This window comes from Dendropsophus ebraccatus, chromosome 9, assembly GCF_027789765.1.
Source record: "Dendropsophus ebraccatus isolate aDenEbr1 chromosome 9, aDenEbr1.pat, whole genome shotgun sequence".
In the NCBI taxonomy this organism is placed as follows: domain Eukaryota; kingdom Metazoa; phylum Chordata; class Amphibia; order Anura; family Hylidae; genus Dendropsophus; species Dendropsophus ebraccatus.
Genome location: NC_091462.1, coordinates 73,997,204 through 74,058,151, shown reverse-complemented (window position 1 = coordinate 74,058,151; position 60,948 = coordinate 73,997,204). Strand labels below are relative to the sequence as shown.

The 60,948-nt window shown below is 44.9% G+C and overlaps 2 protein-coding genes across 2 annotated transcripts; both read right to left on the bottom strand.

Annotated features, from left to right (window-relative positions):
- Positions 1–18,219: 18,219 nt before the first annotated feature.
- Positions 18,220–20,607, bottom strand: LOC138802196 (hemoglobin subunit alpha-3-like). Its single transcript, XM_069985385.1, has 3 exons — positions 20,248–20,607; positions 19,539–19,743; positions 18,220–18,575 (listed from the first exon to the last, which is right to left on the bottom strand). The coding sequence occupies exons 1-3, from the start codon at positions 20,340–20,342 to the stop codon at positions 18,447–18,449; spliced, it is 429 nt and encodes a 142-aa protein (XP_069841486.1). The 5' UTR covers positions 20,343–20,607; the 3' UTR covers positions 18,220–18,446.
- A 26,922-nt stretch (positions 20,608–47,529) lies between these two features.
- On the bottom strand, positions 47,530–49,218 carry LOC138802195 (hemoglobin subunit alpha-5-like). The gene is made up of 3 exons (XM_069985384.1): positions 49,006–49,218; positions 48,622–48,826; positions 47,530–47,723 (listed from the first exon to the last, which is right to left on the bottom strand). Exons 1-3 carry the CDS (start codon positions 49,098–49,100, stop codon positions 47,595–47,597), a joined length of 429 nt encoding a protein of 142 aa, XP_069841485.1. The 5' UTR covers positions 49,101–49,218; the 3' UTR covers positions 47,530–47,594.
- Between the last annotated feature and the right edge of the window lie 11,730 nt (positions 49,219–60,948).

Genomic DNA, 60,948 nt, shown 5'->3' with positions numbered 1-60,948 from the left:
GGACATATGCCGTACCTGTACGGCATATGTCCGCAAGAGGTGTTCAGAGGGGGGCCGTGCCACGAACCCGCTCTGAAATGCCGCAATCCCAACTATCAGCCGCTTCCTCTAATTAACACCGTTAGATACAGCTGTCAAACATAACAGCTGCATTTAACAGTGTTATTTACAACCCATCCCTGGTGTCTAGTGGCGCGATCGCGGAGGGGGGATCCCTTGGTCTTGGTCACATATAATTTTCTGGTTTCGCAGCATATTTTATGCAAAAATTCAGCCTGTCCTTGCAAAGTACAATTAGTGATGCAAAAAAAATAAGGGCTCATGTGGGTTTCTTGTGCTATGGCCTTTTAAACACAAGGCTTAGAATCACAAACTTATTAGAGACGAGCGGAACTTTTGGACTTTCTTTCCGAAAGCCGCTCACTCCAGTGCGATGCCTGCGATCCGGGGTGCATAGTTGCGCTCCCGGGAATCTGCGGCTGGGATCTTCCAGGGAATTTAAGATACATTCCCTGGAAATCCAGGGAATGTATCTTAAATTCCCTGGAAGATCCTGCCCGCAGATTCCCGGGAGCGCAACTATGCACCCGGGATTGCAGGCATACTAATTGAGAAAAGATGCAGTCTGACCAAAAGTCCGACGGTTCACTCATCCCTAAACCTTATGACCTATGAGTCTTTTTTTTTTTTTTAAATACAGATGCAAAACAGGTTGCAATCTAAAAAAAATAGCAGATCCCATTTATTTCTACGAAAGGATCTGTAAAAAAAAAAAACTGGGTCCACACAAGGACAGCATTATCAGCATTGGTTGGCATCCTTGTAATCTACCGATGTTGCACATTGATGTCTATTGGGCTATTCACACCAACTCAAATACAGAAATACAGATCCGTAGATTACGGGAAGTGTGAATAAGGCCTAAATGTACAATTCACACAAACAGATTTCAATTCTATTGGCCAAAAACCAATCCCACCCTGTAGAGTTGTAGAGTTATCTACTCAGCAACACGCGCCATATGAGCTGACATACAGTAAAGCCTTATCTCCTTCTGTTGCATTCTAAGCATATATGTTCTTCTTTAGAGTATTGTAGTGTTCATTGTTCATCAGCAGAAACCTACACACACCACTTTGCTATCAGGATGATATCACCAGAAAACAATTTACAATACAGAAAACAAATATCACAATATTTACATCGAAATCATTTTACAAATAAGCATCGTACATTTAGAAACATAAGAGTTTGTCGGCAGAATAAGAGCACTTAGTTTTATTCTGCCATAGCTGTATATACCAGGCAGGTTTAAATTCTGTTATTGTAGATTTACCTATTACATCTGCTGGAAGTTTGTTCCAAACATCTAATACTCTTTCATTAAAGTAATATTTCTGTGTTTATGATCTTTCCCCCCCCAACTAACCTCTCACTGTGTCCTCTTGTTCTTGAGTTCAGTCCCTTGCTGCACAGAGGATGTCAGGAGAGGAGGGTGCTGATCTTATAGGGGAGGTCACAGTGTCCCAGCAGCACAGAGGATGTCAAGAGAGGAGGGGGCTAATCTTATAGCTGAGGTCACAGCAGCACAGAGGATGTCAGGAGAGGAGGGTGCGGATCTTGTAGGGGAGGTCACAGCAGCACAGAGAATGTCAGGAAAGGAGGGTGCTGATCTTATAGGGGAGGTCACAGCAGCACAGAGGATGTCAGGAGAGGAGGGGGCTGATCTTATAGGGGAGGTCACAGCATCCCAGCAGCACAGAGGATGTCAGGAGAGGAGGGGGTTGATCTTATAGGGGAGGTCACAGCAGCACAGAGGATGTCAGGAGAGGAGGGTGCTGATCTTATAGGGGAGGTCACAGCAGCACAGAGGATGTCAGGAGAGGAGGGTGCTAATCCTATAGAAGATGGTCCCCCTCTTCCCCCTTATAGATGGTCCCCCTCCCTTATAGATGGTCCCCCTCTTCCCCCCTTATAGATGGTCCCCCTCCCCCCTTATACCTGTTCCCCCCTCTTCCCCCCCCCTTATAGCTGGTCCCCCTCTCCCCCCCTTATAGCTGGTCCCCCCTCTCCCCCCCCCTTATAGCTGGTCCCCCTCCCCCCCCCCTTATAGCTGGTCCCCCTCTCCCCCCCCTTATAGCTGGTCCCCCTCTCCCCCCCCTTATAGCTGGTCCCCCTCTTCCCCCCCTTATAGCTGGTCCCCCTCTTCCCCCCTATAGATGGTCCCCCTTTCCCCCCCTTATAGCTGGTCCCCCTCTTCCCCCCCCTTATAGCTGGTCCCCCTCTCCCCTCCCTTATAGCTGGTCCCCCTCCCCCCCCCTTATAGCTGGTCCACCTCTTTCCTCTTCTTATAGCTGGTCCCCCTTTCCCCCCCTTATAGCTGGTCCCCCTCTCCACCCCTTATAGATGGTCCCCCTCCTCCCCCCCTTATAGCTGGTCCCCCTTTCCCCCCCTTATAGCTGCTCCCCCTCTCCCCCCCTTATAGATGGTCCCCCTCCTCCCCCCTTATAGCTGGTCCCCCTCTTTCCCCCCTTATAGCTGGTCCCCCTCTCCCCCCCCCCTTATAGATGGTCCCCCTCTCCCCCCCTTATAGATGGTCCCCCTTCCCCCCCCCCCCCCCTTATAGCTGGTCCCCCTCTCTCCCCCCCCTTATAGATGGTCCCCCTTCCCCCCCCCTTATAGCTGGTCCCCCTCCCCCCCCCTTATAGATGGTCCCCCTCTCTCCCCCCCTTATAGATGGTCCCCCTTCCCCCCCCCCTTATAGATGGTCCCCCTTCCTCCCCCCCCAGCAAAAAAAAACAAAAGGCAACACAACTCACCTGCCGTCCGTTCCCCCATCGAGCCTCTCTCCTTCTGCAGCCTCCGGCTGATGTGCGGCTGCTGGAGGTGTCCCGTCCTATCCCCAGCAGCGTGCGCATCAGAGAGCTCCCCGTGCACAGCCACAGAGGCACGGGGAGCTGTCTGATGCGTGCGCTGCTGGGGATAGGACGGGACACCCCCAGCAGCTGCACATCAGCAGGGGGACAATTAACAGTGGGGGACTATAATGCGGGCGGCATGGCGTGGGTCCCCCAGGAGCCTCGGGCCCTGGGCGGCCGCCCAAACCGCCCATATTATAATCCGCCATTGTATGCCAGGGAGCTGGGAGAACGAACAAACGCTGTGCCAGGTAAGGTGAGTATGCATACAGAGGGAATTTCTTGTGGCTATAGGTACAATACTGCCTCTGGCCACAAGAGATATATGTATGTATTGTGAGGGATTAGGTAGCAGGATAGTCATCACCTGGGTAGACAGGCACACTTTAAAGTAACTGTACCACCAGGCCCAGGCTGAAGCACTGGAGGCGGGCCGACCCACCATTAGTGGGAAGAAACCCTGACGTGACTCTATTAGAATCAATGCAACCCTATCATAGAGGGGCCGGGGTTTCCTCCCACTAAGGGTGGGTCAGCCCGCTTCAGCCTTCAGTGCTTCAGCCTGGGCCTGGTGGTACAGTCACTTTAACTGATTAATTCTCTGTTTGCAAGCACATGTGCTTCTGCAGTGCCTTCTTTCTGGTTGTGGTTGCTTAGAATCACAACCTCAGTCAGTTTTATTTATAGACTGAAGAACAGAAATAAAACCAAAACAAAAGCCTATGCCTGTTTAGCACTAAATAAACTGCAAGATACCCCACTAACCTGGTGTTGGCCTAATATCGGGCACCAAACATAGCAGCAGGGTACATAGCAGCATTCTACATACCACTTGTGCCATTCTCACTGATTTTTAAGCAGATCACTTGTTCCCAGGCTAAGTGCAATGGTATGTCTGCACTCCTGACCTGTTATAAGGCTCGCCCACCTGAGGACTGACTGATAAATCAGACAGCCCAAGACCAAGACCGTCTAAATGGAGTGGGGCCCATCCTCTCTTCCCACTCCAGCAACACCGGCCCTGATAACTGGTTTTGCCCAATCCTGAACTACAGAAACCACAGATCTCTGGCCACTCTATTTTCCTGGTTGCCCACCCTCCAAGATGGTATCACGTGTCCTCAGTCTCTTCAATGCTTCTTACCCAGTCCACTGAAGTGAGAGGACACTGAGACAGTGAGAGCTGCTGCTGCCGTTCACTGTCTCCCTCTCTGAAAGCAGACCCCCCCCCAAAAGTACATAACCCCATTTTCCCACCTGATGGCCGCCCATGGCAACCGCCCCCCCCCCCCCCCCCCCCCGAGCTCATCTGGTGGCCGGCCGGCACCGTCCCTCCCATCCCTCCTATTGGACCCGCCTGGAACTCACCTGGTTCTGTCCCCCAGCGGCACAATTCCCCCGACCCCCCCCCTTCCCCCGTAACTCACCCGATGCGGCACCCACGGAACTCGCAACGCAACATCACAACGTCGCAACGTCATCGGCTGTGCTGCATCATCAGCTCTGCTACAACATCATAAGCTCTGCTGCATCAGCTCTGCTACAACATCATCAGCTCTGCTGCATCATCAGCTCTGCTACTTCATCAGCTCTGCTACTTCATCAGCTCTGCTACTTCATCAGCTCTGCTACTTCATCAGCTCTGCTGCATCATCAGCTCTGCTGCATCATCGGCTCTGCTACAACATCGGCTCTGCTGTATCATCAGCTCTGCTACAACATCCCAACATCATCAGCTCCTCTGCATCATCGGCTCTGCTACAACATCGGCTCTGCTGTATCATCAGCTCTGCTGTATCATCAGCTCTGCTACAACATCCCAACATCATCAGCTCCTCTGCATCATCGGCTCTGCTACAACATCGGCTCTGCTGTATCATCAGCTCTGCTACAACATCCCAACATCATTGGCTCTACTGCATCATCAGCTCTGCTACAACATCATCGGCTCTGGTGCATCATCAGCTCGCTACAACATCATCGGCTCTGCTGCATCATCAGGGAGAAGCAATGCAAGATGGGAAATGTAGTTTCCCTGCCAGTGCCTTTAGAAAAACTTGTAACTCAGGAATGGCTGCAGCTCGAAAGAGAGGGGACGGCTCAAAATACTCAGGTGGACTTTTTTGTCTCTTGGGGGGGAATACCCCTTTAGAGCAACTCTGTAGCAACAATCTGACCCCCCCAAACTGCTTGTACCTTCAGATAGCTGCTTTTAATCCAAGATCTGTCCTGCGGTCCGTTTGGCAGTTGATGCAGGTATTGTGCTAAAACAACTTTCAAACTGGCAGCTCCGTGCCCTACGGGAGTGGTCTAGTTTGTATACGCATTGGGCTGGCACAACCTCTCTGTCCCTCCTCCTGGCCCTCCTCATCATTAGGAATGCTCCAGGCAGATTGCCTACTATTCGTCAGCTGTGAGAGCCCAGCACATGGTTAAGACACATGTGTAAATGTTCAGCATAGAGAAAATGTTCCAGTGGCATTCCTAATGATGAAGAGGGTCGGGAGGAGGAACAGAGGGGTGGTGCAAAGTTAGGGCACAGATACTCCCGTAGGGCACGGGGTTGTAAGTTTAAAAGTTGCTTTTTGGACAATAACTGCATCACCTGCCGAACGGACCGCAGGACAGAACTTTAACCCCTTAGCGACCCATGATGTACCTGGTACGTGATATTGCCGCCGGGGGTGTTTAGAGAGGGGCCCCACCGGGACTCCGCTCTGAACGGCACCGCTCCCGGCTGCAGCGCCGGCTAATTAAGCACTTCAATGCAGCTGTCAAACCTGACAGCTTTACTGCAGTGCCTTACACTTCATATCCCTGGTGTCTAGTGGGTCAGATCTCCCCCCCCCCCCCCCCGCGATGCGATCGCGCGGGGGGGAGATTCGTTCTTCTGCCTGTGCTGCACTGACGCTGATCCGGGTCGGCAATAGATTGCTGTGGCCTGCAGCAGGCCAAAGCAATCTATCACCGATCAAATGGATCTTTACTGTGTATATACACAGCATTAAAGGGAACCAATCACACAAAAAATGGCTATAAAGCTAAGGAAACGTGCTGGTAGATCAGCCAGCATGCTTCCTAACCATCCCCCTGTCCCCTCCGTCCCCTGTACATACAGCCAGCAAAGTTAGTTTATTAGTCTTCCGGGCTCTATGCAAATTACCATGTAAGTAGTCACGGTGGGCGGGCGGCTTCTTCAAGTAGTCACGGTGGGCGGGTGTCTTCTTTAAGTAGTCCGTGTCCTGGGCCGCCTCCGGCGCTGTAATCATGCCCCTCTGGGCGTGTGTAGAAAGCGCCGCATGGTGACGTCATTAGGGGGGGGGGCGGCATTGCACGTCTTTACTAGGCTGCGCATGCGCAGTACTGTGGGTGAAGCCGCTGCTGTACTACGCCGCGCAGGCGCAGTACCGCAGCGTCTTCTCCAGCTGCACTGCGCATGCGCAGCTTAGTAAAGACGTCGGCCCCCCCTAATGATGTCACCATGCGGCGCTTTCTACACACGCCCAGAGGGGCGTGATTACAGTGCCGGAGCCGGCCCAGGACACGGACTACTTGAAGAAGACATCCGCCCACCGTGACTAACTTTTCGGCTCTATGTTCAGGGGACGGATTGTACAGGGGGATGGTTAGGAAGCGTGCTGGCTGATCTACCAGCACGTTTCCTTAGCTTTATAGCCAATTTTTGTGTGATTGGTTCCCTTAATCTCTATGACAGATCAGTGCTGTGTATATACAAGTCCCCCAGGGGGACTTTTAGTTCATGTAAAAAAAAAGTAAAAAAGTGTTTATTAATAAAAAATCCCCTCCCCTAACAAAAGTCCAAATCACCCCCATTTTCCCATTTTATAAATATAAATAAACAAATAAATAAACAAATTTGGTATCTCTGTGTGCGTAATTGCCCGAACTATTAAGTAATCACATTCCTGATCTCGCACGGTAAACGGCGTCAGCGCAAAAAAATTCCAAAGGTCAAAATTGCTCATTTTTGGTCGCATCAAATCCAGAAAAAATGTAATAAAAAGTGATCAAAAAGTCGTATATGCGCAATCAAGGTACCAAGAGAAAGAAGACATCATGGCGCAAAAAAATGAAATCTCACTCAGCCCCATAGACCAAAGGATAACAGCGCTATAAGCCTGGGATTAGAGCGATTTTAAGGAACATATATTTGTTAACAATGGTTAGAATTTTTTAAAAGCCATCAGATACAATAAAAGTTTTACATGTTACATATCTTTGTAATCGTAACCACTTGAGGAACATGCATAACAAATCAGTTTTACCAAAGGGCGAACGGCGTAAATGCAAAACTTCCCGAAATCAAAACAAATTCCTTTTGTTTTTCAATTTGACAGCGCAAATGATTTTTTTACGGTTTCGCAGCATATTTTATGGAAAAATAATGCCTGTCACTGCAAAGTACAATTGGTTTAGCAAAAAATAATCGCTCAAATAAGTCTCTAGGTGAAAAAATGCAAGCGCTATGGACTTTTAAACATAAAGTGGAAAAAGCAAAAGTGCAAAAACAAAAATTGGCTTTGACCTTAAGGGGTTAATTAAAAGCAGCTATCCAAAGGTACAAGCGGTTTGGGGGGGGCAGTTTCCGATTGTGGGTACAGAGTCACTTTAAAGGGGTAGTGTGGCGGTAAAGAATTATTCACAGAATAACACACATTACAAAGTTATACAACTTTGTAATGTATGTTATGTCTGTGAATGGCCCCCTTCCCCGTGTCCCCCCACCCCCACCCGTGTACCTGGAAGTGTGGTGCGCTATACTCACCTGTCACGTGCCAACCCCCGTCTCCGATCTTCATTCAGTGACGTCTTCTTCGGTCAGCCGGCGAACAGCTCCGACTGTTCCGAATGCCGGCCGCCCTCTGCAGCGTCATCCGATGCTCAGCCGCTATTGGCTGAGCATAACTGTGCTCAGCCAATCGCGGCTGAGCACAGTTGTGACGCGGCGGAGGGGAGACGGGCGACAGCGACTCGGCTGTCCGTCCGAAGATGACGTTTGGCACAAAATGGCGGACGGCCCTCGACACGGATCAGGTAATGTATAATGCACCAACACTTCCGGGTACACGGGTGGGGGTGGTGGGACACGGGGAAGGGGGCCATTCACAGACATAACATACATTACAAAGTTGTATAACTTTGTAATGTGTGTTATTCTGTGAATAATTTTTTAGCACCTCACTACCCCTTTAAGCCTGTGTTCAACACTTGGGTGACTATATTTCCAATATTTGCAGTGTTTGATATATCTCTTATATTCTTCTCTTTATTCAGCACAGATTGATTTAATTTAATTCGCCATTTTAGGCCAATCAGATTTGATTACCCTGTTTGGCCATTTATAGTTTTATTCTTAGGTTTGGATGGTTTCCAGGTTCCGTTACAGAGAGCTCCCATTCATAAGCGAAAAAAGGTAAAGTCGCAGTACTACCTATGTCGGGTTTGTGCTATAAGCAGACAATTGCATTTATGTTAAAGAAGCAGTTCAAAACCTTTTTTTTATCTGCCCCCCCCCCTTTTTTCCCGCCTGCCACGCACTCACATGATCCGCTCCTGTGACCCCTCTTCTGTCTCCGAGGATCGAAGGCCAGAAGTCATGCTCTTCCATAGAGAATGCATTGTAAAGCGCGACTTCCAGCCTTCGATCCCAGTAGACAGAAGAGGGGTCACAGGAGCGGGTCATGTAGGCGCACGCAGGATTTCAATGGTGCCGCGGGACAGGAACAACATTATAAAAAATTAAAAAAGATTTTTTTTTAAATTGTGAACTTCTACTTTTAAGAAGAAGTCTGGAGAAATTTTTTACTAAAGTATTGTATTGCCCCTCAAAAGTTATTGTAGCATTGTATTGCCCCCCAAAGTCACCAATATACACTTATTACGGGAAATGCTTATAAAGTGTTTTTTCCCTGCACTTACTACTGCATCAAGGCTTCACTTCCTGGATAAAATGGTGATGTCACGACCCGACTCCCAGAGCTGTGCTGGCTGTGGCTGCTGGAGAGGATGATGGCAGAGGGACAATGAGGGACCCAGGGCACTGGAAGGACACTGAGCATCCCTCTGCCATCATCCTCTTCAGCAGCCACAGCCCGCACAGCTCTTGGAGTCGAGTCGTGACATCACCATTTTTTCCAGGCAGTGAACCCTTGATGCGGTAGTAAGTGCAAGGAAAAAAAGTATTTCCCGTAATAAGTGTATATTGGTGATTTGTATATCTCTTGGGGGGCAATACAATACTTTAATAAAAATTTTTGCCGGACTTCTCCTTTAACCCCTTCCCATAAAAGGACGTCCCAGGGATTAAAGAGGCACAGGAGCTGGTCAAGCCTGTATCTCGGCAGTTAACCCTATAGGTGTCACAGCTACGGAAGTTGATCAGGCTCAGTCTATCAGCTTTGCCTATTACAGGCATAGTGCATTGCAGTGCTGATGAGCACTGCAATGCAATATGCCTGTAATCAGGCATGGTGGGACTAAAACACAAAGAGTAAAAAAAAACACACACACTAACAAAATATATTTATAATAGAATTTACATATAAGCCCCATAGCCCCCAATACAATAATAAATGTAAACAAAAAGTACACATATTTAGTATCGCCGTGTGCGTAATGGCACTGGCAATACAAATATTACATGAGTGACCGCCAATACGTATTTTGATGGCGGTCACTAATGGGCTTTATTCCAATACGTACGCCTTTTACCGGCTTACATATCTGAATGCTCTGCCACCCCCTTCCAGCGGCAGAGTGGGGGATTAGCTGTCAGTGTGACAGCTGATCTCCCCCTGAAACTACCCGGAGTGGGGGATCCTCCACTCCGGGTAGTTTCAGGGGGAGATCAGCTGTCACACTGGTAGCTGCTTCTGGTAGCTGCTGCGGGTATACTCACGTGATCGGAGGTCCTGCGGCGCCGTCCGGTCCCTCGATGGTCTCCATTGTAATTTCAGGTGCCTAATGAGGGCCCCCAGGATATACTATCATGCTGACAGGCATGGCTATGCCTGTCAGCATGATGCATAATATAATACACTGCACTGCACTAAAAGTGCACCAAAACACCCCCCCCTCCAATAATAAAAATGCATTGTATTCCCTATACACTATAAACCATTACATAAAACAGATCAAAACTACAAAACCTATACATGTTTGGTATCGCCACGTCCGTAACAACCCAATCTATAAAACTATATCATTAAATATATCGCACGACACACACTGTAATTTAAAAAAAAAAACAGCAACAGAATTGCTGTATTTTATTAATGCGCTTTAGAAAATACGTCATAAAAGAGATTAAAAAGTCATATATATGTAAATCTTGATATCAATAGAAAATACAAATCTTCACACAAAAAATGAGCCCAAAACCAGCTCTGTTGCGTAAAAGATAAGAAAACTATTGATCTTGCAATATGGCAACAGTTTTTGTGGGGTTTTGTTAGGAAGATAGCCGCCATTACAGGGATGGATTCCTAAACATGATCAAAGCCCCATTCTCTACACCACCGTAGGTGGCGGAGAGCATGGGGCAATGATCAAAGACCACCCGGCGTGGTCCTGGTACAAGCAATCAGTGGTATATTCGATATACCGCTGATCACTTGTTCCAAATGCTGCTGACACTTTTTATCCCGAAGAGGAGGAAGAGCTGCTGCCTGCAGCCACAGCGCGGATTAGGTGAGTAGGATGTTTGTTTTTTTAGGGGCACCTCTGGGGGCATTATTAGCTCATGGGGGGCACCTCTGGGGGCATTATTAGTATATGGGGGCACCTCTGGGGGCATTATTAGTGTATGGGGGCACCTCTGGGGGCATTATTAGTATATGGGGGCACCTCTGGGGGCATTATTAGTATATGGGGCCACCTCTGGGGCATTATTAGTATATGGGGGCACCTCTGGGAGCATTATTAGTTCATGGGGGCACCTCTGGGGGCATTATTAGTTCATGGGGGCACCTCTGGGGGCATTATTAGTATATGGGGGCACCTCTGGGGCATTATTAGTATATGGGGGCACCTCTGGGGGCATTATTAGTTCATGGGGGCACCTCCGGGGGCATTATTAGTATATGGGGGCACCTCTGGGGGCATTATTAGTTCATGGGGGTACCTCTGGGGGCATTATTAGTATATGGGGGCACCTCTGGGGGCAGTATTAGCTCATGGGGGCACCTCTGGGGGCATTATTAGTATATGGGGGCACCTCTGGGGGCCTTATAAGTTCATGGGGGCACCTCTGGGGGCATTATTAGTATATGGGGGCACCTCTGGGGGCATTATTAGCTCATGGGGGCACCTCTGGGGGCATTATTAGTATATGGGGGCACCTCTGGGGGCATTATAAGTTCATGGGGGCACCTCTGGGGGCATTGTTAGTATATGGGGGCACCTCTGGGGGCATTATTTGTTCATGGGGGTACCTCTGGGGCATTATTAGTATATGGGGGCATCTCTGGGGGCATTATTAGTTCATGGGGGCACCTCTGGGGGCATTATTAACTCATAAGGGCATCTCTGGGGGCATTATTAGTGTATGGGGGTACCTCTGGGGGCATTATTAGTTCATGGGGGCCACCTCTGGGGGCATTATTTGTTCATGGGGGTACCTCTGGGGCATTATTAGTTCATGGGAGCCACCTCTAGGGGCATTATTAGCTCATGGGGGCACAGCAGGGGATCCTACATACAGGGGGCATCCCACATTCCTACTCGCTTTACTGCACATAACACCAAACAGCGCAGTTACTTTGGGAGCCTACAGGGGGGAGAAAGGAAAGGAAGTTGCTAGAAATGTGCGGAGCCTAAATTGTTTGTCTCGCAGGTTCTGAAAAGATGAAACATATCTGGAAGGAATCATCATGGAGGACTGGACTGGATGGAGAGGAAAAGGGAAAGTGACGCCTCAGATCAAAGAAGACGTCACCTGTGAGTCCCTGTATGACACTTTTCTTATTTTGTAGAACATTATTTAGTAGGGGCGCCCCGAGGTGACAGCTACTACATTATCTGTACTCAGAGATATCACTGTGTTATCTGTGGTGTTACATAGGACTGCAGGTGACATCTACATTATCTGTACTCAGAGATATCACTGTGTTATCTGTGCTGTTACATAGGACTGCAGGTGACATCTACATTAATTGTACTCAGAGATATCACTGTGTTATCTGTTGTGTTACATAGGACTGCAGGTGACTACTACATTATCTGTACTCAGAGATATCGCTGTGTTATCTGTGGTGTTACATAGGACTGCAGGTGACATCTACATTATCTTTACTCAGAGATATCACTGTGTTATCTGTTGTGTTACATAGGACTGCAGGTGACTACTACAATTTCTGTACTCAGAGATATCACTGTGTTATCTGTGGTGTTACATAGGACTGCAGGTGACATCTACATTATCTTTACTCAGAGATATCACTGTGTTATCTGTGCTGTTACATAGGACTGCAGGTGACATCTACTACATGATCTATACTCAGAGATATCACTGTGTTATCTGTGCTGTTACATAGGACTGCAGGTGAAATCTACTACATTATCTGTACTCAGAGATACCACTGTGTTATGTGGTGTTACATAGGACTGCAGGTGATCTCAGGTGATTTCTCCAGGTTGCAGAAGTTCAAACTTCATCGTGCCCTGGTGTGCTGGTGTCTGTATACATGTGTGCTGGTGTCTGTATGTGTGTATACATGTGTGCTGGTGTCTGTATACATGTGTGCTGGTGTCTGTGTGTGAGATCAATTCTAGAGAACTGGCTCATATACCCCATTTTCCCCAGTGGCCTCTGTTATACAGTTATAAAATTGTAGAACCTAAATGTGAACAAGGTGCAATTCAAATAGACACTTACTTGTATATCTGTCTCTTGTGCTCTGTATGCAGTGCATTATATTCACCCTTGCAACGTACAATTTATAGCGTGTCTACAAGCCCAGCGGGGCTCATTATGATGGAGACTAAAACTTAAACAAGAGTGGGGTAGGGGTTCCCCTGTATTCAGAATGCTGTTGAGTGCTAGGCAATGCCCCGTCTGGGATTATTGAATTTCGAGGGTCTATGCAGAGCAGGATAAAGACACCTCTGCTGCACAAACAGGATCTCCTAGAAAGCGTTCTCACCGCCATGTATTCGCTATCACTGTCTTGGGTGAGCTAAACTAGTCTGCCTGGGGGGGGGGATGATTTGTATATGCTCACTAACATGGAACAGCCTCATTACATTAGCCTTATCAACATATTCTATGTTAGTGAGCATACCGGGGGGGGGGGGGGGGGGGGATATTGGTGAGCATATACAAATCAAACAGCCCCCCAGACCCTCGAAATTCAATAACCCCAAACGGGGCATTGCCTAGTACTCAACAGCATTCTGAATACCCCACTCTTGTATAAATTTTTGTCTCCATCATAATGAGCCCCGCTGGGCTTGTAGACACGCTATAAATTGTACGTTGCAAGGGTGAATATAATGCACTGCATACAGAGCACAAGAGGCAGCTATACAAGTAAGTGTCTGTATGGTGACATTTAAATTGCATCTTGTTCACATTTAGTTTCTACAATTTTATAACTGTATAACAGAGGTTACATTTTAAGCCACTGGGGAAAATGGGGTATATGAGCCAGTTCTCTAGAATTGATCTGAACCAAATTATACCTCCCAGCAAGGCGTGGATCGAACACACAATTTTTTTTTATTAATGTGGGGGGCCCAGACACTTTGGTTGTATGGGGCCCCGAAATTCCTCATGGCGGCCCTGCCCCCAGATTGCCCATAACCACCCTCAGATAGCCAGTTAACACCCTCAGATTGCCTGTAATCATCCCAGATTGCCACAGACTGGCCGTAACCACCTCAGATTGCCACAGACTGCCCGTCACCACCCCAGATTGCCACAGACTGCCCATCACCACCCCAGATTGCCCATCACTACCCCAGATAGCCAGTAACCAGCCCAGATTGCCCGTAACCAGCCCAGATTGCCTGTAACCACCCCAGATTGCCCGTAAACACCCCCAGATTGCCTGTAAACACCTCCAGATTACCTGTAATCTCAATTTTTTAAATATTTTTTAGCAACTTTGCTATTCTAATAACTGATACTAGCTGCAGTTTTGATCCAGCAAAATGACACTCCTTCCCTTCAAAGCCCTGCTGTGTGCCCATACAGCAGTTTATACCCACATATGGGGTACCAATCTACTCAGGAGAACCTGCCTTACACATTTTGGGGTGCGTCTTCTTCCTTGTTCCTAGTGAAATTGATAAATTTCAAACTAAGCAGACATATTATTGGAAAAATTCAATTCTTTCATTCTTACTGTCTAATTTTGAATACTTTCCTCTAATACTTGTGGGGTCAAAATGGTCACCACACCCCAAGATGAATTCTTTGAGGGGTGTACTTTCCAAAATGGAATGACTTTTGTGGGGGCTCTATTTTGTTGACACTACAGGGGCACTACAAAGGCACCTGGCGCTCAGAAACTTCTTCAGCAAAATCTGAACTGAAAATGCTAATTGGTGCTCCTTCCCTTCTGAGCCCGGCTGTGTGCCCATACAGTGGTTTATGCCCACATATGGGGTACTGTTGTATTCAGAAGAACCTGCATTACAAATGTTGAGGTGCCTCTTTCCTCTGTTCCTAGTGAAATTGAGAAATTTCAAACTAAGCAAACATAATATTGGAAAAATTTAATTTTTTCATTCTTACTGTCTAATTTTAGATACTTTCCTTTAATACTTGTGGGGTCAAAATGCTCACTGCACCCCAAGATGAATTCATTGAGGGGTTTACTTTCCAAAATGGGATGACTTTTGGGGGGGGGGGGTCTATTCTGCTGGCACCACAGGGGCACTGCAAAAGCACCTGTAGCTCAAAAACTTGTTGAAAATGCTAATTGGCGCTGCTTCCCTTCTAAACCCCGCTGTGTGCCCATACAGTGGTTTATGCCCACATATAGGGTACCAATCTACTCAGGAGAACCTGCGTTACAAATTTTGGGGTGCTTTTTCTCTCTTGTTTCTCATGAAATTGAGAAATTTGAAACTAAACAAACATATTAGAAAAATTATTTTTTTTCATTCTTACTAATTTTGAATACTTTCCTCTAATACATGTGGGGTCAAAATGTTTACCACACCCCATGATGAATTCTTTGAGGGGTGTACTTTCCAAAATGGAATGACTTTTGTTTTTTTTTTTTTATTCTGCTGACACTACAGGGGCACTGCAAACACAAAAGGTAGAAATGTCAATGTCAGCTCACCATCCCTCTGTAGTGTCCATAGTGCAGCTTTAGTATCCATAATAGGAGCACGTGTGATGCTGTATACTGCGAGCCGTAACTCGTATGGATTCCAAACGAAAACGATATCTACAGCTCCTTAAAATGTAGAATCTTTATTTGGCGTCCAACATCAAACAATAAGAGACAAACGTGGTTAAAACAAGCGCCGACGCATTGCGGATATACACTCCTTAATCATTGCAAAAGTACAATGATTGTAACCAACATTTAAAAAACAAAAAGCAAGGAGAGGCCGGACCTTAGGTAATCTCCTTTCCCCTAGCGACATCAGCAGCAGGGACTCATCACATGGTGGTAGGAATTGGTTGTCTGTAGATGGGTTTTTCAAATGCGGCGCTCCACGCTGCACAATGTGTACACTAGCCTACAAACAACAGGCAATAGTACCGAGTAGTACTGGCAGGAGTTTCAAAATTCGTTCATTCATAAATTGTAATTCATCACACATAGTTTATGTTGCCTCTTGTTTAAGTTGTAAGGCTCTACAATTAGAAAGTTAAAAATACGTATTGGAGAGCACTTAGTATGTATTGGAGACATTAGAACCCAATCCCTGAATGGAACAGCCCGATGAGTGTCTGGCGTATCAAAACACTTCATTGAATGCCATGCAGGAGATATTAGTAGCCTGAAAGTTAGTGCCATAGAAAAAGTAGTAAAACCTAAACAAGGTGGCAACTGGACACAGCTTTTACGTAAGAGAGAGGCATTTTGGATACTGAACTTGAATACTAGATTTCCGAAGGGTCTTAATTATAGAAATGACCTTATGTATATATATATATATATATATATATATATATATATATATATATATATTAATGTATCCCATCCATGCCAGATTTTGGTCTTACCTCTTTCTCCTGCTCCTTGTAAACAATACATGTGACGTACCAGGCTGGAGCTTTTCCTCTTCCTCTCCTCCCACACAAGGGGCATGTTCCACATTGGACGTCACATCTTGTTTTTTAAATGTTTGTTACAATCATTGTACTTTTGCCATGATTAAGGAGTGTATCTCCGCAACGCGTCGGTGCTTGTTTTAACCACGTTTGTCTTTTATTGTTTGATGTTGGACGCCAAATAAAGATTCTACATGTTAAGGAACTGTGAATATCGTTTTCGTCTGGCACTGCCCTGAAAATGCTACTTGGCGCTCCTTTACTTCTGAGCCCTACTGTGTGCCAATACAGTGGTTTATGCCCACATATGGGGGTACCGTTGTACTAAGGATAACCTGCGTTACAGATTTTGGGGTGCGTTTTCTCTCATTTTGCTTGTGAAAATGAGATAATTAAATGTAAACAAATATATTATTGGAAAATTTCTATTTTTTATGGCCTAAAGCTACGTTCACAATACGTAAAAGTACAGCCGTTGTTGCCATCGGCAACAACGGCCGTACTTTGTGCAGGGTGGAACAATGCCTCTACTTCAATGGGATCCCGGCCGGAGCGTATACGCATCGTATACGCTCCGGCTGGGATACCATGCGGACCCGCAAATAACTGACATGTCAGTTTTCTGCGGCAGCAATTCTGGGAATTGTGGCCACAGAAAGACCTGTCAGTTCACACAATAAAGCAAGCGGCTCCAGCCGCTTGCTTCATTGTGTGCTATCGGGGTTCTGATGCGGGCGCGCACTGTTTCACCCGCATCAGAACCATGCGGCTGAAAAGATTTGACCAAGGGAATCCAAAATATTGGAGCTCTGCTCAACACAGGGGAAGGAATCTTATACACTTGGGATGAGATACGACAGAAATATGACCTGGCGTCTCATCATGTCCTGCAATATGCACAGCTGACTTCTTTTTGTGAAACTTTAGTAAAAGACTTTGCTATAGTAGAAAAAAGAGGAAGTTTTTGACCAACCTATTGGTAAAGCAGAAGATAGGGACTCTATATCTGTGATTTATTCTTCTTTGAAAAATTATGTACTGACAAAAGAAGAGGAAAGTTTATTTTCAAATGGAAGGTGACTCCAGACATATCTTCAAAGATTCTGATGGAATTACGATTTGTCTGCGACAGTGTATTGTTGGAACAGTGGAGAGAGATGCACCTTAAAATTATTCATAAGGCCGTACACACCTTTAATTTTGCATGTGATGAAGCTCCTAGTCATTAGAGCCTGACCAAAATGTGCATTGTCGCGTGCTGATCTCTTCTGGTCTGAATGTTTATCATTCATACAACGCGTTTGGGAATGAGATATTCAACTTTCACCAACGAGTTGTTTGTTTCACTATATACTGACATCAAATACAGCAAATTCTCGTCCGATGAAAGGTGCTAAAGGAATTCATGTCACACTTCTAGCATTTAAAAAATGTTTTTTTGCGGCACTTGCTTACAGATTCTATCCCAACGCAATAGGAATTATCGGATTTGCTTTATATTGATAGATTGGATACTTTACGTACTCCGGACAGATACACAACTAATTTTTGTATGGCGTAGGTTTATTGAGAAACAACTGTCGCAACCAGAGTGAAATAATTTTAATGACGCAATGTTGTTACTCTGATTGGTATATTAGAGAGAATCTTCGGGGAATACTTGGGTTTCTGGTAATTTCTTAGTGGGAGGAGGCGATTGGCTGGTACATATGGGCTATCAGGCCCGTTTTCATACGATACTTCTTTAAGCCCTTCCCATCAGTAATACGTATATATACGTTCCTACTGCACATACCCCGTGCAGTAGGAATGTATACATACATTCCTGATTTCAGGGGCTTACTGAAAATAAAATTAAGGACTTGAGGGTATTTTTTGGCTTTGGCTACAATAAAACTACATAAAAAACTGCAGTGTGTGGGTTTTATTTTTATTCTTGCCCCAGTTACCCAAGGATATGCGATAGATAGATAGATAAATAGATACTAGTTGGCAGATCACTGAAATAAGTTAAGAGACTGAATTAAAAATTATTATGCACTTTTATTGAGGATTACACCAGATTCATTTTGATGGACCACAGACACAAGTAGTAGCCAGCCAAAGATTGCTGCGAAAACAAAAGCTAGCAAAATTATCTTACAGCTGAATTACATTCTTTGATTGGATATGGATTTGATGACAAACTTGTGTGCATAGTTTCTTCTCAACTTCCCACAGGATGGTTTGCTGCAGGTGCCGATGTAGCCTCCAAGGCCAAGAGCTTTGATTTATCTGTACTTGGAGGTCAGGATGGCAGAGACTTCAGAAAGGAATTTGTCCCAAGCCGCCTGGGAATCAGCAGTGAAGTCATCAGGAAAGTGGACAGCCAGAGTCACCTGGATGGTGTGAGACAGCAGCTGCAAAGGGAAAGAGAAACCACTGGTTATTTCTCACATGTACCATGCAACCAGACACTGCTGACATATTCTAGCAAATCCTGTAGTATAATGCCCGTGCCTTCAATAAATAAAATTACAGTGGTGTAACATACTAATTCCTTGAATTGTAAAAACAGTGTAGTTCATAAAAATATTTCAGGCTACAATGATACAATGTAAGGATATGTTCCCACATAGTATTTTTGGTCAGTATTTTGCAACCAAAACCAGGAGTGGATTGAAAACACAGAAAGGCTATGTTCAGACAATGTATAACAACGACCATTGTTTTAAAATAACTGCAATTATTTGCCATTAAATGACGTCCATTCATTTAATTTCAACAGTGTGTTAACATAGCCTTTCTAGGTTTTCAATTCACTTCAGGTTTTGGTTGCAAAATACTGCCGAAAATACTGTGTGGGAACATAGCCTGAGACTGTATAGTTTAAAGGGAACCTGTCACCCCCCGTGCCGGGGTGACAGGCTCCCGACCCCCCGTTAGAGCCCCATATACTCACCTAATCCCGGCGGGTCCCGCTTATGGATCCGGTCGGGTGACGGAGATCTCAGCCGCTGCAGCCCGACGCGCGCGCTGAGAGATGAGTCCAACACCCATAGAGAATGACGGAGCGCTGGACTCTCCTGTCATTCTCTATGGGTGTTGGACTCATCTCTCAGCGCGCGCGCCGGGCTGCAGCGGCTGAGATCTCTGTCACCCGACCACCTCCAGAAGCGGGACCCGGATTAGGTAAGTATATGGGGCTCTAACGGGGGGTCGGGAGCCTGTCACCCCGGCACGGGGGGTGACAGGTTCCCTTTAATGTTATTAGAAAAGGACACTACCCTGATACCCATTTATGATGTAACAGCTATTGGAACCTTCCCGTAGTACAAATTATAATAGTCATATAGTTATATAAAACCATAGCATATCCTTACATCAAAGTTTCCGGGGTCAACTCTCAGGTTGTAGGCGTGGAGGTCACTGAGAGTGGACAGGTTAGTAGCAAGGTCATCCAGATGACCGGCCGCACTTCCCAGAGCATTGATGACCTTGCCACCATGGTTGATGAGGTCAGCAGATCCATGAGACAAGTCAAAGTGGGAGAAGTAGGTCTTGGTCTGAGGGAAGCTCAGAAACAGTCTAGGATAAAGAGGAAAAAAAAAATTGTAAGGTTTTATTAAAAAGGTTTTTTACTTTAATTTTAGACAGTGTGGATTATTATGCATAGACACTATGTATTTTCTTTAGTTTACATCTAAATAAGAGTGTATTAATAATAATCACAATATAAGAACTGACAATTGGTTAATAAAATGTATCTTTTAGCCTTTAATATTATGAATAATAAAAAGTATAGTCAGAGAGGGTTTTCTATTATTCGCCCCATCTAATGCAAAAAATATAGGAATTATATTCCTTTAAACATTCTAGGTTATTGAGTTAGCTGTAACTAATGACATCTAAGCTCCCCCAACACATATAACATGGATACATTGCTGTATATAGTGAGTACTCTACAATGTATCTATTGTGTCACATATCACCACAGAGATCCTACTATATATCCTCACAATTACCATCTGTAAAGTTATAGCTATCACCATGTTAAGATTTGTCTAATAGGATAAAAGAAATGTGTACTACCTTTCCAAGGCCTCAGCACCCAGAGCGCCGGCCTGGGGAGCGATTTTGGGCCACAGGGACAGGATGTAAGCCCTCTCACTTGCAGTCAGAGTCATTGTGATGTAGTCGAGTTGGTGAGTCCTAAGCTTGGAAACTCAAAAGTCCATGTTGTTTAGCAGTTGTTTCAGCTTTTTAAAGACTAAAAGGTACAATTCCCACAAAATGGATTTCAATTCTATTGGCCAAAAACCAATCCCACCCTGTAGAGTTATCTACTCAGCAACACGCGCCATATGAGCTGACATACAGTAAAGCCTTATCTCCTTCTGTTGCATTGTAAGCATATATGTTCTCTTTAGAGTATTGTACTGTTCATTGTTCATCAGCAGAAACCTACACACACCACTTTGCTATCAGGAGGATATCACCAGAAAATACAATTTACAATACAGAAAACAAATATCACAATGTTTACATTGAAATCATTTTACAAATCAGCACTGTACATTTAGAAACATACAAGATTATGGGCAGAATAAGACCCTTGGCTCCATCTAGTCCATCCCTTTAATATCTCCTTTTTATCATCTTATAGATATATGTATACACCAGGCAGGTTTAAATTTAGTAATTGTAGATTTACCAACCACATCTGCTCGAAGTTTTTTTTCCAAGCATCTACTACTCCTTCAGTAAAGTAATATTTTCTCACATTGCTTCTGATCTTTTTCCCAACTAACCTCTCACTGTGTCCTCTTGTTCTTGAGTTCAGCATAAAAAAAACTCTTCTGTTCTAAACCTTATTTAGTCCATATTTAAAGGTTCCGATCATATCCCCGCTCTCCCTTCTTTCCTCCAGATGATACAGATCAGATTTAAATCATTAAGCCTTTCTTGGTTTTATGCTAAGGTCTTCTTTGGACCCATTCTATTTTATCAATATCTTTTTGTAATACAGAAACTGCCAATATGATACCCGGATACATTTACACGTCATGGTTAATAAATAAAATAGTCATCTCCATATTGAAAACTAAATACATGATTGTTATAGACTCTTTATCTAGTCTACATAGCACACCGTTCTCATATAGTATACATGATAGTTTTACAAAGCAGAATAGATTACTAATCTTCAATTTCAACATATTTAAACATAACTGCCTAACTTTACCCCATTTTTTTTACTCTTTTACTAAATTAAAACACTTTCTATGGAAATATAGTTTTATATTTACTTCCCAACTACCATGATCAGAGTTTCCCATTCTGGTAGTTGCAAGGTACCTGCTATATATTAGAGCCGCAGGTCCTACTGCTGATCACATGAGTACAATATAAAATCGTGCTCTCCTTTAGATGATTGTGATACTCGTGGAAAGTCATAAAGTCATGAGCATCGCAGTTGCCCGGAGGAGTGACTGTCTTATAAGCACATTGACGGTGTCCTTGCCATCAGCTTGAGCTCTGTGCAGGCTAGGCTGTATTGACCATAACCAATACATGACCAGAGCTCAGGGTAAACTTTTACGGTTAAAGGGGTTCTCTGTACTTAGTCACTGTACTCAATTTTGACATGAGCCCCAGTGGTTTGCTTCTCATCAAACAGAAATTTATTCAGAAGTCAAAAGTCAATAAATCAAGTGGACTCCATAAATACCATGAACACAAAAAGCTGCCTTGGCACATAAATCACTCTTCTTGCCCACATAAAAAAAAATCTCTGGCTAAGGGACTTAGCATACAGCACAGGCTACAGCAGTGATTAACCCCTTGCCTCTAAAGCCTGTTTTGGCCTTAATGACCAGGCTCATTTTTCAAAATCTGACCTGTCTCACTTTATGCGCTTATAGCTCAGTGATGCTTTAACGTATGCTAGTGATTCTGAGACTGTTTTTTCGTCACATATGTTATATATTAGTGGCAAAATTTGGTAACTAATTTTTTTGTGAAAAACATCAAGATATCATGAAAAATTTGAAAATTTTGCATTTTATGAACTTCTGAAATTCTCTGCTTCTAAAAAAGGAAGTCATAGCACATAAATTAGTTACTAAATCACATTACCAATATGTCTTCTTTATTCTGGCATAATTTGGTAAACATATTTTACTTTTTTAGGGTGTTACGGGGCTTAGAAATGTATCAGCAAATTATCACATTTTTGTGAAACTTTCCAAAACTGATTTTTTTAGGGACCAGTTCTTTTTTTAAGTTGATTTAGAAGGCTTTTATCATGAAAACCCCCATAAATGACCCCATTTTGGAAACTACACACCTTAAAGAATTAATCTAGGGGTATAATGAGCATTTTAACCCTACAGGGGCTGGAGGAAAGTATTCACAATTAGGGCGTAAAAAAATCGAAAATTAAAATTTTCCAATATATACGTTTAGATTAAAGTTTCTCATTTTCAAAAGGAACATGAGAAAAAAAGCATGCCAAAATTTTAACGCAGGTTCTTCTGAGTACAACAGTACCCCATATGTGGGCGTAAACCACTGTATGGGCGCACAGCGGGGCTCAGAAGGGAAGGAGCGCCAATTAGCTTTTTTAATTCAGATTTTGCTGAAGAAGTTTCTGAATACCAGGTGCATTTGCAGAGCCCCTGTAGTGTCAGCAGAGAGAAAAAACCCCATAAGTCACCCCATTTTCGAAAGTGCACCCCTCAAAGAATTCATCTTTGGGTAGGATGAGCATTTTGACCCCACAGGTATTAGAGGAAAGTATTCAAAATTGGACAGTAAAAATGAAAAACCCGAATTTTTCCAGTAATATGTTCGTTTAGTTTGAAATTTCTCAATTTCACGAGGAACAAGAGAAAAAAAGTACCCCAAAATTTGTTTACGCAGGTTCTCCTGAATACAATGGTACCCCATATGTGGGCATAAACCACTGTATGGGCACACAGGAGGGCTCAGAAGGAAGGGAGCGCCAATTAGCTTTTTTTAATGCAGATTTTGCTGAAGAAGTTTCTGAGCACCAGGTGCATTTGCAGAGCCCCTGTAATGTCCGCAGAAGAGAACCCCCCCAAAAGCCACCCCATTTTGGAAAGTACACCCCTCAAAGAATTCATCTTTGGGTGTGGTGAACATTTTGACCCCACAGGTATTAGAGGAAAGTATTTAAAATTGGACAGTAAAAATGAAAAACTCGAATTTTTCTAATATGTTCGTTTAGTTTAAAATTTCTTAATTTCACGAGGAACGTGAGAGAATCCACACCCCAAAATTTGTAACGCAGGTTCTCTTGAGTAGAACGGTACCCCATATGTGGGCATAAACCACTGTATGGGCACACAGTGGGGCTCAGAAGGGAAGGAGTGCCAATTAGCTTTTGCAGTGCAGATTTTTCCGAAGAAATTTCTGAGCAATTTCAAGAGAAATGGGACAGAAAACATACCCCAAAATCTGTAACACAGGTTCTCTTGAGTAAAACGGTGCCCCATATGTGGGTATAAACCACTGTATGGGCACACAACAGGGCTCAGAAGGGAAGGAGTGCCAATTTGCTGGAGCAAAACCGCAGCTAGTAATAGTTATTTGAATAGCGCAGTTAGTAAAACACAATAAAAAAAAATGAGATTCTGGGTAATCTAGAGGTGGTTACGGGTAATCTGGAGGTGGTTACGGGCAACCTGCGGTGGTTACGGCAACCTGCGGTGCTTACAGACAAACTGGGGTGGTAACGGGCAATGTGGGGTGGGAGAGGGCAATGTGGGGTGGTTACGGATAAACTGAAGTGCTTATAGGTAATCTGGGGTGGGTACATGTAATTTGGGATGGTTACAGCAAGCTGGCGTCAGAGGCAAGGTGCGGTGGTCAGGGGCAAGGTGCGGTGGTCAGGGGCGACGTGCGGTGGTCAGGGGCAACGTGCGGTGGTCAGGGGCAACATGCGGTGGTTGTAGGCAATGTGCGGTGGTTACATGTAATCTGGCGTGATTACGGGCAACCTGTGGCGGTTACGGGCAAACTCGGGTGATTATGGACAATCTGCAGGGGGTCACTGGAAATCTGGGGGGGGGGACACAGTATCACTTTTTATTCCCTGTCACCAATCATTTATGGTAACAGGGGATAAAAAGTGCTTTTTGCACTGGGAACAGGCGATCAGTGGTAAATAGTATATACCGCCGATTGCCTGTTCTGGGACCCCACAGGGGGGTCCCCGATCACTGCCCCATGCTCTCCGCTACCTCCGGTGGCGGAGAGCATGGGGCTTTCATTCATTTTTTTGTGTCCATCGCTGTGAACAGACAGACAGTCTGTTCACAGCGATGGGGGCAGCCATCTTGGATGTGATGGCCGCCCGGGGAAGGGGGGGGGTTAGTGATCGGCTACTAGGGGGCTGATCTGAGGTCTGATTTATACTTATTTCATCTCCCCCCATCGTGGATTCACGGTGGGGGGAGATGAAATGCAGCGGCGGCGGCGGTAATGGGCTGCACAGGTGTGCAAAAATTTCCTAACAACTTACCTGGCCTACCGTGAGGCCACATGTTTGTTAGCCGGTAAGGCAGTGGCTAAACCACCCTTTATTGTGGCATGGGAAAAAGAGTGGAATACAACCTTCTCCATCTACAATCTTCCAGATTTTTAAACACACATGCGGTTTCTCACAGTGTGTAAAAGGATTCTTTTACATTAACAACAAGGTGATACATTACTCCTCATATGTTAATGAAAAGGAATATCTTGGATAATGATATGTGTTGGAGATGTAACTCCCACTCAGGAACACTCTCCTATATATGGCTCACTTGCCCCAGACCCGGCACTCATGCTCTTGTGGGTTCCTACGTGCACACTTGCCCCGGCTAAGCCCCACCTCCCAACCCTGCTGTTGACCGCGGCAAAGTGGTGGTGGTCAGACTCTCCACCCACGCAGCAGATAGCTTGACTAGAGGAGCTGAACAGTTGGGAGCTGGGAACGCACAATAAATATCTGGATGTGGAACACATTCTATAAACATGACACTAGCTTGTAATATGCTTCAATCACCTATCTGCCCCCCTTCCCTATGTTCCCCCCCCCCAATCCCCCACCAGGAAGTGAAGTAAACTCATTATCAAGAGGGAGGCGGGTCTAAGCCCTGTTAGGCCAGCCTCTCTTTGTCAGATGACACAGGTTGCTCATTTCTGATTAACTTAACAAGATGTAAGCGATCTAACAGTTTTACAGTCAGTTATATATCACAGGAGACAAAGTGCATTATGGGAAAGCCCAAACCAGGAAGCGAAGTCACGAATAAGAAAAGCGACTCCAACACCAGTTTAAACAAAATTGCACTTTACTGAAGCATACAAAGTTACTAAAAGTGCAACTCAAATCTAACAAAATTATATACAATATGGCTTAAGCCAAGGCCTCTGTGCTACACAGCGTGTCGCCCGGAAATATGTTGTTTGAATACACACACAGCTTTACCTACTAGCGAGCTCAGAATGGTCGGCCGCCATATACCTACTAATCCCCTGAATAATCAGGAACCAATATGTAGGGATGCATCTCATGGGCGTTTGCGGTGTAGCACAGCAGCGCACAATCTTATAAACCATTATCACTGTTATCAAACCACAAAAAACAATATAACAAGACAAACGGCCAAGTATGCTGTGATGTTCCTTACACAATATAATGTGGCCTGTGACAGGCAATAGCCCTGACTAAACTATCTACAGGCTCAATATCGCCCCCCCCCCCTTTCCCGCCAAATTTCTGTAGTAAAGATGACGGACGTTTCTCTTCACAACTAGATTTTACACAGCTCCTATGCTGTCTCAGCGAATCTTTCAACAGGACCAAGTCACAGAGTAGTATAGCTGCTCTCCACAGCAGTTGGGGGTCCCAGAAGTTATATGCTTCACATAGATGGCGTCAGGTCTCTCAATCCGCAACTACTACAGCCAGCCCACTCAAAATGGCTGCTCCTGACTTCCTTCAACTCCTCCTTCTTCTTCCCTCAGGTCACATCTTTCAACTGTCAGGTTCATCCAGCTTGACAACAATGTAAAAACACAGGCTGTGTACTGCAAAACAGCAACATCTTGTGGCCAAATGCAGAATGTCAGTTTAAAACCATATATTATACGTATTACTATACACAGTTACATCAGTAACATCTCTCTGGTTGTTTCACCATCTCACTTGTGCACCATAATTATGGTTGATGAAAATGAATATCCTTATTTTTAAAAGGGGGTCTGTAACTTTGACAGCAAGTTTCATCTAAGAAGTCCAACCAAAATACTACTACTTGCTGTCACATAGGTTTATTACAGTTGAGACTTGGCTTTTGACAAGCAAGTTGCAAGCAAGTCTATGGAAGCAAAGTTGCGAGCAATGTGCGACTAAAAATCTATCAAGGATGTATTTTTTATATTGTGTCTTAAAGTTATGACTGTTGTGTCTCAATCTCATGTCGCAGTCACAATGCCACACCATTAAAGGGAACCAATCAGCCCGTTTGGGCTGATATGGTTCCCTTGAGCATTGTATAAAGTACCTGGAGCAGCCCCTGCACGTACCGTCCGCAGCAGGTGCTTTATAACGGAGAAAATGAGTTTTATTCCCCGGCTCGTGACTAGATACGAGCGGGGAAGTAGTCATGGTGGGCGGCTCCCCGCTCGTATCTAGTCACTGCGCTCTGCCTGTCAGCGCGCTCAGTGGGATGATTTACAGGCAGAGAGATCTGTTACTGGCCTCTCTGCCTGTCAATCATCCCGCCAAGCGCGCTGACAGGCAGAGCGCAGTGACTAGATACGAGCTGGGAGCCGCCCACCATGACTACATCCCCGCTCGTATCTAGTCACGAGCCGGGGAATAAAACTCATTTTCTCCGTTATAAAGCACCTGCTGCGGCCGCGGCTGGTACGTTCCGGGGCCACTCCAGGTGCTTTATACAATGCTCAAGGGAACCATATCAGCCCAAACCGGCTGATTGGTTCCCTTTAACTAATATTTGGTGCAACGTTGCACAGTTCGATCCTAATAATGCAGGTAAATGTTTTGCCACAAATTATACCACAAAAAAAATTATAACCAAATTTTATCTATATCATGTCGAGTTTATTAAAGGATAGCTATTAGCAGGTTAGAGGAATCTAACCTGCTGAAAGCCCCCTATAGTGCCTTCTAATAATAATCCATAGAGAGGGTGGGCCGGATGACGCAGAAGTGCTCCTTATGGGGCTATGAAACAGAGTTTACTCCGACTAACAGTGCGGGACCGGCGCAGAGGTGGAAGGTAACACACATACCTTCCTCCTCAGCATCCCTGGCGCTATAGGGGACTAACAGCAGATTAGATTTGCTTTAAACAGGGCAATTTCCCAGGGCCCCCATCCCCAGGGGGCCCCCTGCATCTGTATTGCCCTTTGTTTATTGCAGGGGATTGCTGGCTGCAAACATCTCTGCAGCACACAGCACTGAGCAGCTACAGCATGTGTGTATGGTGTACCATGCATGTGCTGTGTATGTGTGATATGCATACCAATGTTTGTTCTATATAGTGTGAGATAAATAGATGTGAAATAGATATACACGTACATATTTATAAACAATTTGTCTATATATACAGTATATTAGAGATGGGAACCCTCTGGCCCTCCAGCTGTTGCAAAACTACAATTCCCATCATGCCTGGAGAGCTAAAGCATTGGCTGTCTGGGCATGATTGGAATTGTGGGTATATATATATATATATATATATATATATATATATATATATATATATATATATATATATATATTGTGACAATCTGGGGGTTACTCACTTGCTGGGATCGCCATCTCCTGGCTCTGAGACGGTTGGCACATCACAAATTGCAGTCCAGTCAGTGCTGTATGCTTTATACTGACCTCAGTCGCTTTATTTATCCGTTCAAAGAAAACACAAGACATAGGCAACACTGCCAATAAAATAAAACCTAGGCCGTCTAGCCACTGACTAACACCACAGCTTCCCTAGCTGTCACTTATGAGCCTAATGCTCAATATCACCAGCTCCACTGGTCTCACCCAGACTTCTTGTCTGCAGCTCCCACAGGCCTAGCACTGCCTGTCTTCTCCCACCCTGGGAGTCGCCACCTGGGAGCAGTGGCGTAGCCACCGTGGTCGCGGGGGTCGCCGCCGCGACCGGGCCTGCCACAAAGGGGGGCCCGCGGGGCCCTCAGGGCCCCGCAAGGCCCTCCCTTTCAATCACTCTTGTGACCGCAAGCATTGTTTTGCTTGCGGTCACAAGAGTCCGACTCTGTCTTCCCCCGGCTGCTGCGCAGCTGCCGGGGATGTTGCGTCTTTATCCCCGGCAGCGCACGCATCCCAGAGCTCCCTGCGCGCCTTGGGTCCTGACTTCCGGTTCCGGCGCGCAGGGAGCTCTGGGATGCGCGCGCTGCCGGGGATAAGACGCGACACCCCTGGCAGCCGCGCAGCAGCCGGGGACAGTCCGAAGGAGTGAGGATCAACGTGGGAGAGCGTTGTCAGGTGAGTTAAGTTTTGTTTTTTATCAGCCTGTACGGGTGGGGGGAAAGAGGGGGGCATCTATGAGGGTGGGGGGGAAAGGGGACCATCTATAAGGGAGGAGGGGGGGGGTGAAGGGGACCATCTATAAGGGAGGAGGGGGGGTGAAGGGGACCATCTATAAGGGAGGAGGGGGGGTGAAGGGGACCATCTATAAGGGAGGAGGGGGGGGTGAAGGGGACCATCTATAAGGGGGGGGGTGAAGGGGACCATCTATAAGGGAGGGGGGGGTGAAGGGGACCATCTATAAGGGAGGGGGGGTGAAGGGGGCCATCTATAAGGGAGGGGGGGTGAAGGGGACCATCTATAAGGGAGGGGGGGTGAAGGGAACCATCTATAAGGGAGGGGGGTGAAGGGGACCATCTATAAGGGAGGGGGGGGAGAGGGGGCCATCTATAAGGGAGGGGGGGGTGAAGGGGACCATCTATAAGGGAGGGGGGGTGAAGGGGACCATCTATAAGGGAGGGGGGGTGAAGGGGACCATCTATAAGGGAGGGGGGGTGAAGGGGACCATCTATAAGGGAGGGGGGGAAGGGGAGAGGGAATACACAGAGGGGGGCATATATTATTAGGGGGTCACATAGAGTCAGGCTACCCACTAAAGGAGTGTGTAAAGGGGACAATACAGATGTGCAGTGTGTATATAGATGAGGATGGTGCCAGAGTGAGGAGACTAATATGTCTGTCTGGCAGATTCTGTGGATTCGTGGCTCGGAGAAGTTCTCATAACGGCCCAGGGCAAATGGAGAAGAAGATGAAAAGGGAAGAACTCCGATCAAAGAAGACGTCCCCCTGTGAGTCACCTGATATATCTGCACTGTAATGTATATGGTGTATAGAGCCTGTGTAGAGCTGGGGCCACCTCTATATGACTGGATGAGGTGATTTAGTATACTGGATTTGGTCAGTAACAATATGGTGGTGATGGTAGTGGTTGTGGTGTGGCAGTAATGTTTCCTTCCTATATACTGGTATTACTGGTAATATAGGTCTCAGTATACAGGATTTGGTCGGTAACAGTATGGCAGTAATATGTACGGTGATAATACTTTCTCTTCCAATATGCTGGTGCTAGTGGTAATATCTGTCTTGGTGTGTGTGTATATATATATATATATATATATATATATATATATATATATACACACCAATAGCATCACTTGGTCGTGAAAGGAGGGGGGGGGGCCCAAGTTGGCCTCTCGCACCAGGGCCCAGGAGACATTAGCTATGCCCCTGCCTGGGAGCCCTCACCTGGGAAGCTCTGGAGTCTCTAATAGAGCTCCACCAGGTGGTTTCAGAGCCTCATTAGCTCTAGGGCTGGAGTGGAGTATCTGGACCAGGAGCTCCACCTGAACTCCAATTCCCACTCCAGAGGCACAGAACTGCCTCTTACAGCCCCACCATATATATCAGACATGAGAGAACTTACAGTAAGTTCAACTGAACTGGTGTTGCAGCCATTGATTAACGCTGCCTGTGCCTGGAAAAGATGGATTCAGTCCATCCGTCTTTCCTGGCAGTGTTGACATAGTGTAGTTCAGGAAGATCAAACTAAGGCCCTCCACATGCTGAAAACTACAATTCCCAACATGCCTGGACAGCCAAAGCTTTAGCTCTCTACACATGATGGGAGTTATAGTTTTTTAAGAGCCGGAGGGCTTGAGTTTGAAGTCTGTGGTGTAGAGTATAGGTAGTAGGTACTAGTATAAGCTATTAGATATCAGCCAACTTCCCCCTGTCCAGGTAATGGGTATGGTATGTAGGGGTGTGGGTGCTGGTGTGTCATGGGCTTTTGTGTGACAAGTCACAAATCCTCATTTCACAGAAATGGCATCACATGCCCTCTCTAAGTCCTGCTTCCATTGGTTCACCTGTATATGAGGAATCACAGCAAAATTGACAGGTGTAACTTAAAGCCATCTGACTGCATGCATAGTTATATATGTTTGCCAATCACACCAGCAGTGCATACATACAGTCAGTGCTTCTGATGTGTCTTCAAGCCACCAGTGTCAACCTTCGGCTATCAATCACTCTGGAGGAGGTGGGCGGCTTGCAGATACTGCAGTGGCCGGAGAGAAGTGTGGGAGCTGACCCACCTCAGTCCTAAATAACAAATGTTTTTTTTACAGGTTTGTATGTACATCTGGTGTGATCAGCAACAGGAAACTGGCAGCATGGATATATGCTGTCAGTGCTGATATATGCTGTCACAGATATATGTGCTGTCAGTTTCCCTTAAAGAATCAGTGATCAGAAAATAAATGGTTGTCTCTGAGCTTGTTTTTATATGGCTCAAAAAGATGAGATGAGATGAAAATAATGTGAGTGATTTCCAATTCCCAGGTCTTTCTGTGTGGCCTCCAGTGTGGATTATTATTGTGTGGTGGTCACTTTACAGGAGTAAAATTGGTCTTTTACATTCTGGTTTTTATTTAGTAACAGTATGGTAATCTTATTCACTATGTGATGGCAGAAGTCACCATGTGGCGATATTATTTGGCCCTTTAAGTGGCATTGTTGGTAAAAAAAAACTTGGTAATCTTCTATATTGCTTTTCCGTAATGTAAGGTTACAGTATAGAAGTAATATTTCAATAGATTTTCTGGGTAAAGGGAAAACACAGAAATACAGCCTGAGCAGGTGCGCTCCGAGGATGTTCTGTTTGCCCAGAAAAACACTTTAATCTCTACATAAAGACAATATTTGGTTTGGATATGGTATAGTATACTGTTTTATATATACTATATACATTCATTTGGGGGGCCCCACTTTAGCTTTGCCCGGGGCCACACTTTGTCTAAAACCGGCCCTGCCTGCGGGTTAATCTGCGCCTTCTCCCTGGCGTGAGCCGGGGGCGCAACAATAGTAAATGTCCCTCTTGGTGTTTAAGATAACATTAAAGGACATACAAACAATGGTCTGTGAGCTGTGTTGACCTGCTAAGTTTTCCTGAGAATGTGCATGTATAAAAGGGTACTCCAGAGAATTGTTTTTTTAAATCAACTGGTGTCAGAAAGTTGTAAAGATTTGTAAATTACTTCTATTTAAAAACCTTAAGTGTACCAGTACTTATTAGCTGCTGAATGTCCTGCAGGAAGTGGAGTATTCTTTCTAGTTTGACACAATGCTCTCTGCTGCCACCTCTGTCCATGTCAGGAACTGTCCAGGGCAGGAGAGCTTTTCTATGGGTTTGCTTTTACTTTGGACAGTTCATGTCACAGACAGATGTGGCAGCAGAGAGCATTGTGTCAAGCTGCAAAGAATACACCACTTCCTTCAGGACATACAGCAGCTGATAAGTACTGGAATAGTAGCAGTGGAGAATCAGGGTGGGTGAGTACACATTTCTTTATTTTTTTTAGCCCAATCTGGCACACAGAAAATGAATTCCCAGAAAACCAATTTCAGCTTATATAACAAAAGATTGAGCACTAGGACTCACAGGTTTTATTTCAGGAGGCAATTTTTTTTAGTGTTTCTTTTAAAAATGTGTCATTCATAAAAGCATATACTGTACTATATAGATTAGTGGGGTTTGCTTGCACAATTACAATGAAAAGGACTAAATGGTAAAAATTTACTAAGCCCCAAAATTTAGGACAGTAACATTGTATTTTACATCCGGTTCTAGTCAGTATAACACTTAGAGTAGGATATCATGATTAATATTATATATTTCCCTTTTTATTTTTAAAAACAATGATATAAATAAGTTACCAGATCTATATGTTATAAACTGTAACTTAATCGTTACTGATGTCCTTGCAGCCTTTGTTTAGGCTGGGTTCACACTACATATATTTCAGTCAGTATTGTGGTCCTCATATTGCAACCAAAACCAGGAGTGGATTAAAAACACAGAAAGGCTCTGTTCACACAATGTTGAAATTGAGTTTAATGGCAAATATTTGCTGTTATTTTAACCCCTAGACGACCCTGGACGTAGGGTTACGTCATGGAAGTCTGTCCCCAGACGACCCATGACGTAACCTTACGTCATGGGTGGTATTCCCGCTATGAAGCGCGCTCCGGAGCGGAGCGCGCTTCATAGCAGGTGGGGGCCGGCTGCAGTGAGCAGCCGGGACCTCACCGGTAATGACACGCTGCAGCGATCGTGCTGCCGCGTGTCATTAACCCCTTAAACGCCGCGATCGCGGCGCGACCGCAGCGTTTAAGTGTAAGTGACAGGGGGAGTCCCCTGTCACTTACCGATCGGGACCCCCGCAGTGTGACTGCGGGGGTCCCGATCGTTGAAACGGACTGCTGGAGTTCTCTTACCTGCCTCCATGCGGTCCGATCGGCGATCTGCTACACTGAGCCTGCACAGGCAGGCTCAATGAGCAGAGCGCCGATAACACTGATCAATGCTATGCCTATGGCATAGCATTCATCAGTGTATAAATCAAAGTACTGCATGTAAAAGTCCCCCAAAGGGACTTCAAAAGTGTAAAAAAAAAAAGTTCAAAACACTAACACACAACCCCAAAACCCCTCCCCCAATAAAAGTCTAAATCACCCCCCTTTCCCATTATATAAATAAAACATATAAAAATAAATAAATAGATAAACATATAATATACCGTAGCGTGCGTAATTGTCCGATCTATTAAAATATAACAAGCGTCATTGCGAACGGTGAACGGCGTACACGAAAAGAGGGGAAAAAGTGCGCAGATTACCGATTTTATGTTACATTATATATTAAAAAAAATCAATAAAAAGTGATCAAAACGTCCGATCTTCACAAATATGGTATTAATAAAAACTAGAGATCATGGCGGAAAAAATGACACCCCATACAGCCCCGTAGGTGAAAAAATAAAACCGTTATAAGCGTCACAATAGGCCCATTTTATTAATATTTAATTGCCAAAAAAAAGGATTTCATAAAAAAATATATATATAACATTAGAGAATCTGTGTAACCTGCATATGGTTGTGTTCGGACTGACCTATAGAGTAATAGTGTCATGTCGCTGTTACCATATAGTGCATTACGTAGACACAGGAACCCCCCAAACGTTACCATATTGCATTCTTTCTTACGATTTCACCTATTTATATCTTCATAAATAATATATTTGGAATTCCATCATATATGTTATGGTAAAATGAATGACGCCATTACAAAGTACAACTATTCCTGTAAAAAACAAGCACTTACATGGCTTGTAGATAGAAAACTGAGAGTGCTGGAGCTCTTAGAAGGGGAGGAGGGAAAAACGAAAGCACTAAGATCAAAATTTGCGCGGTCCACTGGGTCATTTTGGGCCTGGTCCTCAAAGGGTTAAAACAACGGCTGTTGTATTGAAATAATGGCAGTTATTTACTGTTATATGGCGGCCATCCACTCAATTTTAACATTGTGTGAACAGATCCTTTCTGTGTTTTTAATCCACTCCTGGTTTTGGTTGCAATATGAGGACCACAATACTGACTGAAATATACGTAGTGTGAACCCAGCCTAAAAAACTGTATACATACCTATCCAGGCTGCAGGGCTCCTCTTCGTCAGTGCTTCTTCCCGGGTCCCGCACGCTGCAGCTTTACAGCAGCCTATCTCAGCTGACAGGCCGCTCAGCCAATCACCGGGGTCCCGGCCTGTCATTGGCCGAGCGGCCTGTCAGCTGAGATAGGCCACTGTGAAACTGGAGCGCGAGGGACCCGGGGAGAAGTACAGAGGAAGAGGAGCCCTGCAGCCTGCATAGGTATGTATTCCACTTTGCATATCGTCAGCGTCAGCCGCGCACAGCTATTAGACGTAAGGATGCGCGGTCGGCGCCCGACGATTATAGCCCAGAACCTACTGTATATCACCGATCAGCCCATGACAACGATTTTCGGCTGATTGTTGTCTTTATTACACAGAACGATAAGTCCGGATAGGGCCGATTATCGTTCTGTGTAATAGTACCCTAAGTCCACAGTCACTTCCATAGGCACAATCCCTCCTGTTCCATCTACTCCACCATCAGACAACTTTATTTCTGTTAAGAAATTTGTGTTTGTAAAACAATACAACAGTTGTAAACAATAAAAATGTACATGATAAAGAACAGTCCAGAATGTAAGTAAAAGCTACGTGACTACATACTGAGTACTCATATAAGGGTTATTAGTGATTATTACTTCTGGAAGTTTTGGAAGCATTTTTTCAAGACGCCTGCAGAGATACAGAAGATACAGAGCTGGGTGGGGTGGGACATGATTGTGCACAAAATTCTACAGGTCAGTTAGTTTCACAAACACGCCACATAAGCAGCTGAAATAAGATAAGGGTCTGCTGCGTGACAAATATTTGATGTTATTTGTACCAAGAATAAATGATACTGCTGGTAATCTATATGCAGCTGGTGAGTGCAAACCCGTAGCTGACCTCTCTGTTTAGATGGTAGTTATCTTCATATGGCATTTTATTCTGGTCCATTTTTCATCAGCTATGTTTTAATATTAAGGTGTACCTGTCCCTTTAAAAAAACTTTGGACAAGTTGTAGAGCATTCTAGAGCCCAAGGTTTAACTCAAACCCCCAAAGGATCGCTAGAATGAGCAGTGTGGGAAGCGTGTGACTGTTTCCCACTCTCCATGCATGGATGGACATTCAGGGGGGTATTTATGAAGACTGGCATACAAGTACGCGGGTCTTATATTAGGCCCCACCCCCTTTTCCCTGGCAGGATACACTAAGAGGCGCACGCCTCTTAGTGAATCCGGCCGGGCGCCCGAATCTGCACCCTGCATACAAGATCTACACCTGCTTCAAGCATATTTTGATCATTATTCACACCCCCGGAAGCTCCACCAGCCCACCCATCGGGAGAGTGGGGCGTATGCTCTGGCGTACGCTTCGTAAATCCCCCCCCCCCACAGAGTCAATCTCGGTCACCTGGCACAAAGCTGGCAGGGAACATTCTTAGCACTTACTTCTTCTGGTTCGTTCTAGAGATTGGTCTGAACACCCAGAGCCAGACTGATCAAAACTTTAAGGGTGCCTTCACACCTACCGGATCCACAGTGGATCTCACTTCTGCGGATTCTAAGCGAGAACCGCTGCAGATCCGGTACCATTCATCCCTATGAGAGCACATATTCGCAGAGGGATTAACATCCCGCTGTGAATATGTGCTTTAACCCCTCGCTGTCCACAGCCCCGCCGCCGCATTAGCCCATCCTCGGCCGCATCCCCTATCCCCGGCCGCATCCTGCAGGCCGCCGCCAAGAGCATAAAGTACCTGCTCGGCGGCACGGCTGCAGTGAGGCTCCCGGCTCCGGTCCCGCTTATTAGCTCATTATGAACAAGTAACATGTGAATGCAGCCTTATAAATTTTTTGCTTTTTTCTGAATTAATAAAAACACATTTGACAATGTACAATTCTATCTCCCTCCTTATTCTTATATGTTAGATTCATATGGGAGATGTTTGGTGTGCAGGGGATCTTGTGCAATATAGATTTTAACCTGCCCCTGTGCATGTTACATGGAGGGTACACTATAATCACTGATAATTCAAAGCATATCTGTCATCGTGAGGGTTTTTTTGCAGATGCGGCTAGTGATGGAAGTTTGTGTTTCTACTGGAACCTAAACTTCTATTGGTTGTTGCACCTGCATGGGGAGATTCTAAGGCCCTTATGGTGACAGGCATGCTTTAATGCATGAGTAAGATAAGATAGTAAGTAAGATATGAGTAAGACTATGAATATAGTGCAGCCCATTGCACAGGGTCCATCTGAGGACGGAACTGTTAGACCTGACTGCAAGGCCAATAACTTGTCACTAGGGTCTATTTCATTGAGATTGTGATGACATTTTTTGGACCATACTGATTGTTACTGTGTGTTCTGTATTAATAGAAGGGGAAGGGGGAGAGATCTATTCCATGGGGTCTATTCCCTCAGGATTGACCCTGTGCTGGTCTCACAGCACTGACATGTGACCAGGCTTCACACTAGAGTTTTTTTGTTCAATGGTATTTACTGAAGGCCGTATTACACACAGGGCCGTATTTACCACTAGGCACCCTTGGTCCAGTGCCTAGGGCAGCACCTTGCAGGGGGACAGCACCAGGGAGCAGTTGGAAGGAAACTTTTTTTGTTGTTTTTATTTTTCTAGCCTCCCACCTCCAGTTCAGACTTGCCAGTAAATCTGGTGTCTTTTCAAGGGGGGTGGGTGGTTTATGGTGGAGTTGGTCAGGTCTGGTGTGGCGGTGTTATCCAGTCACAGTATGGTGGAATTGTTCAGGTCTGGTATGGCGGTGTTATCCAGTCACAGTATGGTGGAATTGTTCAGGTCTGGTGTGGCAGTGTTATCCAGTCACAGTATGGTGGTATTGGTCAGGTCTGGTATGGCGGTGTTGTTCAGGTCTGGTGTGGCGATGTTAAAGGATGCCTGGAGCTATTACTTACCAATCTACCAATCTTGATGCTAATTGGTGAATGAAGATGGGGGGTCTTCAGGTATAGCGCCTAGGGCAGCAGCAGCTGGTAATATGGCCCTGATTAAAGCACAATATAGAGAAAGAAAGTGCCCTCCTCATTCCCCGCTCACTGCCTGTGCTATTACGTGCATAGACAGCAAGTGGAAGGAGCAGGAGGGGCCGTGGAGAGTAGTGCGGTTAAGCCAGCAAATGCTACTTGTGAAAATCTTTCCATAATAGTTTTACCCTCAGTTCCACTCCTGGTTTTGGTTGAAAAAATACTGACAGAAATACTATGTGTGAATTTAGCTATGGAGTGCATTATAATCTTGAATATCTTGATGAAGTGCATTATTATCTTCAAAAAATAGTGACCAAAAGACTGAAGGAAATACCATGTGTGAACATAGCCTATTAAAGTCAATAAGAACTTGGGCTACAGTGGACACACCATATAGAATAATAGCCGTTATTAACCCTGATGATGATGCACTTCATCAAGATATTCAAGATTATAATGCACTCCATAGCGGCGGCGGCGGCAGCAGTGTGGGGGATCAGCTGTCAGTGTGACAGCTGACCCCCCCTGAAACTGCCCGGAGCGGAGAATCCTCCACTCCGAGCAGTTTAACCCGTTAAATGCTGCTGTCAAACCATGACAGCGGCATCTGACGGGTTCCGGTCGGCGCTGTGGGTCACTTACGCGATCGTGGTGTCCAGCGGCGCCGTCCGGTGTCCTGGTGGTCTCCATGGTGATCCTGGGTCCTAATGAAGGTCCCTGGGGTCACCATGGAGATGCCTCATGCTGACAGGGGTGGCCGTGGCTATTGCCTGTCAGCATGATGCATGATACAATACACTGCAGTACATTAGGTACTGCAATGTATTGTATCAGTGATCAAAGTATTTTACACTAGTGTACAGTAATGTACACTAGTGTAAAAGTAAAAAAAAAATGTGCACCAAACACAACACAGCCCCCCAGCCCCCCCCATAATAAAAATGCATTACATTCCCCATACACTATAAAACATTACATAAAAGTGATCAAAAACACAAATCCTATACATATTTGGTATCTGTAACGGCCCAATCTATAAAACTATATCAATAATTATACTGCACGACACACGCTGTAAAAAAAAAAAAAAAAAAAAACAGTACCAGAATAGCTGTATTTTATCAATTCACTTTAGAAAATACATCATAAAAGAGATCAAAAAGTCATATACATATAAAACTTGGTATCAATAGAAACTACAGATCTTCCTGCAAAAAATAAGCCCAAAACCAGCTCTGTCACGCAAAAGATAAGAACGCTATGGATCTTGCAATGTGGCGACAGTTTTTGTGGGTTTTTGCTAGAAAGATAGTTTCTATTGCGTTAAAGCGGTAATAGTTAAAAAAAAACCTACACAAATGTGGTATTGCCGTAACCGTAGTGACCCAGAGAATACATGTATTATGTTATTAGTGACCGCTGTTAGGGATTTTTAACGGCGATCACTAATGGGCTCTATAATGCTGCCATCAGCTCTTTATGGCGATGGTTCAGAATAGTGCAGCGGCGCCGGTAATGCCCACAGCCTCCTCCTCTCAGCTACCAGAGGTCGCTAAGAAGTTGGGGCAGAATGTGGGGTTAGTCCCGGCCAGTCGCCGCACCGACGATCACCGTTATTACCTGTATAACGGCAGCCACCGGCAACAGATATTGCCAGCGCAGCTGAACGCTTTCATCTCTTCTCACCGTGAATCCACAGTGAGAGATGGAAACATGTCCCTAGTGACCTGGTCACTGACCCTCCCCTCCCTGGGCGGCCATCTGATCCAAGATGGCCGCCGCCATCACTGTGAACAGACTCTGTTCACAGTGATGGATTCCTAAAAATGATCAAAGCTCCATTCTCTCCACCACCGGAGGTGGCGGAGAGCATGGGGCAATGATCGGGGACCACCCAGTGTGGTCCCAGTACAAGCGATTAGCGGTATATACTATATACCACTGATCACTTGTTCCAAATTGTGTCGGCACTTTTTTACCCCTGTCACCAAAGTCAAGTGCCCCGGATTACCTGTAACCACCCCAGATTACCTGTAACCACCCCAGATTGCCCATCACCTCCCCAGATTACCTGTAACCACCCCAGATTACCTGTAACCACCCCAGATTGCCCATCACCTCCCCAGATTGCCTGTAACCACCCCAGATTGCCCATCACCTCCCCAGATTGCCTGTAACCACCCCAGATTGCTCGTCACCTCCCCAGACAGCCTGTAGCCATCCCAAACAGCCCAAAGCCATCCCAGACAGCCCGTAGCCATCCCAGACAGCACGTAGCCATCCCAGACAGCCCGTAGCCATCCCAGACAGCCCGTAGCCATCCCAGACAGCCCGTAACCACCACAGATTGCCCGTATCCACCACAGATTGCCCGTCCCCTCCCCAGATTGCCCATCGCCTCCCCAGATTGCCCGTCGCCTCCCCAGATTACCCGTCGCCTCCCCAGATTGCCCGTCGCCTATTGCCCGTCGCCTCCCCAGTTTGCCCGTCGCCACCCCAGATAGCCAGTTAACACCACCAGATTGCCCAACACCACCCCAAATAGCCAGTAAACACTCCCAGATTGCCCGTAACCACCCCAAATAGCCAGTAAACATCCCCAGATTGCCCGTCACCACCCCAGATAGCCAGTGAACACCCCCAGATTGCCCATAACCACCCCAAATAGCCAGTAAACACCCCCAGATTGACCGTAACCACCGCAGATTGACAGTAACCAACCCAGATTGCCCATAACCACACCAGATTGCCTGTCGCAACCTCATATAGCCAGTAAACACCCCGAGATTGTCCATTGCCACCCCAGATAACCAGTAAACACCCACATATTGCCTGTAACTAAAATGACACTCCTTCTCTTCTGAGCCCGGCTGTGTGCCCATACAGTGGTTTATGACCACATATGGGGTACCATTGTACTCAGGAGAAGCTCCGTTACAAATGTTGGGGTGCTTTTTCTCCCCTGTTCCTCGTGAAATGGAGAAATTTCAAACTAAACAAACCTATTATTGGAAAAATTCTATTTTTTTCATTTTTACTGTCCTCTTTTGAATACTTTCCTCTAATACCTGTGGGGTCAAAATGGTCACCACACCCCAAGATGTATTCTTTGAGGGGTGTACTTTCCAAAATAGGGTGACTTTTGGGGGGGGTTCTATTCTGCTGACATTACAGGGGCACTACAAACACACCTGGCACTCAGAAACTTCTTCAGAAAAATCTGAACTGGAAATGCTAATTGGCGCTCCTTCCCTTCTGAGCCCTGCTTGGGGTGCATTTTCTCTCATGCTTATTATGCAAATTAGATACTTTAATCTTAACAAATATATTGTTGGAAAATTTCTATTTTCCATTTTTTTCTGGCCTAATTGTGAATACTTTTCTCCAGCCCCTGTAGGGTTAAAATGCTCATTATACCCCTAGATTAATTCTTTAAGGTGTCTTGTTTCCAAAATGGGGTCACTTATGGGGGTGTCCAGTAAACGAGCCTCCTAAATCTACTTTAAAAAAAGAACTGGTCCCTAAAAAAAAAATCAGTTTTGGAAATTTCATGAAAATTTGATAATTTGCTGATACATTTCTAAGCCCCGTAACACCCTAAAAAGGTGAAATTTGTTTACGAAATGAAGCCAGAATAAAGAGGACATATTGATAATGTGACTTACCAACTAATTTTTGTCATGTGACTTTCTTTTTTTAGAAGCAAAGAATTTCAAAGTTCATAAAGTGAAAATTTTTCAAATTTTGCATGATATTTTGATGTTTTTCACAAAAACACACACAAGACAGTGACCAAATTTTGCCACAAACATAAAGTACCATATGTTACGAAAAAACAATCTCAGAATAGCTAGCATTTGTTAAAGCATCACTGAGCTATAAGCGCATAAAGTGAGACAGGTCAGATTTTGAAAAATTAGCCTGGTCATTAAGGTCCAAATAGGCTTGACACCTAAGGGGTTAATTACGACTATCCAAACAATAAACATACTCATTTACCACCTGCTTTTGGAAAATATATATATTTCTTTTTTTTTATCTCTTAACACATTGTTTTATTTTCACAAATTATGGTTGTATTTAACTTTTATTTAACTGTGTATGAACTTAGCTTTAGGCCATGTTCACACAGTCTTTCTTTTTTGTAAAATAATTAACGCAATTTGATTCTTTTCTTTTTGATTCTTTGATTATTTTCAGTCTTCAATGATTTCGATTAAAGTCTATGGAAGCAATGGCTGTTAGTTCACACAATGCATAAAACAAGTCGCAGCGGCTGTCAAATTAATGTTCAGGACATTTATTGGTGGCCAATATTTAGTGAACAATTGCTGTTATTTTAAGTTGTTCACAGAGTTTTTTTACACAGTTTTTTTTTTTTAAGGCAGCCTTTTAAAAAAAAATTCAATGGACCTTTAAAAAAAAAGCCACGCTCAAAAGGGGGTTGAACTCAGCCATCTTCGTTTTGAGTATCAAATAACAGCAGTTGTTTATCATACTATGTTGTCCCTCATTGCAATGTCATTGCAATGTCAACTTTGACAGCTGCTTCTAAGTACTTAATTAGCGGGGACGGCGATCGGACCGTGCCTGCTAATAGCTGCGATCCCGGGCTACATGCTGCACCTGGGATCGCGGCAGTTCAGAGGGGGGTCGCCGTGCGACCCCCCTCTGGACTCCCATAGCGACACCAGGACGTTCAGTAACATCCTGGTGCAGCTATGGGTTAATATTCATTTGAAAACATAAACAGGCTAGGTTCACACTATGTAAAAATGAAGGCCGTCTTTTTATAACAATGGCTAGTATAGTAGATAGTGGTACATGTAATCATCAATGGAGCAGCCGGGCTGGATGAAACTGTGGAGACGGGGCAGTGCTTCTAACAGTGCTCTCGGCCAAAGATTACACCGACTAACAGTGCAGGATTGTCGCAATGGAGGAAGGTGAGACACAAGCTATAGGGGGCTATAGGATCATCTAACCTGCTGATAGTTCCCCTTTAGGGTACGTTCACACGTACCGGATCCACAGCGGAGGCAGCGCACTGATTGGCCGAGCGGGACATGCCGAGAACCTCCGAAGCAAGCCGGAGCGGGGACCAGGTGAAGTATAGCCTCCGGCGGCCGGGGGTTAACGGGGCGGGCTGCTGACAAACTCGCAGCGGGATGTGCATCTTGCTGTGAGTTTTTCTGCCCGTGGAGTTTACTGGGCAGGGATCCGCAGTGGGTCTCGCTGCGAATTTGCAGCGAGAAATCCGCTACGGATCCAGTATGTGTGAAGTACCCTAAAAGGAAATCTGTCAGCTGCAATTCACATTCCAAAGTGCTGATACTGTTAGATAGCTGTTAGGTAAAGAAGACACGTGGTATCGTTCATATATCCTGCTGTGCCCCCACAATGTAGAAAAATTGCTTTTATTCTCTGGTACAAAGAGTCAAAGGGGCTTTCCACAGCCCTTAAATAGCTGCAAGCTGTAATGTCTCCCCTCTCCTCCTCCTCCCTGCTTGATTGACACCTGGAAGCTGAGTCCCAAGCAGGGTCAGATATGGAAGGGGGAGTAAATAGGTGTTACAGCTTACTGCACTTCAGAAGCTCGGGAAAGCCTCTCTGACCCTTTGTACTATAAGATAAAAGATGACAGATTTCCTTTAATGCCACTATATAACTATTTTTTTATACAATGTACACATATTTGCCATTGCTATGCATCAGAGAACTAATCAATTACATTTTTTGAGAGGGGTACATGTTAATTATTGAATAAAACAACCTTAAAACACATGAACAAAAATTAGAAATATTTTTTGTTTGATTTTTACTTTTTAACCCCTAGATGACCTAGGACGTACCGGTACGTCCTGGAAGTCTGTGCCCAGACAACCCTGGACGTACCGGTACGTCCTGAGCTATGAAGCGCGCTCCGGAGCGTAGGCGCTTCATAGCAGTTGGGGGCCAGCTGCAATCAGCCGACACCTCAACGTTAATGACGATCGTGTGATGGCTGCAGCGTGACATAAACTCCTTAAACGCCGCGTTTAAGTGTAAGTGACAGAGGGAGTCCCCTGTCACTTACCGATCAGGACCCCCGCAGTAACACTAACAGTAACCCGATCGTTAAAACGGCTCAATGAGCAGAGCGCCGATAACACTGATCAATGCTATGCCTATGGCATAGCAATGATCAGTGTAGAAAATAAAAGTAATCAATGTACAAGTCCCCCAAAGGGACTTAAAATGTATAAAAAAAACCCAAAAAAAGTTAAAATCACTAACACACTCCCCAAAACCCGACCCCCAATAAAAGTTTAAATCACCCCCCTTTCCCATTATATAAATAAAACAAATAAAAATAAATAAACATATAATATACCGTAGCATGCGTAATTGTCCGATCTATTAAAATATAAAAAGCGTCATTGTGAACGCCGTACACGAAAAGAGGGAAAAAAAGTGCGCGGATTACCGATCTTTTGTTACATTATATATAAAAAAAATTAAAAAGTGATCAAAACGTCCGATCTTCACAAATATGGTATTAATAAAAACCAGAGATGGCGGAAAAAATGACACCCCATACAGCCCCGTAGGTGAAAAAATAAAACTGTTATAGGCCCATTTTATTAATAATTAATTGCCAAAAAAAAAAAGGATTTAAAAAAAAATATATAACATTAGAGAATCTGTGTAAACCTGCATGTGGTTGTGTTCGGACTGACCTATAGAATAATGGTGTCATGTCGCTGTTACCATATAGTGCATTATGTAGACACAGGAACCCCCCAAACCTTACCATATTGCATTCTTTTTTACGATTTCACCTATTTACATCTTCATAAATAATAATTTTGGGGTTCCATCATACATGTTATGGTAAAATGAAACTCCATTACAAAGTACAACTATTCCTGTAACAAACAAGCCATTACATGGCCTTGTAGATAGAAAACTGAAAGTGCTAGAGCTCTTAGAAGGGGAGGAGGGAAAAACGAAAACACCAAGATCAAAATTTGCGCGGTCCACTGGGTCATTTTGGGCCTGGTCCTCAAAGGGTTAAAATCCGTACAAAATGGATTGATATCTGGTCCACTTTTAGGCCCCATTCACACGTCTGTGTCAGTTTTTACTGTCAGGAAATCCTGATCAGGAGGCCTCAAATGTCATCAGGAAAGTATCAGGATTTCCTGACAGTAATCCGTTTTTAACATCAGGAAACCATCAGGAAAAACCTTCAGGATTTCCTGATGAGAAAAAAAAAATAGTTCTTAATATGGTCTAGTATGCCAACATACATCACACGTACCCACACAGCCCCTAGTGTACCTGGATGGCCACAGGCTGCAGAACTACAACTCCCATCATGGCCTGCCAGCAGAGGCATAATGAGAGTTCTACTTCTGCAACCTGGATGGCCACAGGCTGCAGAACTACAACTCCCATCATGGTCTGCCAGCAAGGAATGATTGGAGTTGTACTTCTGCAACCTGGATGGCCACAGGCTGCAGAACTACAACTCCCATCATGGCCTGCCAGCAAGGAATGATTGGAGTTGTACTTCTGCAACCTGGATGGCCACAGGCTGCAGAACTACAACTCCCATCATGGTCTGTCAGCAAGGAATGATTGGAGTTGTACTTCTGCAACCTGGATGGCCACAGGCTGCAGAAATACAACTCCCATGATGGTCTGTCAGCAAGGAATGATTGGAGTTGTACTTCTGCAACCTGGATGGCCACAGGCTGCAGAAATACAACTCCCATCATAGTCTGCCAGCAGAGGCATAATGAGAGTTGTAAGTCTGCAACCTGGATGGCCACAGGCTGCAGAAGTACAACTCCCATCATGGTCTGTCAGCAAGGAATGATTGGAGTTGTACTTCTGCAACCTGGATGGCCACAGGCTGCAGAAGTACAACTCCCATCATAGTCTGCCAGCAGAGGCATAATGAGACTTGTACTTCTGCAACCTGGATGGCCACAGGCTGCAGAACTACAACTCCCATCATGGCCTGTGTGATGGGAGTTTTAGTTCTGGGGGTGAGGCGGGATGTCTTATCTCACCTGTCGGCGGCGGCAGCTGGTGGTGAGTCCCGGGCCGGTGGGGGTGCAGAGAAGAGTGGCTACTTGGATGATCGGGCGGCTGCTGTCTGGTCCCGGGGGCAGAGATGAGGAGTGCTGAGTTCCGTGCAGCTCATGTCCGGTCCATTGTCCGGGGGGGGGGAATCGGGGCTGATGTCCTCTACGGCCTGGAGGGGGGTGATCGGGGCTGGTGTCCTCTACGGTCCGGGGGGGGGGGGGGCAGCTGATGTTCGGTTCGGTCCCGGGGTGGGGGGCGGGAGGGGGCGCGGCGGGCTCTCAACCATCCGGAATCAAGGGCACTTTCCTGATGTACATCAGGAAAGTGCCCGTGATTCCGGCGCTCCCATAGACTTGTATGGGGGCGTCCGGGCCGGAATTCCGGATAAAAATAGGACTTGTCCTATTTTTTCCGGATCTATTTTCAGGAACGGACACCCTTCCGGAAAAATCCGGAAGGGTGTCCGTGACTAATTAAAGTCTATGGGTCTGGAAATCCTATTAGGAAATCCGGACGGTTTTTCCGGACGTGTGAAGGGGGCCTTAGGCTATGTTTACAAATAGGCCGTTGTGCAAATAACAGACGTAGTTTCAGAAATAACATTTACAGTGGAAATACTCTATGTAAATGGTCAGGAAGGGGTATATTGTAAAAAAATTATATTGATTTGCTATAGCTGTAATCTTACACATCCACAGAATGTAATATTTACTGCCAATTGTAAAATTACATTTTTAAATTTCCATGGTAAAATGATGGTAGGCATTATAAACTTCAAGTTCCCACAAAACTGCAAATAATAAGCCCAACTATGGCTTTATTAGTGGGAAAATAAAATTTTTATGAATCTCAGAAAATGAAAAACTAAAATTGCTGTGATAAGAGGGGGTTAAAGTTGGGGATTTTTTTTTTTATGTAAAAGCATTTTTTATTATTACACAGGGATCAGCAGCTTCTAACCACCTAGAATCATCAATCACTGATCAGCTTTCATTTCTCATATTGCTCTGATAAAATTAAAGGTGAGATGTAGGATAAGACCAATGCCTAGAATTCTCAGGGTAGCATAAAATGTAATGCCCCCTGTGTGCAGTTGTGTCTCTCCATGACTGTATTAGATAGGGTGACAGAGTAAGGCTATGTTCACACATTATTTTTTGGCCAGTGTTTCTGTTAGTACTTTGGTCAGTAAAATACTGATCAAAATACTGTGTGTTAATATAGTCTAATATAGGACTGATACTTTAAAGGGGTTTTCCCAAAATTGACCAAATTTTTTTTATTGAAAATAAAATTGAAAAACAAAATTTAATTTATTAGCTATCTACGCTATAGGTATTAAGTGTCCGATCACTAGGGGGTCCACTGCTAAGAATCCCACCACTCTGGAGTGATAATAATGTTGGACCTCCATTATTGTGATCAGACACTTATCTCCTTTAGATAGGTAATGAATGTCAATTCTGGGAAAACCACCTTAAAAGGTAAAGTGTTATCAAGATATTCAAACAAAAATTATTGTGCAACTGATATATTGGCGATTAAGAATATATACGGTTTACTCATAATATGCTGCACCTAAAGTGTCCCTATCATTACAAAAACTTTTGACATGTCGGAGACACGTTAAACATTACAATTGGTCAGGGTCTGAGTGCTGAGAACCCCCACTGATCTTTAGATATAGCAAAGAGCAGTTCACTCCTCTGGTCACTACGATCACTGTCTTGCTGCAGAAGACAAGCTCCAAGTACAATACAAGTCTATGGAGCTCATCCTACACAGTAATACAGAGATCCTAGGAAGCCTGGAAGATTAGTGCTTAGCCGTACACTTCTCTCAACAATATCTAGAGGTTGGCGGCGGTCTAAATAATCACACCCCGACTATAAAAAACTTTATGGGGGGGGATTTATCAAACATGGTGTAAAGTGAAACTGGCTCAGTTGCCCCTAGCAACCAATCAGATTCCGCCTTTCATTCCTCACAGACTCTTTGGAAAATGAAAGGAGGAATCTGATTGGTTGCTAGGGGCAACTAAGCCAGTTTCACTTTACACCATGTTTGATAAATCTCCCCCTATATGTCTAATTTTTTTTATAATGACAAAGACACTTTAAATAGCACCCCAGATTCTAATGACAGATTCCCCTGTAAAACTATCCGCAAGTATAGTTATTAATATTGGTTAATAAAACCTAATGATGACATAGACAAGAATGTGCTGTTGGAATGAGCTTTATTAAATAACCGGCAGAGTCAAGTTAGCAACCAGTTATCACATTGAGCCCAGTTTATCTGTACTTGGACACCAGGACGGAGGAGACAGCAGACAGGAACTTGTCCCAGGCAGCCTGAGCGACAGCGTTGAAGTCACCAGGGAAGTGGACAGCCAGAGTCACCTGGATGGAGTGGGACAGCAGCTACAAAATAGAGACAAAATAGCATTAGGAATTATAATAACATCAAATGAATAGCGATCTTAACTTTTTAACTTTGTTTTAGGTAAAGTGATAGCACAGAGTACTATACAAAGGCTATTACTACTATGAAACTATACAAAGTAAGAACTCTGCTATGACTAATGGTGCGTTTACTCAGGCAAATTTATCTGACAGATTTTTTAAGCCAAAGCCAGGAACGGACCATAAACAGGGAACGGGTCATAAAGGAAAGACTGAGATTTCTCCTTCTTTCAAATCCGTTCCTGGCTTTGGCTTCCAAAGTCTGTCAGATAAATCTGCCTGTGTAAACGCACCATAAAACACTGACCGACTATGTCTATTGGATAGTAATATTGCATTTATTCCTGTCCTGGCTCTTGGCATGTATTGGATCTGTTCTCCTGTGGTTACTATCTATACTGGTACATCTGTTAAAGCTTTAGTTGTAAGGCTATGTTCCCACTTTTTGAAGCTTTTGGTTCTCATTTTGCTCTGCATTTTTTGTAAAAGCAAAAGCAGAAGTCACAGGAAAATGATCATGTAAAGATTTGCACATTTTCCCAGGTTTTGGACCTACTCCTGGTTTTAGTAAAGAAAAAAAAACCGAACACAATAAAGCTCAAAAATTTTTGTGGGAACATAACCTAAATCAGCCCAGATGTTTTACTGCAAACATATGACCCAAAAAATCCCCCTTTAAATTTGTTTAGTTCAGTTATACAATCAATGAAGGTAATACTGGCTAAAATATGCATGTGTAGAAATGGCCAAAGGAAAATGGAAGCTTTTTAAGCTAAAAAAATAGAAGATTAATATAATAATTTATAATAAGATTAATATAATATATTTACTTTAGTAAAATAACTAGAATACTTACCCTGAAGTTTCCAGGGTCAACCCTGAGCTTCTGGGCGTGCAGGTCACTGAGGGTGGACAGGGCACCATCGAGGTCATCCAGGTGCTGGGCAGCATTACCGATGGCATTCAGGACCTTTCCTCCATGGCTGCTCAGATCACTGGAGCCATGGCTCAGGTTGAAGTGGCTGAAGTAGGTCTTGGTCTGAGGGAAGCTCAGGAAAAGTCTGGAGGAAAATCAAAGATATAGTCACTGTAAATTATTATATAAAACATAGATGGTGACTATAGGAATTTGATAACTTATATGAAAATAATTGAGATTGTGTCATAAGTTTATGTGGCGACATTATAATGTGTTGATTCATTAGATATATAAAAATAATGAAAAAGAAGTTAGTTTTACCTTTCCAGAGCCTCTGCTCCAATTTCATTAGAATGGCCGGCAACCTTGGCCCAGATGGAGGTGATGGCAGCCTTCTCAGCGGCGGAGAAAGTCATGGTTGGTTCAGGTCAGTGCAGATGAACTGGAACAATACCTAATGTGGGGCCTCTGACTGGCTCTTATAAAGAGAAGCAGACTTTAAAAGAATGTAAGCTAGCTCTTCATTGGTAATCTTTTCTAGTTACACCCACTGGCTTATCTTATTAACAAAATAATTATGTCAGGGATTTTATACTGTCTGCTAAGACATAATAATGATTCTGGATGCTATCTCAGCAGACTGTAATACAGCATACAGTACTTCAGGGTGATAACAGGAGATGCTGATTCAGCTCGACAATAAGGCTAACGTCGCAACTTTCTGCACTGTCATATTTTCCATCAAAGAGTTTTCCAGAAAATATATCTTCATATGCTTTATGTGTACACCTTATTGATATAGTGTCCCTGCAGCTGCATAGGACTGTAATAATACTAATTGTCCTTAGTTTCCATGAACAAGCTATATACATGTATCTATAGCAGTGTTTAGTCTGAGAGACGCCTGTGATAGCCGGTCAGGTCTATAGCATTCCATATTCTATATGTGAATTCATCTCACCTGTAATGTGAGTGATTCCATTAACTCTTTGTAGACTAGGATATATTTGGCCTATAGGACAATTAACAAAATTTTTTGCATCTCTGCATTATGGCTGTCATAACTTTACTATATTTGTATGAGCCCTTGGTTTTGAGGAAATAAATAGTCCTTCTAGCTTTCTCTGTAACTATTGTATGTTACATTCTGTATGTAAACCCCTCTGGAATCAATAAATAATAATCATTTTTGTACCCTCTATAAGTCCAGATAAGTTATTGATTTGAGATTTTTTATTCTAATCATTATATGATAAAGTACATTATATGTTAAAATATTGTTTTTTTTCACAGATACTATTTCTGGTTTTCATAACAATGCACTTACCTACATATATAGAGTATGTAAGTAAATATGTAAGTACTCTACTCTGACACAGTTTCATTAGAATCAATGGAGCCGCGTCACAGAGGGGAGGGGAGATAGTCACACTGGGGGGCGGCCGGCCCACCTGCAGTGCTTCATGCCCAGCTGGTGCTCGGTAATAGACTGGCCCCGGGCGGCGGTTCAAAAAAAAAGGATCTAGGCACCGTTGCCCTGGCGTCGGCACTGGTCTATTCATGTAAAAAAAAAAAAATATGATGACGGCGACAACCTACATCCATACATATACCACAAATTACAGTACTATGTAGCAAAGAAGAAAGATGGTGCAGGCATCCAAACCTCAATTATGGTTCACAATAACCAGTGAATACAATGGTGTAGCACTCGAACAGGCTATGAACACACAACGTTATTTTTTAGTAAAGAACGGACACCGATGGCAATGGAATTATCGTCCGTTCTTTACTGCAGGGGCGGCATTGCATTGAAGTCAATGCAATGCCGTCTGCTATATACACACATTGTTATTTTAACACACATTCTTTAGAACTGAAATTCAATCCGTAAGTCAATTGTAAAAAAAAAAAAAAAAAAACTGCAGGAACGAGCTGAATGCAGGCCGGCGGCCGACAGTTTAACACTGGTAAATGTAGTGTGAACATAGCCATACAGTGAAATACGGTGGAGTATATTGTGAAAAATCTCAACTGAAACTACAATGGAGTGCTGCATCATTGCATTTGTTCTCTCTCTAGAATATATATATATATATATATATATATATATATTTAATATATATACACACACACACACACACACACACGTATAGATACATACATACGTCCCAGTGCACAAAAGACAACATGTTAAATGGATATAACTAATAATCCAATACATATGTGTAAGCCTAATTGAAATACATAGAGAGGGAGGAGACCACTCACCAAATATACAATCACTCCTGAAAATATTATGGCTGTATTTGCGTGTAACAAATATGATTACCTACATCTTATAAAGGCGACTCAAAGTAACACATGCACCATGGCTATTAATATTTTTGGCTATATAACTCACATTTTCTAAAAAGAAGTTCCATGGAGGAACTGAAATATTGCAGCAAGAATATGGATATAAAAGGACAACTTATTTGCCACTTCATACTGTCATCTGTTGTATTATCATTCAGTGGCAGAGAAGGGACCCCGCTTTGGCAGCTGACTGGCTGAGCAGGGCTAACACATCACAACCTGGGTCCCCACTCAGACCAGGAAGCGGGCCCCTGAATAGAAAACCGAGACAGAGTTCCTGTCTTGGCCAGAGATGTCAGCAGAGAGCAGTGTCAGACTGAAAATAAAACATTTCCTGCTAATGACTATGGGTAGACATGAGATATATTTAATGGAAGTAAATTACGAGTCTAAATAACTTCCTGACATCAGTTGATTTGAAAGAAAAAGATTTTTGCTGGACAACCCCTTTAAGTTGAAATACACATAATAAATGCAACATTCATACACCCAAATAAATAGTAATGTACCATTTAATATATTCATTTTAACTGTAGTACATGAATAAGCAGCATATATAAATGGAATTCAAATATCATTAAGTACAGTGGTACCTTGGTTTAAAAGTAACTTTGATTGAGAGCGTTTTGCAAGAAGAGCTCACAGTTTTTCAAAATTGTAACTTGGTTTAAGAGCATTGCTTTGGTTTAAGAGCTCCCTGTACTGGGTGGGAGTGGAAGTGGGGGAGGGGCATGGTCTGCATAGCGGGGTCTACAGCACCGTACTCTGACCCAGGAAGTCTCCCTCACCTTCCAAATCATAGCAGATCCACTTCAAGCTGGGGCTTGCATCAGAGGACAGAACTGTGGAGGTAATCTCTTTATAGCTGTACCCCCTCTCTCCCTGGACAGAGAAGGTTGCTATACTGTGCTCACCCTATACTCTGCTCATTCCTTCCTGCAGTCTCTGTCAGTCCTTGTGTTTCCCATCCTCTCCATTCCTGCTATAATGTGCCTCACTCACACTCAGCTATACACACTGTTGCTATAATGTGCATGCACTCATACTCAGCCATTCACATTGCTGTATAGAAAGGTTTTTGTCACTTTCCTCCTGCCCAACTCTGTGAATCTCACTTCCTGATTGGTCCATGCTGAACACACACCCTTTCCCCATTGCTGTCATGTGACCACATAGACCTCTGACAGCAGCCGTGCTTCTCTATTCTAGCCTCTTGTACTACACCCCTGCATTTTGGGGATCTACAGCGCCTTCCTGTATCTACAAACTGCTGCTGCGTTTTCATTCTTATGCACTTACTATACATTATACTCCACATACTGATTGCTATACTCTACATTAATCTATAATATGTTTGTTTCATTTGTTTTACCTTATTCAAATATATACATACATTATATTATATATATATACACACACACACACACACACACACACACACACACACACACACACATATATATATATATATATATATATATATATATATATATATATATAGGGGTGTGGAACCATTTGTCTGCATTTAAATAATTTCTTAATTTCTTATGGGAAAATTTGCTTTGGTTTAAGAGTGATTTGTATTACGAGTGATTTGTATTACAGTGGTGCCTTGGATTACGAGCATAATTCGTTCCGGGACCGTGCTTGTAATCCAAATCCACTCTTATACCAAAGCAAATTTTCCCATAAGAAATCATTGAAATGTAGACAATTGGTTCCACACCCCAAAAATCATTTTATAATCATTATAGCAGCAGTGTGTATAGCTGAGTGTGAGTGCAAGCACATTATAGCAGCAGTGTGTATAGCTGAGTGTGAGTGCAAGCACATTATAGCAGCAGTGTGTATAGCTGAGTGTGAGTGCAAGCACATTATAGCAGCAGTGTGTATAGCTGAGTGTGAGTGCAAGTACATTATAGCAGGAATGGAGAGGATGGGAAACACAAGGACTGCAGGGAGCATGAAGGAATGAGCAGGGCAGATGTGGACACAGTATAGCAGCACTCTCTGTCCGGAGAGAGAGGGGTAAAAGCTATAAAAAGATTACCCCCACAGTCCTGTCCCCTGATGCAAGCCCCAGCCTGAAGTGGATCTGCTATAAATTGGAAGGTGAGAGAGACTTCCTGAGTCAGAGTACTATGCTGCAGACCCCGCTATGCAGGCCATGCCCCTCCCCCACTCACGCTCCCACCCAATACCAGGAGCTCTTAAACCAAAGCAATGCTCTTAAACCAAGTCACAATTTTGAAAAACTGTGAGCTCTTCTTGCAAAACCAAGTTACTCTTAAACCAAGGTACCACTGTATATTGTTTGTATATTACTATTAGCTTAGGATGGGTTCAGTAAATTCTTACATAATTGTAATGGTTATTTAACCTATGCAGACTATGCCACACTTTTTGTGCATGTGTCCTATTGTTTTCTATCTTTCTATTATTTTTGTAATTAGATAAAGTAGTATCCTGTTTTCTGCTTTTTAGTTCAGTGTGTACATTTTTGGTGGTTTACTTTTTTTTTGGGGGGGGGGGGGGTTTTGCAACAATTACAACCCTAGATAGGTTTCCTTCCTCTTTACGGGTCATCTTGCAAACTGAATCATTTGTTCGGCCAATGCACTTAAGTCACAGTCTATTCAGGTTGGTCTTCTATATATACCAGATCCAGAAGAAGATAAGTGGGTCAGCACTTTCCACTTGCCATGTGCTCTGCATATAGTCACTGAGAAACTTTCCAGCATATAGCACAAGGGGGTGCTCAACTCCTAATCAGTCTCCAAAGACTCTTATTTCCAGAGATAAAGCAGCATTCACCAATCATACTGTAAAATCCACATTTTATTCTGTCACCAAAAAGATTCAAAGTAGCAGGCCAGGACAGTACACACAGCTGTTTTGTGCTGTTTTGAGGATCAACAAAGCATGTGCTCAGGGGCGTAGCTAATGTCTCCTGGGCCCTGGTGCGAGAGGCCAACTTGGGCCCCCCCCCCCCCTCCTTTCACGACCAAGTGATGCTATTGTTGTGTGTGTGTGTATATATATATATTATATATATACACAGTGGTGCCTTGGATTATGAGCATAATTCGTTCCAGGACCGTGCTTGTAATCCAAATCCACTCTTAAACCAAAGCAAATTTTCCTATAAGAAATCATGTAAATGCAGACAATTGGTTCCACACCCCAAATATATTTATTATTCTGTACTGTACAGTAATGAAGAGGATGGGAAACACAAGGGTGGACAGAGACTGCAGGGAGTATGAAGGAATGAGCAGGGCAGATGTGGGCACATACATGCAGCACTCTCTGTCCGGGGAGAGAGGGGTTACAGCTATGGAGAGATTACCTCCACAGTCCTGTCCCCTGATGTAAGCCCCAGCCTGAAGGGGATCTGCTATGATTTGGAAGGTGTTTAGAGTACAGTGCTGTAGACCCCGCTATGCAGGCCATGCCCCTTCTCCACTCGCGCTCCCACCCAATACAGGAAGTTCTTAAACCAAAGCAATGCTCTTAAACCAAGTCACAATTTTGAAACACTGTGAGCTCTTCAACCAAAACGCTCTTAAACGAAGTTACTCTTAAACCAAGGTACCACTGTATATATATATATATATATATATATATATATATATATACATATATACACATACACACACACACACACACACACACCAAGACAGATATTACCTATTACTGCCATACTGTTACCGACCAAATCCTGTATACTGAGACCAATATTACCAGTAATACCAGTATATAGGGAGGAAACATTACCGCCACACCACAACCACTACCATCACCACCATATTGTTACTGACCAAATCCAGTATACTAAATCACCTCATCCAGTCATATAGAGGTGGCCCCAGCTCTACACAGGCTCTATACACCATATACATTACACTGCAGTTATATCAGGTGACTCACAGGAGACGTCTTTTCTGATCGGAGTTCTTTCCTTTTCATCATCTTCTCCATCCGTCCTGGGCCGTTATGAGAACTTCTCCGAGCCACGAATCCACAGAATCTGCCAGACAGACATATTAGTCTCCTCACTCTGGCACCATCCTCATCTATATACACACTGCACATCTGTATTGTCCCCTTTACACCCTCATTTAGTGGGTAGCCCTGACTCTATGTGACCTCCTAATAATATATGCCCCCCTCTGTGTATTCCCTCTCCCCCTATGTTGCCCCCCCAAATAGATGGCCTCCTCTACCCCCTCCCTTATAGATGGCCCCCTCTACCCCCTCCCTTATAGATGGCCCCCTCTACCCCCTCCCTTATAGATGGCCCCCTCTCTCCTCACCCTCCCTTATGGATGGTCCCCTCTCCCCCCACCCTCCCTTATGAATGGCCCCCTCTCCCCCCACCCTCCCTTATAGATGGTCCCCTTCCCCCCCCCCCTCCCTTATAGATGGTCCCCTTCCCCCCCCCTCCCTTATAGATGGTCCCCTTCCCCCCCCCCTCCCTTATAGATGGTCCCCTTTCCCCCCCTCCCTTATAGATGGTCCCCTTTCCCCCCCTTTATAGATGGTCCCCTTCCCCCCCCTTTATAGATGGTCCCCTTCCTCCCTCCCTTTATAGATGGTCCCCTTCCTCCCTCCCTTTATAGATGGTCCCCTTCCTCCCTCCCTTATAGATGGTCCCCTTTCCCCCCCCCCCACCCTCATAGATGGCCCCCTCCTTTCCCCCCACCCTCATAAATGCCCCCCTCCTTCCCCCCCACCCTCATAGATGCCCCCCCCTCCTTTCCCCCCACCCTCATAGATGGCCCCCTCCTTTCCCCCCACCCTCATAGATGGCCCCCTCCTTTCCCCCCACCCTCATAGATGGCCCCCTCCTTTCCCCCCACCCTCATAGATGGCCCCCTCCTTTCCCCCCACCCTCATAGATGGCCCCCTCCTTTCCCCCCACCCTCATAGATGGCCCCCTCCTTTCCCCCCACCCTCATAGATGGCCCCCTCCTTTCCCCCCACCCTCATAGATGGCCCCCTCCTTTCCCCCCACCCTCATAGATGGCCCCCTCCTTTCCCCCCACCCTCATAGATGGCCCCCTCCTTTCCCCCCCCCCTCATAGATGGCCCCCTCCTTTCCCCCCACCCTCATAGATGGCCCCCTCCTTTCCCCCCACCCTCATAGATGGCCCCCTCCTTTCCCCCCCCCCTCATAGATGGCCCCCTCCTTTCCCCCCACCCTCATAGATGGCCCCCTCCTTTCCCCCCACCCTCATAGATGGCCCCCTCCTTTCCCCCCACCCTCATAGATGTCCCCCTCTTTCCCCCCACCCTCATAGATGTCCCCCTCTTTCCCCCCACCCTCATAGATGGCCCCCTCCTTTCCCCCCACCCTCATAGATGGCCCCCTCCTTTCCCCCCACCCTCATAGATGCCCCCCTCCTTTCCCCCCACCCTCATAGATGGCCCCCTCCTTTCCCCCCACCCTCATAGATGTCCCCCTCTTTCCCCCCACCCGTACAGGCTGATAAAAAAACAAAACTTAACTCACCTGACATCGCGCTCCCACGTTGATCCTCACTCCTTCGCCTTCGGTCTGTCCCCGACTGCTGCGCGGCTGCCGGGGGTGTCGCGTCTTATCCCCGGCAGCGCGCGCATCCCAGAACTCCCTGCGCGCCGGAAACCGGAAGTCAGGGCCCAAGGCGCGCAGGGAGTTCTGGGATGCGCGCGCTGCCGGGGGTAAGACGCGACACCCCCGGCAGCCGCGCAGAAGCCGGGGAAAGACGGAGCCGGACTCTTGTGACCGCAAGCAAAACAATGCTTGCGGTCACAAGAGTGATTGATCGGGGGGCCCCGCGGGCCCCCCTTGTGGCGGGCCCGGTCGCGGCGGCGACCCCCGCGACCACGGTGGCTACGCCACTGCATGTGCTATGTGAAATCGCTGTTGCTATGTCCTATATGCATTATGTGCTGAGCTGCTGCTTTGAATCTTTTTGGAGGTGGAATTAAACTTGTGGATTTTACAGTAATAAAATTGGTGAGTGCTGCTTCGTTCTCTATACATAGTTCATGCACTGTGGCTCTAGGTTTTTGTGGGCTCTTGGGCGACAGAGACTACTGCCCGACCAATGCCTTGCTTACTGAAGTCAGCAGCAGCAACCACTCTTATTAGACGGAGCGACGTGCAGCAGACGTTCGCTATTATCATGATTTTTGAAAGACCATGATCAGATGACATTGTGAATGTCGGCTGATCATGGTCTTTTAACATGAGCTATTAGCTAACATGAACGATTATCGCCCATATCGCCAAGTGCGGCTGATAATTGTGTGGTGTAATAGAGCCCAAGGTTTCTAATGTAAAAGTGGTGCTGGTGATGTGGACACTGACAACCAGATTAGAGGCCCCCTGCATCCCCACACGTAGAATTTTCCTGCATACACTGAGTATTATCATTTGCTCCATCCTTCACAGGAACAACTGAAATCAAATAGTTTTGTGCACAAAACTGGGTGGAAAAAACCCCAAATACAATTACCTCCATGGCTTCAGCGCTGCTGCCTGCATTCCACTCACCTTCTGTTGCTCCAATCCCCTGGTGTGTGGCCACCTCTGGGTGTTGAGATGTGAATGGCTGAGCGGGCCTGAGACGCCACATCTAAACACCAGCAAGTGGCCACACACCGAGGGCCCAGAGCAACTGAATGCAGCTGGAGCTAAGGAGGTAGGTGGATGTGCGCTGGGGCTTCCCGCTGAGGGTAGTAGTAGTCAGGAACACCCGGGTAGCCAGTTGTCAGATGTTAGGTCACGGTATTAGCACAAGGGGAGCTGACTAACCCACGGGGTCCTGACCATGCGGGGCCCAAGCAATTCTTTGTTGCTCCTAGTCAAGGCACCAATAACTAGACCAATGCCAGGGTTCAGAAACAATGGATTGAACTGAATACTTGCTATTGATGAGAATGAATGATGAGAGGAGTAGTGGTTGGAGAACGACACCCAGATCTTTAGTGAGTATGAGAATCTGGAGGGCCCCGACTGGACGGGAATACTTCTGGACAGCACTGAAGCGGGTACTGCAGGGTTGCGGCCTTCTCCCTAAGGAGCAGCAGAGCACACATCCTTCTCCCCTGAAGGTGGAGAGAAGGTCTGAGGTAGACAGGAAGTGATTAAATTAACCCCAGCCAAAGCTTTACGGCTATTGGGGTTACTATGGCAGCCGGGAAATTCACGTGACACCAAGCCAATTGCATCACCACACCATTGAATACCAGGTAAATGAATATATATAGTAAAATAGGAGAAAATACCAGACTTGAACACTGAGGGGGTGACACAACATAACCAGTTTGCAGTGGCATTACCTTTCCAGAACAAGAACAGTCAGAATACAGGTGCAGACATACAGTTAAGAGCAAATCTTCTGTTCTGGGACACTGCAGATGGTATTGTTTTCACCCATCCCCAGCCAGACAACATCTTTAACATACCTTAAAATTGTCCCCTGAACCCTGTTGAATGCTAAAAGAAGCACAAACGGTCATGATGCTTAACCAGATAGATGCACGAATAGAAAATCCTGAGCAAAACAGTCCTAAAAAAAATACAGACTCACAAACTAAATACAGACCCTAGAGCAGATTCCAATAATAAATACAGACTATGCCATATCTCCTAAATACAGACATCCAAACCAGATCTATTAACAAAGAGACCCAGATCAAATACCCTAATACTGAGCCAAAACCAGATCCTTTACATAATATATTACATACAAAAGAAGCAGACCCCAGAAACACTGAACTCAGTCAAATTGTTAATACAAAGAATCCCTTTAAAACTAACACAAACTGCTGATACCCATCTGTCCTCATTATTAGACCTTATACACTCCTAGGTCTTGCCACATGAAACATTTTGACCCATTAAGACATTGGGGGATATTCATCAAACTGGTGTAAAGTACAAATGGCTCAGTTGCCCCTAGCAACCAATCAGATTCCACCCTTAGAGTCTTTGAAAAATGAATATAAATAAATCTCCCCCATTGTCTGTGGTAATACCCAAGTATAAAGAGGCTTGAAAGACTAGGGAAGGTATACTAAGTTACAGTGTGGCACACAGCAAACCCATGACTAGACTAAACAAATACAGATGCCAGGTCTGACCGCCTAAAGAAATATAGACTCCTGGACAATCTCTTTAAATAAATACAGACTCCAGATCTTAAAGTGACTGTACCACCAGGCCCTGGCTGAAGCACTGGAGGCGGGCCAACCCACCCCCAGTGGGAAGAAACCCCAGCCCCTCCATGACGTGACTCCATTAGAATCAATGGAACCCTATCAAAGAGGGGCTAGGGTTTCCTCCCACTAAGGGTGGGTCAGCCCGCCTCCAGTGCTTCAGACTGGGCCTGGTGGTACAGTCACTTTAATAAACCAACCCTAAACCAAACTCCCTAGTAAAATGCAAAACCCAGACCTCTTTAGCCAGTACACAGCTTAAATAAGACCTTCTACATTTATTTAGAACTAGGGATGGTCCGAACCCTCCTAGGTTCGGGTTCGTATGAACCCGTACGCTCGGTATCAGATTCCCGCTGTCTGCCCGCTCCGTGGAGCGGGTGGATACAGCGGGAGGACCGCCTGGAAAACTGGGATACAGCCTATGGCTATGGCTGTATCCCAGTTTTCCAGGCGGTCCTCCCGCTGGATCTGCCCTCTGCACGGAGCGGGCAGACAGCGGGAATCATTACCGAGAGTTCAGGTTCGTACGAACCCGAACCGAACTCGGTTCGGACCATCCCTATTTAGAACCTCTAAAATATATACAGAACCCAGACTACATTCCATAAAGAAATACAATGCCTTCCCAGTACCCCCTTAATAAATAGTTGCCCCCAAACAGACCTGTTTAATGTGTACAGACCCTTGACTATTTAAAGAAATACAAAGCCCAAACTAGACTCCTTCAGCTACTACAGACTCTCTATACAAGTACATAACCAGACCTTCTAAATAAATACAGACCCCAGAACACACAATTCTTTTAAATTCCAGCTCTTTAAAGGAGAAGTCCGGCCAAAATTAATTTTTTATATGGTATTACTGATGGAAAGTTATACAATTTTCTAATGTACATTAATTATGGAAAATGCTCATATACTGCTATTTCCCTTAATTTAGTGTATCAGGAAGTGTTAGAATTATCTCTGAAGCAGTGACGTCACGACGAATGGTGTAATTCCTATGGAGTGTCCAGCAGGGGGCGCACTATATATAGAAGTCAATGAGTACCATTGACTTCTATATATAGTGCGCCCCTGCTGGACACTCCATTGGAATTACAATGGATGTGTATGTAAATGTAATATACAGTGTTTTTGATTGAATACATTTATGAAATACTTTGTAAGCAATCAGTACATAACAGTAAGCCCGCCGAACCGCCGCCGCCCACCCCCCGCTCTGGACTACTGAACTACTACTCTCCCCACCTGCTCATAGCATGCACAGGTGATGGGAGAGTAGTAGCGGAATTATATCTCCTAGATCGCCGCCACCGCTGATGCTGCCGTGCAGGGGGAGCCGCTCATCACTGCAGCCATCATCCCCCTCCGCTCCCCCCTCCTGCTGCTTCCTTACACCTGATGGCTGACTCCCCGCCCGTCCGCTGGCACGTGTGATCGGAGAGCGGCATCCGGGCGGGGAGTCAGCCATCAGATAGTGTAAGGAAGCAGCAGGAGGGGGGAGCGGAGGGGGATGATGGCTGCAGTGATGAGCGGCTCCCCTGCGCGGCATCAGCAGCAGCGGCGATCTCGACTACTACTCTCCCCACCTGCTCATAGCAGGCGCAGGTGATGGGAGAGTAGTAGCCGGATTATATCGCTGAGATAGAGTAAGGAAGCAGCAGGAGGGGGATGATGGCTGCAGTGATCAGCG

Bases quoted from the DNA above. Each gene is read 5' to 3' on its own strand.
- LOC138802196 (XM_069985385.1), bottom strand. From the start codon at position 20,342: ATGACTCTGACTGCAAGTGAGAGGGCTTACATCCTGTCCCTGTGGCCC. The intron at 19,744-20,247 runs GTAGTACACATT...TCTTTATCCTAG, and splicing joins GGTGCTGAGGCCTTGGAAAG to ACTGTTTCTGAGCTTCCCTC. The intron at 18,576-19,538 runs GTAAGGATATGC...TTCCCTTTGCAG, and splicing joins TTGACCCCGGAAACTTTGAT to CTGCTGTCTCACACCATCCA.
- LOC138802195 (XM_069985384.1), bottom strand. From the start codon at position 49,100: ATGACTTTCTCCGCCGCTGAGAAGGCTGCCATCACCTCCATCTGGGCC. The intron at 48,827-49,005 runs GTAAAACTAACT...ATTTTCCTCCAG, and splicing joins GGAGCAGAGGCTCTGGAAAG to ACTTTTCCTGAGCTTCCCTC. The intron at 47,724-48,621 runs GTAAGTATTCTA...TCTATTTTGTAG, and splicing joins TTGACCCTGGAAACTTCAGG to CTGCTGTCCCACTCCATCCA.